The sequence below is a fragment of the Miscanthus floridulus genome, chromosome 2 (genome assembly GCF_019320115.1).
Source record: "Miscanthus floridulus cultivar M001 chromosome 2, ASM1932011v1, whole genome shotgun sequence".
In the NCBI taxonomy this organism is placed as follows: Eukaryota; Viridiplantae; Streptophyta; class Magnoliopsida; order Poales; family Poaceae; genus Miscanthus; species Miscanthus floridulus.
In genome coordinates this window covers 39335703-39407374 of record NC_089581.1, presented here as the reverse complement: position 1 = coordinate 39407374, position 71672 = coordinate 39335703, and the positions used below count along the sequence as shown (strand labels likewise).

Below are 71672 nucleotides of genomic sequence, written 5' to 3'. Positions count from 1 at the left end.
ACCTGTGTTGTCACGCAAAGGCTCCATCGCCTCCTTGATGCGTTGTGTGATCTCAAAGTTGGGGAGCATCCCCTTGGCGAGCATCATTCTGTCAAATGATGTCTTAGGCGCCATTGTATATAGCAGGAGCATGCGCATCATCAACGGTGCCACCCTCCTTGTGTGGTAGGCCCCAATGACGCTTGATCCCCTTAGGCTGTTCTCCATTAGGATGTAGATGATGATGATGTGGTCTCAGATCTTCTTCATGTCCTTCTCCGAGATGGCCCACTTCCTCCATGACTCTAGGGCCTCTTCGATTAGGCACCCGGTGAACTCTGGTAGAGGTCCGATGGTGTCGTTCTTGAGGTAGAACCACTGCGAGTGCCACCCCTTGTTGGACGTCGAAAGCCGCATGAACGGGTACTCACTTACCCGATTATTCTAGAGCTGGATGCCAGCACACCCCATCGGCATGTGTAGCTCCTACCTACCGCTCTTCTCCCTCTTCTTCTAGAGGGTGATAGCGAAGAAGTGCCTCCACAAATCAAAGTGGGGGCTAATCCCTAGGAATCCCTTACACAGGGTGACGAATGCCACCATGTGCTGGATCCCGTTGGGATTCAGATGTTGTAGCTCGATCTTGTAGTAGTGCAGCAGCCCCCGAAGAAATCTATGGGCAGGGGTGAAAGCTCTAGTTTGGTTTTAGTGAATTGATGAAACCCTAAGTGCTAAACTAGTTTATCAAAGTGATCATGAGATAGGTAGCACATTCTAAGTGGTTAAGCAAATTAAGACATGACATGATGATGGTTATGACATGGTGATGATCAAGTGCTTGGACTTGAAAAGAAGAAAGAGAAAAATGAAAGGCTCAAGGCAAAGGTACATGTGGTAGGAGCCATTTCATTTTGGTGATCAAGACACTTAGCGAGTGTGATCACATTTAGGTTTGATAGCCATACTATTAAGAGGGGTGAAACTCGTATCGAAATACAGTTATCAAAGTTCCACTAGATGCTCTAACTCATTGCATATGCATTTAGGATCTAGTGGAGTGCTAACACCCTTGAAAATGTTTGGGAAAATATGCTAACACACATGCACAAAGGTGATACACATTATGTTTAGCACTTGGGAGCTAGGATTCAAAACTTCACTGGTGGAGTGTCACCAGTGCCCTATATAGAAAAGACAGGGTTTCACAGAGTGCACCGAATGCTAGTCACATGGTGATCGGACTCTGGGGAGCAGCGTCTGGTCAATTATAAAAGAAGGTGGTACTCTCAGCCTGAGACCGAACATGGGCAACCAAACTCTGGCTAAACACTATTCAGCATCTGGTCCTGCTGACATGGAGCTTGGGGGTTTAGTCTGTGTGTTGACTAGACGCTGGGTGAGTCCAGTTAGGGGTGATCGAACGCATCCGGTCGCGACTGGAACCTTACTGGAAGTGACCGGACACTGATGCTGCGTCCGATCGTGATCAATCGGATGCATCTGGTCGTAGTTGAGCAGCTCTGGGAGCTCTCTAGACTCAATCAGATGTTGCCCCTCCTGCATCTGGTCATGATCGAACTGACATGTCCGACCATCATTTGGCTCTCTCGGGATCTCTCTAGAAACGACCAGACTCGGTAGAGGTGCGTCCGATTTTGGCACTGTGTTGTGTCTGATCGTGACTTAACCATTGAGATTGGGTGCTCAACATTTTTAGTGAGGGATGATGTGGCGGCCATCCTTTGACCAGGCACTGGTAGGGTGCGTCTGGTCATTCTGACCAGTGCATTCGGTCGCCCCGATTTTTCAGTGAACAGAGGAGCCAGTGGCTCTATTCATGGGGGCTCTCTATTTAAGCCCCATGGTCTACTCAAGCTCAGCCTCTTGGTCATTTGCGTTGATATAGCAACCTTGTGAGCTTAGCCAAAGCCCTCCCACTCATCTCCATCATTAATTCATCATCTTTGTGAGATTGGGAGTGAATCTAAGTGCATTGCTTGAGTGTTTGCATCTAGAGGCACTTGGTGTTCGTGTTTCACTATGGGATTTGCTTGTTACTCTTGGTGGTTGCCACCACCTAGATGGCTTGGAGTAGCAAGGATCGTCGAGCGGAGGTTGGTGATTTTCTTTGGCTCCGATCATGGTGATTGTGAGGGGTTCTTGACCTTTTCCCGGTGGAGAGCCAAAAGATACTCTAGTAAATTGTTCATGGCTTGTGTGATCCTTATCTTGTGTTGGTTGTGTAGCACCCTATTGAGGGTTTGGCGTGTGATGCTAATTAGCGCGTGAACCTCCAAGTGAGTGAATCACCATAACGAGGACTAGCTTGCCGGCAAGCAAGTGAACCTCGATAAAAAATCATTGTGTCAACATTTGATTCCGAGGTGATTGGTATTCATTGGTATTCACTCTTGTGATTGATTGGTTCATTCCTTAACTCGACGGTATAACCATGTTGCTCTATCTCTCTTTACAATATCGCAAACTAGTTGTCAAGCTCTTTAGTGTAGCTAGTCGTGAGAGCTTGTTCGTTTGGTTAGTGTGGCTCTTTAGTTAGCATTTGAGAGCATACTAACATAGTGTAGTCACATAGCCATTGTATGGATAGAGACTATAGAAAAACTAGAATTGTGGTAGGTGGCTTGTATTTTTAGTAGGCTAGCACAACACTCACCTCGCCTCATATTTATCTAACCGGTTTGCTAAGTGTTGTTGTAGAAATTTTTAATAGGCTATTCACCTCCTCTAGCCATTAGGACCTTTCGGGGGTCATGAACCCATGCTCATGGAAGTGGGCAAACAACACCACATAGCCGTCGGGCGGCGACGACAAGTCCTCACTGAGTAGCAGCCACTCCTCGTCCAAGGTCCGCACGTAGAGAAGACCACAATGGATAAGGCCCTTCATGCGCTGAAAGGTGATGTCAGAATGGCACCATAGATCCATTGGAGGAGGGGGCAGATGGATGCGGACTCAATGGCAACGGAGATGCGGAGGCAGGAAACCTAAGTGATTAGCAGCAGCGGTTATGGCTACAGAGGCAAGAATGCAAGGTATGAAACCCGGGGGGCTAACCCTTTGGTTTTATAGGGGCAATGGGTGTGAGGAAACCAACCGCCCACCTTGATCTCCACGCCTGCCACGATGTGCCACCATGTCTTGCCACAGGACACATGCACACAACCTTTGTCTGTTCCCTTGGAAAACTCGCTGGACATTTTGCCTTTCTAGATGGGCCATGACCCGCCACAGGTAAGAGGAATATGGAGCCAAAAATGCTACTATGGCCCGTCTAGGCCTAGGGGTTCGAAGGTTGGCCCACCGATAGGTTCAACAATCGATCCGGGCACCTTTAGAGTAAGAGGTGGAAAGGGATGGGCCCGCTAGCAGCCAGAACCCGAGCGCATAAGTGCCATGGGCATCCCAGCCCACGTTCGAGTCTTGGCCGGATACGATCCATGGTTTTTCCTCGAAGAAAGGCAGCGAGCCCTCGGGACTAGTCGAATGGACCTGAGAACTATATGGATTGATCGCTGAGAACCTAGGTCAGTCACCAGCTGACCCAAGCTGGATCCCACAAACAGGATGCTGGGGCCCCACATGGACTAGCAAGCTAACAACTCATTGAGCACCATGGCTCATCCATAGAGGAAAATCATAGCATGGCTCAACCCGTCCGGTTGCGAAAACCATGGATGGGGCGTCGATCAGAAAGATGTGTTGACCCTCGATTGGACCCCTGCTATGTGTGGGGACTCGAGGAAAGTTGGACTCACAAGGAGTCCAAATGCATAGTCATAGAATGACAGACCCCCGTAGGGGTCAAAATCAGGAAAGGCCTTTTCTGACCCACCAAATCTCATGGCTATACCCCTGAGAGATTTGATCTCGACAAAAGGGAATCACCATCCCTAGGTCACGCCGTGGGTGACAAAAAGAAGGCCAAGGCCCTTAGAGTCCTCCCATCTAGAAAAGCCTCCGAAGGAGTATTCCACTCCTCCATAGGCTTAGGGGCTACCATTGGGGGCCAATACTAGGGTACCCGAAGAGGAGGACCTAATGACCATCAACATTGATTCATCCTATTGGGGACCATGACATCTAAGAGGGAGGGGTGAATTAGGCAACTTAAAACCCTAACTAAAAACTATGGCCTCTTTTTCTACCCTTAGCAAAACCTATACAAAAGATAAACTATCTAAATGTGCAACTATGGTTTTACTAGATGTGTTGCTATCTCTACCGCAAAAGGCATTATGCAACCGAGGGTCCAAACCTATCAACTAGCCTATCACTAAGCTTGGAAAGTAAAGCACACACCAAGATTGCAATGTAAATGCGGAAGCTAAAGAGTAAGGTAGAGATATGCAAACTCCCGTCGATGACTCCGGTATTTTTACAAATATATCGAGAAGCGCGTAAGCTTCCCCCTAGTCCTCGTTGGAGCCCCTCATAAGGAATCTCTGTAAGGGCCAAGCTCCTAGTTGAGTAACTTCATGGATAGCCCTAGGTTTTCCCCACGCGCAAGTGGGTCTCTAGTGTGCCTTCCGGCAAGCCTCTCCTGGACTGCTCTCCGCCATCTTCACTATCAAGCTTCCGGTCGAACCGTCACGGGCCTTGTTCCCTTCCATACACGGTGGCAGCCACACCACAAACACAGTTGGTGTGGTCTCACAAGACTACAAGCCCCTCCGATGTATGACAATGGTGCACACAAGGACTGAGTGATGAGAGGTGTGCAAACCTCACTTAACACTAGGCCTAAACCTAGAGCAAGCACATAAGCGGTGGTCTAATCAACCTAAGCACTTCGCAAAGCACCTACGCTAATTAACTAATGAATCACTAAGCACTATGCAAGTAGAGATCACTACAATGGTGTATCAACACCCTTGGTATGTTTTCTCAACTCTCCACCTCTCAAATGGCCATTTGGGGGGGGGTCTATTTATAAGCCCCATAGAGAAAGTAGCCGTTGGGGGCAAAACCTAGCTTTCTGCTACTGATCGGATGCTGCTTTCGTCCTAACTGGACGCGTCCAGTCGTCCCAACCATTGAATGCACATGTTGATCGGACTCTAGGCCGAGTTTGGTCATCATTGATCAGACGCGTCTGATCGCATTTGCGCCGCTCTGAAACCTCTCTGGACATGATCGGACGCTGCACTTTGTGTGTCCTATCATCCAGTGCCGCTGCATCCGGTCCTCACTGAGTTGTGGACACGATGATGAACATTGAAGTCCCTATGTCCGGTCACTGCTTCGCTCCATGTCCGGTCACTACTGCTTAGCGTCCGGTCACTAATGCTAACGCCTGTTGTTGCCAAGCAACTAATCAGACATGTCTGGTCCTCATAGGGTCGCATCTGGTCACCTCTGTAAAGCTCGTTTCTTCATGATCTTGCATCTGGCTTGGTTTCTATCTTTGTGTCTTGGACTTTGCTTGATCTTGTATGTCTTCTATGTATCTTCCAATGTCTTTCTTGAGGTGTTGATCGTCGGATCATCACATCGCCTTCGTCCAAATCACGTCTTGCACCCAATTGAACTACAAAACAATTACTTGCAAATTCATTAGTCCAATTTGGTTGTGTTGGTCATCAAACACCAAAATCCAAAGTAAATGGGCCTAGGGTCCATTTCCTTACAATCTCTCCTTTTTGGTGATTGATGACAACACGACCAAAGCAAGCAAATAATAAAAATTTTGGAAATTAAAAACTATTTACTTGCTAGGATGCAATGCAAAGGGCAAGATTATATGATGCTAAAAGATACCACATGTAAACATCTTTGGAAACTTATCTTGCCCTTACAAATGTCCCCATGTGGCATTATGGATTTAAGCCTCTCCCTAACTCCATAATCCACTACCCTTCTTTTCTTGGACCATTACCACTTGTAAATTATTATGATCGGGCTTGCTTTTGGTCCTACAAATTCTCCCCCTTTGGAATCAAACACCGAAAAGGAAGATATTAGTAGCATAAGGGAGTGGAGTGGAAAGGTCACAAAATTTGACTCTCACATTACAAAGACTAAGCTTTCCCTAAACATATGCATACATATGATGGAGAATGTAGTTTATGCGTAATTGGCAAATTAATGCTCAAGGGAGTTTAATCTATACAATGCATTGAGAAAGCATATAAATACCAAAGTGAAACCAACATGATGATATCAGGTTTAGAAATACCACATGTGGAAATCAATTTGATTTATACCACTTGCAATAGGTGGTGGATATTTGAAGTATGATGCTTAACTCTAGGGACTCCATTTTCCTTGCAATGAGACTACTACACACATGATAAGCTTGAAAAGGTGTTAGTCTCAAAGCATCCAACTTGTAGAGTAACCTTCCCCTAAGTTTGTGCACACAAGCATGTAATACTTGTAGGAGACATGCACATTGATTTTAGAATAAAAAATACCACTTGAAAGATGACATCACATGAATGTGAGAATCATTTTCAAAAGTGATATTCAGGGAGAAATTATCTACAATTTGGACTTTGGCATATATTAGATATACAATTATAAAACAAGCTATGTGTCGTGCTCCTAAACAATTTAAGCCATGCAGGTTTGCTCCAAGGGTTAAGAGTGAAACCGAGCAAGCCTACCATAAGATATACCTAGTGTATTGAAGACAAAAGATTAAACATGCAAATACAAACCTTGGCATGAAAAGGAACTAGATGCTAATTGAAATTATAAGAAATTAAATCTAGTTACCTAACATAGGGAGGGGATTTTGGGTCCATATTGTTCACTAACTCACTTGGCAATTGACATGATCCAATGTAATGCACCCCATGAAATGCATCCAAAACTATACCAAGTCTCCAAATTCCCTGTTGTCCAAACGGACTCCTTACTTCCTTTTCGGGATCCAAACCTTCTTGGTGCTCTTCATATTTAAAATGATTTCCTTTGGCACCCAAAAGCATTTGACCCCATTGTTGACTTGCTTGTTCACCTTGATGGCCACCACCTTGTCATTTTTCTTCTTTTTTAACAAGTATGGTGTGGAGGCCTTCTTGTCTACCTTGTTGGTGTAGGTGTTAGAGAGCTTGTTTGTTTGCCTTTTCTCTTTCTTCTTTGTTCTCCCCCCATTCTTCACCTTGTACTCATAGGACTTGTGGACTTCCTTGTGACACACGTAGCAAACCATGGTTTGTCCTTCATCAAGCTTCTTCACAACCTTGATGGTGTTATCTTGATGAAGTTGGGCTTGCTTCGTCTTGCCTTTCACTTGAGTCAAGTCCTTGGTGAGGCGAGCCACTTCTTGCTTGAGTTGCTCATTCTCCATTGTGACCTCTTGTGTGCATGTTTCTACAATAACTTTGTCAACACAAACTTGGTTGCACAAGGGTGAGTCTAAACATAAATCATTACAAGAAGTAGAGGCATCCTTTTTAGGCATGTCAAAAATTGAACCTTTCTTTTTAGGTGCCTCGGTGGGGGTTGTAACGACTGGCTTCAAGATTTGCAACTTTATTAGTTAGCTCATCACAATGTTTGCACGTGGTTTCTATTTTAGCGAGCAAACTTTTGTAAGCATCTTGTGAGCTAGCTAATTTTTTCTTTAATTTTTTATTTTTCTTTACAAGTTACTCATCATTGATTGTGCAATTATTTGTGTTTGCACTAATCTCAAGTTGCTCAATTTTAGTAGATAGCTCCATATTAAGATTGGCAAAAGTTTCATATTGTTCAAGCAAAGTAGCATAAGCTTGTTGTGAGCTATATAGTTTTTCTTTTAATTTTTCAAGCTTCTTTTGTTGACTGGTGCAAACTTTAGCAAAGTTAAGATTTTCTTGCACGATTTCATCATAAGAAGGTAGCTCATCATCACTATCATTATCATTGTCACTATCACTAGGGATAGGCTTTTTGTTACCTCGTGCCATAAGGTACACACGTGAGGTGCTTGATGATGAGTGCTTGTGCCCACACCTCTTATGGTGGTCTTCTTCTTCACTTAAAGAATCATCCCATGACCTTATTGATATGAGGGCTTTATCCTTGCACGCCTTCTTCTTTGTCTTGAGTGTGGGCTTATTTGGACAAACTTCCACAAAGTGCCCTAACTCGCCGCATCCATAGCATCCTTTCTTTTTTTGCTTATTTCTTTGATTTGTGAAGATGAAATCTTCAATTTGGATGGGCACACCCTTGACATTGAGCCTTTAGATCATCTTGTCCACCTTGTTGATAAGTTTGATTGATTCTTCATCAAGGTCGGAGGTGGAGGAGGAAGATTGATCATCATCACTTGAATCTTGTTCATCATCATCATCATCATCATCTTCTTCTTCATCTTCACTTGAGGAGCTTGAGCTTGTCTCAACTTGCTTTCCCTTCATCTTCTTTCTCTCACTACATGCGAGAGCTTTGCCTTTGTTTGTTGAAGAGTCTTCTTCTTGACCCATCTTGCATGACATTTCAAATGCCACTATCTTGCCAATGACTATGGCCGGGGTCATGGTGCTCAAGTCCTCCATGTTGTGAAGGAGGATGATGATGCTTGCATATTTCTTTTATGGTAGCATGGAGATGATCTGCCTCATGATATCCGCATCATCTAGCTTCGTTAATCCTATTGAATGGAGCTCATTGATAATTAGATTCAACCAAGAATATATATCACGAACAAGCTCATCATCATTCATTTTAAAGGAATCATAATTTTGTTTAGCTAGACAATGTTTTTGCTCACGGACATTAGTTGTGCCATCATGGAGCTCTTGGAGTTTTAACCAAATTTAATGTGTTGTATTTAAAGTGAACACTTGGTTAAACATATCCATGCTAAAAGATTCAAACAAGCAATTTTTTTTGCTCGAGCATTGAAATGAATTTTTTTCTTCACTCTTTGTGGGTTTATCGGGATTCTTAATGTGTTTCATCCTATCACGAGTGACTCTCCAAACACCCAAATCTACCGCCTCAAGGTGACAAGCTATTCTAGCTTTATAGTAGGGGAAGTTAGTACCATCAAAGTGCAGAGGCCTAGAGGTATCCTATCCCAACCACTCTAAATAGCATCGGCTCAACAGCGGTGAAGCCAAAGGTCCAAATTGAGCCAACTTGGCTCTGATACCACTTGTTGGGGACCGTGATGCCTAAGATGGGGGGTGAAATAGGCAACTTAAAACCCTAACTCAAAACTATGGCCTCTTTTTCTACCCTTAGTAAAACATATGCAAAAGATAAACTATCTAAATATGTAATTACAGGTTTTGCTAGGTGTGTTGCTATCTCTACCACAAAAGGAGTTCTGCAACCTAGTTTCCAAACCTATCAACTAGCCTATCACTAAGCTAGGAAAGTAAAGCACACATCAAGATTGCAATGTAAATGCGGAAGCTAAAGAGTAAGGTAGAGATATTCAAACTCACATCGATGACTCCGGTATTTTTACTAAGGTATCGAGAAGCGTGCAAGCTTCCCCCTAGTTCTCGTTTGTGCCCCTCACAAGGAATCCCTTGCAAGGGCTAAGCTCCATGATCGGGTAACTCCGTGGATAGCCCTAGGCCTTCCCCACACGCAAGTGGATCTTTGGTGTGCCTTCTGGCAAGCCTCTCCCAGACCGCTCCCCGCCGTCTTCACTATCAAGCTTTCGATCAAACCGCTGCGGGCCTTGTTCCCTTCGGTACATGGTGGCAGCCACACCACAAACGTGGTTGGTGTGGTCTCACAAGACTACAAGCTCCTCTGATGTACGACAATGGTGCGCTGCAAGCACCTGAGTGATAAGAGGTGTGCAAACCTCACTTAACACTAGGCCTAAACCTAGAGCAAGCGCATAAGCGGTGGTCTAATCAACCTAAGCACTTCACAAAGCACCTACGCTAATCACCTAATGAATCACTAAGCACTATGCATGTGGAGATCACTAGAATGGTGTATCAACACCCTTGGTATGTATCCTCAACTCTCCACCTCTCAAATGGTCGTTTGGGGGGGTCTATTTATAAGTCCCATAGAGAAAGTAGCCTGTTGGGGGCGAAACCCAGCTTTCTGCTACTCATCGGACGCTGCTTTCGTCCTGACCTGAACACGTCCGTTCAGTCCCGACCATTGAGCGCGCGTGTTGATCAGACTCTAGGCTGAGTCCGCTCATCATCGACCTGAACATGTCTGGTCACATTTGCAGCCGCTCTAGAACTTCTCTGGACATGATTGGACGTTGCACTTTGTGTGTCCGATCATCTAGTATCGCTGCGTCCGGTCCTCACTGAGTTGTTGACACGACAGTGAATAGTGAAGTCTATGCGTCTGGTCACTACTTCGCTCAGCGTCCAGTCACTATTGCTCAGCGTCCGGTCACTGCTGCTAACGCCTACTGCTACTGAGCAACTGATCAGATTGCGTCCGGTCCTCATAGGGCCGCATCTGGTCAGCTCTGTGAAGCTCATTTCTTCGCGATCTTGCATTCGGTTTGGTTCCTATCTTTGTGTCTTGGACTTTGCTTGATCTTGTATGTCTTCTATGTATCTTCCAATGTCTTTCTTGAGGTGTTGATCATCGGATCATCACGTCTCCTTCATCCAAGTCACGTCGTGCACCCTATTGAACTACAAAACAATTGCAAATTCATTAGTCCAATTTGGTTGTTGGTCATCAAGCACCAAAATCCAAAGTAAATGGGTTGGCGCTCTGCCTCGACCGACACCGAGGCCATGGGCTCCGCCTTGCCCAGACCTTGGGTTGGCGCTCTGCCTCACCCAACACCAAGGTCACGGGCTTCACCTTGCCCAACCTCCGGGGGTGGGCTCCGCCTCACCCGACCTTTGGGTTCGCGCCCCACTTCACCCTACCTCGAGACCGTGGCCTCTGCCTCACCTGACCCCAAGGTCGCGGGCTCCTGCCTCGCCCGATCCTTAGGTTGGCGCTCTGCCTCGCCTGACACTGAGGCCGCAGGCTCCACCTTGCCCGACCCTTGGGTTGACGCTCTACCTCGCCCAACACCGAGGCCATAGGCTTTGCCTCACCCGACGGAGACCCATACCACTGTCAATCACTCGAGGTCCAAGCGTATGGGCTTGGGTCAAAGCTCTAACACTAGGGAAGAGAACAACATGCCCCGATGTAACCCGTGGCCATGACAGGCCATACCAAAAGATTCACATCAAGAACAGCGTCGGGCGTACCAGTACTGTTCTGCCTAACCCTCGTACGAACACTAATAGGCACATCAGGTTCACCACGATGTCCGCCAGGACGGAGTAGAGCGCCATAACCGATAGACGATGCCTGCGCATGGACGCCAGTGATGGACAAAACCATGATGTGGCGCTGTCCCTATTGACATCTATAGTATTGGCGGGGCCTGCATGAAGGAGAAGGACCCAGGCGATCCCTGCTCTCTCCCATTCTTCTCTTTCCCTCCGTTGTAACCCATGCTTTCCCTTATAAAAGGGAAAGCAGGGTGCCCCATTAGGGGGCATCTAACCATCGAACAATCAAACTGTCGATCCAGGCCAGACCTGATCAAAACATCATGAACCCATCGAACCTCAAACCGATCACAACACAAGCACATGGCTGAGGAGTAGCCGAGCTCCCGACACCCGTTCATTCTGTCCATTAGAGACTTGAGACCTATCCCTCTCTCACCCATTTTATAACCCCTACCATAAACTTTCAGTGCTGGTAACATAAGCAGCAGCGACGAACTAGGACATAGGGATATTCTACCCTGAACCAGTATAAACCTCGTGTCCTCTAAGCACACCATCCGAGCCAGACACGCAATATTAGAAATTTACTTATTGGTGGTGACTCGAAACACCGACAACTATCTTGGTTGTGAATCTAAGGATGCATATGGTTGTTTGAGCACTTGGTAGCACATATTAGCTTAAGCATTATGCCCCCCTTTATAGTACAGCTTTTTCCTATACTCAAATTCAAAATATAAAAAAAATTTGAACCTCCTTTGAGTTTGAAGCCATCTATATTTATAATTGGGGCTCCTCCATTTTGTGTAGCATCATCGAATATAAATTCCCTGCTTGTCATCTCGATAAATCTTATTAGTTCTCTAATTGCATAGTCATTATCACCAAAACCCATAATTAGGGTTTGATTGCACTTTCATTTAGCCATTTGTTTCATACTAGTATTGTGCTTGGCATCATATGTGAAATGGAAGAATCATGAGAGAAGGGTTATAATGTTATCAGTTAATTATATTTTAAACAATTATGTTAGATATCTATACCCGGGTATCCAAGCCAAAGGATTAAAGAGCATCACATTGCCTCATCCGATGGTTGAAGACGCAACTACAGCCTCGTCTGACTCCGAGGGTGAAGTTTTCTCCTCGTCTGACCCCCAAGGGCTGGGCCACGCCTTGTCTGACTGCAGAGGTCAAGGTTTCTGCATCGTTTGACTCTGAGGGTGAGGTTTCTGCCTTGTCCGACTCCTAGGGGTAGGGCCATGCCTTGTCTAATGCCGAGGATGAGGTTTCTACATTGTCTAACCCCAAAGGGCCAGGACACGCCTCATTCAGTCTCATGGGGAGGGCTCTACCTCTTCCGACCCTTGAGGGTCAGATTCCATCTCGCCTGGCTCCTAGGGAGAGATTTCTGTCTCACCCGATCCTTGGGGATCGGATTCGCTACCAGACCAAAGCAGTGGTCCCTAGGGTAGGGCTCGAACTACTTCAACCACTATGGCATGGAGGCGCACACCCAGGGAGCATGTCTCGGACGTGTCCTAATGCAACTAGCGGTCGCATCGGGCCATGCTAGGAAACTCATGTCGCCCATCGCGTCAATAGGCTAGCACTGTGCTACCAACTCCCTGCCTAAGCACCATCCAACATTAGTCAACCAGCATCAGTTGACTAGCACTGTACCACCAGCCCCTCGTATGGCCTCTGTTAGGGAACCCTCTGACCACTCTAGTCCACTCGGATGGGATGGAAGACAAGAATAGGCGCGCGACGCCCGCACATAAGCTACAGCGACCTAACAGGACCCCGGTACAACGCATCACACCAGAGACTTGGGAGCTACCTCCCTCTCTCGCCAGTTTGTAACCCCCTACTACAAACTCAGTGCTAGTAACATGAGCAGCTCAAATCTAGACGTAGGGACATTTGGCCTAAACCAGTATAATCCTAGTGTCCTCTTAGCACACCATCCGGGTCAGACATGCAATATACAAACTTACTAGCCGGTGCTTACTCAAAACACCAACAGTTAGGCACGCTAGGTAGGGGATTTTTGCACATTTTGACATCAACACCAGGCCTTGGATGGCTAGTCACGGCATCAGCTGGGTCCTGGGCACACACGTGCGCTTTGGGGACCTAGAATTCATCATCATGGCTAAGGGAGAGCTGGTGCGGGCGCCCGTCGTCGTTCAACCCTTCCACTCCACCAGCCTCGATGTGATCGTAGAGGTACTTGAGGAGCTGCAGTTGCACGCACTAGAGGCCTGCGCCCCTAGAAGCGACCAGCTCATCGACTTCGACTACGGAAGGTTGGAGCATCAGCTCGGCATAAGGATGGAGAGCGAGAACTTCATCAGTGGTGGAGTGGAAATAGGGAAACAAAGGTTGGGACTTGGGAGCGAAAGGTAGAAAGATTGGAAGGGCAAAGGATGCGGCTGCATGTACGGAAGCTAGGGAGAAACTGCTTCGTTTATAAGGTAAGGGTGGAACGGGCAAGAGGTGAACCATCCACCTAAATTAACGTGTCGCATGCCCCACTAGATCTGTTTCCTTTGGGGATCGAGCCCTCATTATTTCTCACAGCATCAGTCACCTCACTGCCTCGAGAGATGAGCGTATGCCTATCCCAATCTTCCCCGCGAAGGATCCACCGGGCGACGGTTTGACTTCAAAGGCCATGGGCCACCGCAGGTAAGAGGGATACGGAGCTGAAAATGCTCCTACGGCCCATTAATGCCCTAGTAGTTCAAAGGCTGGCCCACTAGTGGGTTCACGGCCGCTCTAGGGCACCTTAGAGTGAGGGGAGGTTAAGGACGGGCCCGCTAGCAGCCAGTACCCAAAGCGCACGAAGCACCACAGGCGTCCCTGACCCTCATTTTGAGTCTTGGATGATGCAAGGTCCATGGTTTTTCCCCGAAAGAAAGGCATCGAGCCCTCGGGCCGGTCGAACAGATCCGAGAACTATATGAACCAGCCACCAAGAATCTAGAGTTAATCACCAGCTGACCTCGAACCTGGGCCCCCGCGAAGGGGATGCTGGGGCTCCACTCGAACAAGCCCGTTAACAACTCATCGAGCACCATGCTCTATCCAGCGAGGAAAGCATGGCATGGCTCAACCCTTCGTTCTAACGAATGAACTCATGAGGGATGACGATCATAAGATAAATTGACCCCCCGACTGGACCCCTGCTATGTGCAGGGGGCTGAGGGGCTCGGCATCGCAAGGAGACCGAACACTGCGGTCATAGACAAGCAACGAGTGTCATACACAGCTTGCCATCCTACAAAATGACAATAACAAACAATACCCCCGTGCACCCTCAAGCAACAGATCGCAAAAAGCCTTTGCAGGAGTGTCTCGCTCCTCCAAAGGCTCAGGGGCTACACTCACCAGGTGTGCTCGTGCGCACCTAGTGGAAAACAAATTACCGTCGCATCTCCTCCCCCTAGGTTGGGCACCTGTGTCCACTTTGCCAGTCTCCCACATAGAGGCTTGGTATCTAAATCCTACTCGGTTACCCTACGTGGTATAACTGAACCGAGGGAAAAAACACCAAAGTTCCAATAATGACCCACCCCCATGGCACAACGGCCACAGGAGCAACAAATCACGAAAAAGCCTTTGCAGGAGTGTCTCACTCCTCCGAAGGCTCGAGGGCTACTATCGGATATCTACACCCGGGTATCCGAGCCAAAGGATTAAAGAGCGTCACGTCGCCTCATCCGATGGTTAAAGACGCAACTACGGCCTCGTTCGACTCTAAGGGCGAAGTTTCTGCCTCGTCCGATCCCCCAGGGGCCGGGCCACGCCTCTTCCGACATTGAGGATGAAGTTTTCGCATCGTCCGACTCCGAGGGTGAGGTTTCCGCCTCGTCCGACCCCTAGAGGCCGGGCCACGCCTCGTCCGACGCCGAGGATGAGGTTTCCGCATCGTCTGACCCCCAGCGGCCGGGACACGCCTCGTCCGGTCTCACGGGGAGGGCTCCGCCTCGTCCGACCCTCGGAGGTTGGATTCCGTCTCGCCTGGCTCTCAGGGAGAGATTTCCGCCTCATCCAATCCTTGGGGATCGGATTCGGTACCAGACCAAAGCAGTGGTCCTAGGGTAGGGCTCGAACCGCTTCAATCACTACGGCATGGAAGCACACGCCCTGGAGCACGTCTCGGACGCGTCCTAATACAACTGTCGGTCGCATTGGGCCATGTTGGGAAACTCACGTCGCCCATCGCGTCAATAGGCCAGCACTGTGCTATCAACTCCCTGCCTGAGCACCGTCCAACGTCAGTCAACCGGCGTCAGTTGACTGGCGCTATACCACTAGCCCCTCGTATGGCCTCTGTCAGGGAACTCTCTGACCTCCCTCTCTCGCCAGTTTGTAACCCCGTACTATAAACTTAGTGCTAGTAGCACGAGCAGCTCAAAACTGGACGTAGGGACATTTGGCCCGAACCAGTATAATTCTTGTGTCATCTTAGCACATCATCTGGGTCAGACGCGTAATATACAAATTTACTATCCGGTGCTTACTTAAAACACCGACAAATTAATTCTGAAATCTAATGCTTTCGTCCAAAAACCAAATATTTTATTTGATTCCCTACCCCAAAACCCCAAAAGAAGGAAAGGTGTACTGCAATGTTATTATTTTGTTCCTAGAGCTGACATGATTAAAGAGTTCCTAACAGCCCTTTACACAATGCTTATTAACTGTTAGTCTGTTTCTGTATGTTTATTTCAGCGGATTACCATTTTTCATGTTCCACTATCTCATCCACAGGTACAACGGCTGATAGTTCTTTGAGAGAAGATAAGCCTGAAACATTCGATAACAGGTGAGCAAGGCAATGGCTCTTCCATTTATTTTCACTAAAGCACTACTCCCTCTTCTCCCTAAATATATGTCGTTTTCGCTTTTCAAGAAATAACTTTGACTAAATATATATTAAAATATATTAATATTTATGGTACATAATTAATATCATTAGAAAGATTTTTGAATATAGTTTTTTAATAAATTTATTTGGAGATACAAATGTTGCACGTATTTTTTTTAAAATCAAGTCAAACTTACGGCTCGCACACCAACGGCGACAGTTATTTTGGGACGGAGGGAGTACGTGCTTTGCAACGAAAGCCTGAGCCTTCTTTTTCGTTTTTTGTTTTTTGTCAATGCAGAGATGCCATAGTGGAGGCCATTCCAAGTTATGATGATCCATATATCAAAGTGCCAAGAGTGCTGAACAAAGAATGATCTGTAGCCTGTATATCAAAATTGTTAGAATATTAAAACTCTGTGCCATTTGTACAATGCAGCATGGTTAAACATAATGATAAAATCTGCAAAAAGATTGAACGAGCCATCAGCAAGCTGAATTGATTTTGTGCATTTCAATTTGATAATGCTGTGATTGAACAGAGCAATCAGCAACCTTGCATTGGGACAGGATAACAGGAAAGATTTTGGGAGATCTGCTTCAGGAAATACCTTGTTTTTTAATGCAATTGTTTTGTGCTCTCTCACACGTACTAAAGACGAGTGCAGTCTTGAAGCCCATCCTAATCTAATTTCAATTCCATGGAGATTATGCTATGTTAAAGGCCTTTGTCAATCACCTGGAGAGTGGAATCAAAGTTATAGCAGAGCGCTATGCCAACCCAATATTTAGGGTTGAGAATGTGGTGGTCCCAATCTTAAGTCTGTAATTACAGGATTCTTGTTGCTGCCCTCTGCTCTGGAGCAAGCTATCGGGTATTGAATTAGATGGAGCAATCGAGTAGAGCAGGCATCGATGAGTAGTCTTATCGCATTTGATTCAGAATGTCTAGCGGATTTGATTCAGAATGGCTAGGTTGGATGTTTATTGTTGTGATCACATTTCACAAAAATTGTATGATAAGCTTTCTTCTAAAAAAAATGTCTGATGGTTTGTTGTCCAAGCACTGACATGGTCGTATATGAAACTCATACAAGAAGCATGGCACCTTAGTGACAATGATCATACAATTTTGGGTTCGTACCTGCACAAATGGACGGCTAGCTTATATATGAATAGCATAGCTAGCATGGCCAAATTGAAGTCACATCTAGCCTAAACATGATTCTTTACCAGTATACTTGTTGCAATATATGTGTTGCATCCATGCCACTGAGATGGCTGGACGGGAGATCTGAGGAAACCAATGTGCCCGTTATTCTGCCATGTCACAAAATGATTTATTTTTAACTTTTTTTTGCTAAAAACACAAACACAATGATTTGCTTTTACTTTCTGCTAAAAGATAATGAAACTGTTTCTCTGCTTCATCAAAGATGATTACCAAGATTACTAACATCTAAGTACGCGAGATGAACCGTGTCAAATAGTTCAAGATGCTCTCCAATAAAGAATTCAGAATGCACAAGTCCACAAAATGGACGGCATCAAGAATGCATAACCCCACAAAATGGACCGCATCAAGAATGCAAGCTGTGAAATTCATGTCTTGATCAACAATAGCAACTACTCACAAGTCAATTGATCAACAATAGTAATTACTCAAAGTAAACTCTGCACGATGAACCACGTCAATAACTCAAGATGCTATTCTTCGATAAAGAATTCAAGACAAAAACGTCCACAAGATTGACCACGTAAAAAGTCTATGGCTTAAATCGTTAATAATTCAGGATGCTATTCTTTGATAAAGAATTCACGACGCAAACGTCCACAAGATTGACCACGTAGAAAATCAATAGTATTTACCTCGACAATATTGTTTAAAACGTTCAATGATGGCATGGTGCTTAACTGCTTCATGGCAAACAAGCCCGTGCAGTTACCTTGTAAGCGATTCATAAAACTGTTGGGATTCCTTTTAGGCCCCGTTCGTTTCCCGAGAATAGACACCGGGAATAATTCTCGGCCGAAACCATTACTTAATTTATATAAGTTTTCGTTAACCGAACGAGGCCTTATCCGGATTCTAAAATCCGTTGGGATCCAAACGGCACCCTAGTGGGCTAGACAACCCTGTTTATTTTAGCTTGCAGATTATGGATTATTTTTGCAGGTTGTCCCCATGTGAAAATCCAGAGGTCAAACTAAAAAGGTCTCAACGCAGGGCAGATTCATCACACATCTTAAAAGGGATTCACACATTAAAAGGGGAGCAGTCCACATGTCAAATTCTGACTGTTAGAGCCGAATGATCTAATTTCCCCTGGCTAAAACAATAATCTGCAAGCTAAAACAATCACACTAGCTATTTTCAGATCAAATTCAGTATTTTCTGATTGTTCGTATTTCAAAGTCTTGACAGAACATCCAACGTTAATTTCTACTTTACATAAATTCTAGAGTCGGCAGCCTTGAGAAATACAACTAGGCTGCACATTGTTGTTTCTGCACCCCAGCATAAACAAGACTGCAGCCATCCTTTTTCAGACCCACCATGGCACACAATCTACACCATGCTCCACTCCCAAATCAGTCTACTTTTTGAACCTTTGTAAGAAAACAATTGGCTCGACATCGTGCTTCCTTTGAATTTGTTCTTTATGGTCAAACTTCAACCCTAGATTTGAAGTCATAGGAATGGAAAAAACGAATTAATGTCAAGAGGAACAAAATTCAATTGGTGGAGCAGATTCTGGTCAGAACGTCAACTGTTTTCATGGAGAGGTAGTAGTTATCAACAATTAATTAGCTCACATATAACTACACAAACCTGCTGACTCATCAGAATCTCAATGGCAACATTTGGATCTCCATCAGCTGCAGCAAGAGCAACTTCAGCCTGAGTCTGCAGCAATATGATCAATTCATCAGTGAGGTAGATGACAGCCATAGCATATACGTACAATATAAGCAAAACCAGAAATGTGGATGAAAAACTGAAACGACTGTGGGCTCTTAAAAAACATGTGGCTATTAAGGTGTGATCTTTGCCTTCTAACATTAGTATAACCTAGCATGCGTATCCCCCAATGCACTTACCTGAAACCTCTGAAAAATTCATCAAAACACGCAAACACAGATAACCAACAGCGGAAATAGGACATTTTTGTTTTTGTTGAAGCACTTTGTTGTGAATCTTAATATAGGTGGCTTAGGTAGAGGCCAGGACATGATCAAACAGTATACCATCATGATAGGATAAATGGGAAATGTACTAAATGCAATGAAACAATTAACATTCAGGACAAGACTTGAAATACCTTTTCAAAGCCCATCCCAACCAGCTTCTTAAGTTCTTCATCAAATGTATCAACCTGCAGTAAGGATGTAACCAACTGTTACTAAACCAATAGAAAACCAACAAAAATCAAAATAAGGTACAGAACACGGAACCTGCTCAGCTGTCACCGTTGCATCAGCTCTGACTGTGTTCACAGCTGTATGCCTGTTGATATGAGCCTCATATTAGAGTACTGATTCACAGATGTGTTGATAACAACAAAATGAAACACTTTTGAGGAAGATTTTTTATATTAGATATATAGAAAGAAAGAACAAGCATTTGGAGCTTTGTTTGCTTGCCTTACAATTAGTTCATAGCATGTGGTTGTCCACTAAATCTAAAATTCAAGATTAGAGATTACAGAAGCAGGTTGCACCATTCTCAGCACCCGAAAGAATTCAGGTTACCAGCAGTAACATACAATAAAAGTTCACTGTTGTAGTGTTGTCAACAATATTATCCATTTACAAAGCTAGATAATGGAAACCTGTGTTATTTATTTTTCATTTCAGTTATTGCTTCAGTATGCATGCTTCCACAATTGGTAAAATGTCCGCTGGGTCTGGGAAACAAAACCAAATGAACAGCAAGGCTAGGAACGTGATCCAACATAAACTACCACTTCCTTCTCTTTGTATCACATACTATTATTATCTATGTGTCAATTAGTATAACTTCACTGGAGCAAGAATTTTCACATGAGATGCAAATATAATTGATTTGCTAAGTTACCATATCAACCATGTGTGCATCTGAATCACGCTCAAATTGGCTCAAGCACGTTGAGCTAAACTTGCTCACCAAAAGGCAAGCCTACAAGTGCTAAAAAAACAAACAAAGTTCCACTAGGATCCCTTGATACAACACAGAGTTTTACTTCAGATCATAGTCTTTACAAAAATGATTTCACAAAATTTTTCAAACAGAAACTTATTATCAATTTGTCAATAAAAGGAAACTTATTACTGATATGAATTACTTCATAAGGGCTATGACAAAGCTTTTCAGGGGAGGGTTTCACATACAGGAGGCAGGAAGTTTACAGTGCAAATAAAAGAACAAAAGACAAGGAAGTGCTAAAAAATAGTTTTGACCTAATTATTTATTGAGGATAAGTGTCTGATTTAGAATAGACGAACAAAACATGAGTCCTAGTGTTTGCAAAAAAAGAGAACTTAGAAGAGATCATCTGATTTATTCCAAGTTGCCGGTGCTTCATGTGATTTTCTGATTTCAAAGCATACGTGGAAACACAGGATGTGTAATACATTAAAGCAATGTCAAGTAGAAAATGCATTACTGTGTATTCGTTAGTGGATCACTTGGAGTTGTGTTATCCAACAACCTAGCATGCAAATGTGCACTTGCCTCCCTTGCAGTGGGCTCAGTTCCTGCAGAACCAAGTGTTCGTGCTCTCCCAGGAAACCTTGGGTCTTCTCCTTCCTAAAGGAGAAAAATCAGCAAATTCATAAGCTCACACTACCTCTGTTCCGAAAAGAATGCCGCTTTAGTTTGGCAAGTCAAACTATCTTAGGATTGACCAAGTTTATAAAGAAGATTATCAACGTTTATAATACCAAATAGGTACACTACAAAAATTGTTTGACTTAGGACAAAACTAGAATGAGATTCTTTTTGGACGGAGGGGGTATACAGGAAGTAGCTAATGACAACAAAACCTTTAGCTCCAAGCAAGATAGTTAGGTAACGCATATTTCAGAAAGATAGTTTATGAATTTGTAATGTACTGATCGACACAGAAGGAGAATATTGTGACCTAGCACGTATCATGTGGTATTAATCTTGAAATTAACTGCCATATCCAGGAATCTAGCAGGGTGTAGGTTTTACTGTGTAACTGTCCAACATAACTTTCTGTTCATGAAGCTTTTGTTTTTTTTAAAAAAAAAAGCTCACAGAAAGGTGTTTAAAAAAACTGCAGCACTCTTTTAAATGCAAGTACTGGCAAAGGAGAACCTTTGTTTTATTTAGAGGAATGTTTGGAATAAGTTTCTATCAGTTGGACGATCAAATTGCATAAAAGTCACGTAAAAAAATTGCTAATATATTGTATTCTTCCATGGAAGGATTCAGTTTTGATCCAGGTTCCTCTGAAGCTTTAACAAACAGCTTCCAGGAAAATCTACGTGAATCAGAGAGCTATATTTAATGATTTCTCAGTAGATCAAAACTTTTAGCATGCATGTCTAGAACTCCTACCATAACCATGGCTAGATACTTAGGCCACCACAGAATAGGTGAAAAACAAATCAGATTGGAGAAGCCCCAAAAGCCTTCCAGGTTACAGTAAATTTCTACAGTGGTTGCTTAAATCCTAAGCAGGGGATGAACATAAAAAAAAGAGGGCGTACCCAGTGCAGAGAGCTCCCGCTCTATGCGGGGTCTGGGGAAGGGTGTTAGTGGCAAGCCTTACCCTCGCCTATGCAATGCGAGGAGACCGCGACTCAAACCCGGGATCTTAATTATTGCAAGTATGAGCATATTTGAGTATATGGCATTGCCATTTTTTCAATACCTGAGCAGTTGCTGTGTGTCTGCTAGGCATCCATGAAGATATATTTCTCAAGAAATTTCCATTTATGAGAGCACTGTAAATTAAAAGAATAACATATTACTTCTGTGAGCATTACATCAAAAGGAATCAATCTGAAAACAATTACCTTGGTGCAGCAGACGTGTTAGAGTATGTAGGAAGCTGACCATAAGTAGTGCCTCCAGTACACATAATAAAGCCAGGACGCCTCACACAAACAGACTGACATCCAATACATCAGACAATAAATACAGATATAAGAAACATCTCATACAGAAGATGGATCGTATGGTCAGGATAACTTAAACCAATTAAGCAAAACTTACTAGTGCTGACAAGCCTTCGATTTTAGAATAAAATGATGGCCCAGGAAGCAAGTAGTTGAACAGCCCATAAGTGTCTGGTGCCAAATAAATAAGCTCAGCAAGGAATATGATTAAAAAAATATAATCTAGCTCGTGAAGACTTAACAAATAAGAAGGATATAAGGGACAAACATGCAAATCCTGACAAGATGCCACACAGGTGCCCCAGTAATGAAACATTGCTTGCGAGAAACTGAAATAGCACCAGCAAAATCCATGCGTACCTGACATTGTACACATTTAAGTTTTTTTACATAAGATGTGGGTCTCCAATACTATCTAGTAACCAGAAGTGAATAACATCAACACATGCAAAAAAAAAAAGAGTACCATTTTGCAGGAACATTGAAGAGGCCGAAGACACTGGAAAACGAGAAAGGGTGTCAAACTATATGAAATTAATATCACAAAACTGAAACACAACTAATATCATTTAGAAAGTTGGAAAAATAATAGAAATTCTTTGGGTATACAAGTAAGGAAAAATCTTTCTAAATAAAAAAAAAAACTAAATTGGGCCCTTCTAGATAGTTCTTTTTACTATTGGCACTATCAGCTCTTCCCACTATACATCGGGCATACAGGTTAGAAAATAACAAGAACTAAAAGGTCTTGTTGGGAATTATTGTGGGGAAAGATATCTAATGCAAACTCATGTTCAGGTGTAATCATGATAACTTTCCACATGAATCACAGGGCCAGCATGCATGGATACCAGGGTTAAATGGAAAACTTTCTGAATGGCTCCCTCTCATAGTTGCATGTAGGAGAATCCTCTTTGGATTCTCATCTTCTCTAGACCCACTAAATTGTCCTATAACTGCATAACTTCAGCACTTATGAAATTGCACTAGATGTGTGCCCTTATAATAGTGCGAGTGTTCCTATTTCAGTAACCACTTGGAATAGATAAAATAATAATAAACAATACTCAAGCGGTGTGGAACCTTTGTGATTTCGTTACACCAGTAATGAAATTCGGCTATGGCCATTGTGGAAAAATACTCAAGCTGTGTATAGACTATTTGAATGTGTAACCCTACAATATTACAAAAAAATCAAACATTTTATACAATTGACAATCAATGGAATCATATATTCAGCATGCACAAAAGATGGACAGAATTCCTAGGCATCCCTCAGTAATCAGCACAGACAATTTGAGTACATGAAATTCTACTTTTATATAAATGTTTATATTATGTTCTTGTGAGACATTCGTATATCTGATAAAAGCTTGTATAGGTCATCACATATGATCACAATAGAAAGAAACGCACCTTCGTGATTGCACACCACTCAGACTTGTTTCAATGACAATCATCGAGAATATAACTCCAGAAAAGCCAATGGAGCATTCATTCACAAGATTTGGAACAGGGTATAGAGGATTGTAAGCCACCAAGAAAGCAATTGTGAGATGGAGAATTGCATTTGTTGTTGCAAGAAGGAACATCAAGAATAAGAGGCGGACTGATCCCATAATTCTCTCCAACTCAGTGCCCAAGGGTACCAAGGCAAGCATGTTGAATAGCACATGAAGCAAAGAACCATGAAAAAGAACAGATGTGTAGAACCTGTACACTGAAGAAAATTATGAAGTTTGTCAGGACGGACAATTAGATATACCAAAGAAAAAGGGCAAGTCTGGCATAATCGGAACAGGTAGGAAGAAACTATGGCTAAAGCATGTGTACATCAAATAGTTCATTCGAAAAATGTATAAGCAGTTTTGGAGTTTCTTCAGTGTTCAGAATATTAGAGTGGTGAAGATTTTATATTAACAAAGCTTGTTTGTCATTTCTCAGGATATCACACCAGACAATAGCAGATAACCGACTATTCACTACCATCAAAAGTGCAAATAGAAATTGGATTTAACACAACTGAAATTTGCCACAGAACAAGAGTGCAAGTAAGGTCTCAAAAGGTCCATTCTAAACAATCACAAAGGAAATTTTCTTTTGCATTAGACTTAATGATTCTAAAATGTTGAAGAAACAAATTGAGTTACACAGAGAAGTGTGAGAAGGAGACAGACCTTGAAAATGTGATGCTACTGCAGAAGGCAAGAAGCATATCTCCGCATAGGAGTCATAGCCAATCAACAAGCACAGCAGATAAATGACTCCACATATCAAGACAACACCAGAAGTAATGAATGGAATGCTGCTCCACCACTGATTCAACCTAGTTGGAATCCCAGCCTGCGTCCATGGAAGAAGGTCGTCATAACCGATAAGCAAAACAGTGTATCAAAACAAGGCGCATTTCTAGCTATCATCTACATACATACTCAACGATAATCCCCATTCCAAGTGTTAGCCCAAACAATTTCGTATGAACCTAATACCCAACAGCAGCAACCACAGCAAAGCATGTAAACCGCTCCATCCCTAGCTCAATCTACATGGGCACTCCCCTCACAAACAAACCCCATAATCATAACACCACACCACCCCCCTTGAACTGCACCCCCAATCCTTGGAGACCGCAGCAACCAACTCAAACCCTGCCAATTGAGACGGATTTCGCCATCCTTAGCAGCGACTCTACACCGGATCTCGCCTGTCTCGCAAAGGGGATTGAAAACCATTTCCGCAGACACATGAAGCGAATGCTCCTCAGATCCAAAGTAAGCCACCGGAAACCAACCCGACAATCGGAACCAGGAATAGAAATCGCACCTCTGTGATGATGTTGGGGCGCATCTCGGACACGCCGCTGCCGCGAGTAGGCGAATGGTCCGGATCGAATCGATGCTTCAGAGGCGAAGGGGAAGGGCACACCACCACCAACCGAGATCTCGAGGGTTTTGGGGGACCCGAGCAATTGAGCCGTTGCTTACTTTTCCGGATTGAAGGGGTCGGGTCCTCTTTTTTTATCGGAAAATGTCGAAGCTTCCAGGGGTCACGGCGTCACGACTCACGACTCACAAGCATTCATGCCGTGAAAAGCAGGGTGACGGATCAGTGGTTGGGCCTATAATGTCAGTGTCAGATGATAGGATAGAAGGTTCCAAAGGGCCCCACACGGTGGATCTGCCGTGCGGGAAAAGGGTCGTCGGGCCTTTTGCCGGTGGCTCTGCATTTGTTGCGCTGGTGTTGGGTTCGGCCTGGCCGCATCAAACCGAGTGCGCAGCTTTGGACGACATGCAAAGGGCAGTGAAGTGATTCGAGTTTGGTTTTACTCCAATAATTTAAGCCTTCTTTAACGGTGGTTTGCAGCTTCTCCACTAGTTTTGTAATGTTACACTGTGACTGAAAGTACTATTGACTGGTTTTGTGTGAGAGAAAAATAATATTTGTTGGCTGATAAGCCAAGATTTATAAGCCAGATACAAGCTACCGAACAAGCTGTTAGACGTCCGCGCGCGCGCACGAGAACGGCTTCTGAAACCAAAAACAAAATGAAAATAGTGAAATTAAAGCTACTTTTTGCCAAATGCCAAAGTCACGATTTCATTGTTTCTGGAAAAACCCAAACCCTGCCAAAAGGACCTAGAACAATAGGTGCTCAAGTGTTCTTTATTTTACTGAACCTTTTTTTTTTCTTTAATCAATCTCGGTAGGGGTCTTAAATCCCTCCTATTCATTAAAAAAGGACCTAAAGCAATACTCCAAGTGGATTAATCCGCTATGTAGGTGTGTAAGTTTTGTATACACAATGACCTTTTATCGTTATTATTTATATACTACACAAGGCCGTGAATATAATCGAGCTACATGAAAATTAGTAAGAAGTTGGAGTAAATAATATCGCTAGTGTGGATCGTAGAAGCGAAACAAAAGCCTAAGGAGCAACACAAAAGCAAATGCTAATGGAGGGAATTGTCTCTCCCCACAACCTAACTAAACATAGTATCTCAAGTAAAAGCATGGTCCTCATAAAACAACAATTCACTTGTTAATAGGAAGAACAGCCAAGTAAAGTGATGGTGACAAATTAACCCGTCACGAGCAAATAGTACTGTCGGGTATCTTAGAACGGGGTATCCCAAGCAAACATCAAATGGGTCGCTAAAGTCCCATCTAAAAAATAAAGCTAGAAGGTAAGCCGTGGGCCCCTTACCTGCCACGACCGAGCCCACTGGGTCCTCCTCCTCCTCGCCTCGAGCCTCGAGCAGGAGGTCTCGGTATCCTGACACAAACTCCGCCTCGCGCAAGGCTCTCCGGGGAAGGCCTCGGCAGGGAACGCCGTCTCCGCCTCTCCTGAGGCTCTCCACGGAAGGCCTCGGCAGGGGGTATATTCTCCGTATCGCGCGAGGCGTCTCGCGCAAGGCCTCGGCAAGGAGCCCGATCTCCGTCTCGCGCGAGGCCTCATTCTCCGTGTCGCTCGAGGCCGGGTCGTCCGCAGCCCGTCACCCCCCGCCTCGACCGACCCTCCAGACAGCGCGTCATGTCTCATTAATGCTTCAACCACTCCTGCAATCTCAGTCGGACGATGGCACAACGTCACAGAATGGCCAACGGGACCCGAGGTCGCATCAGCGCCATACCGGCCAGGACAGGGCACGACGGGGATTACCGGCCACTGTGTCCTAACGCTGTGTCCACCATCAGCGCCATACCGGCCGGGACAGGGCACGGCGGGGATTACCGGCCACTGTGTCCTAACGCTGTGTCCACGATCAGCGCCATACCGGCTGGAATAGGGTACGGCTGGGATTACCGGCCACTGTGTCCTAACGCTGTACCCACGATCAGCCGCCCACTCGAGGCCTCGGCACTGTACACCAAGGTCTCGGCGATCTTGGGGTTCGCGCCTGCCGAGACCCCTCCACCGCGGTGCAGCCTCGGCACCGACCAAGTCTCGGCCTCGCGCACAGTCCATCCACAGTGGCTCGCACGTTCACCGCCGCACCCACTCCGAGGTAGTCCCGGGGTTCCCACGACGCACAGGATCTGATGGGACGACCACGCCGCTCTAGTGCTCCAAGGACGGACCACTCCGACGACCACGCCGCCACAGGAACAGGCTACAGGGCTCGGACACGCCGCCTCTGTTCACACGACACCGTATAGTTAGCTCATGTACCGTCCTTGTCCTCCCTTCAGGCTATAAAAGGAGAGGACTTGGGCTGTTTTATGGGGACGAGGGAGAACACCTAGTAACACACACGCGCGCACATCCTTGTCGCCTGAGAGCAACACCTGAAGCGGCCCGCACGACACCTTGCCGAGACCTGGGACCAGCTCTCTCTCTCCTTTAGCTTGTAACCCCCTACTACGAGCACTTCGGTGTAAGGAATACAAGATCGACCTCTCAGACTAGACGTAGGGCCTCGATTGCCTAAACCAGTATAAACCTTGTGTCTCTTTGCATCACCATCCAGAATTGGAAGCACGCAGAACAAATTCACTGGTTGGTTGAGGACCCCCTGGTCTAAAACACCGACAGTTGGCGTGCCAGGTAGGGGCCTCTGCGTGTCAGTTTCGTCATCCCAGCAGGTTCCGGATGGCAGACCCCGTACGACCATTACGTCTCGGCACCGTGGTTTGGTTCAGGAGCCTAGAATTCATGTCTCTAGGGCATGAGTACGACATGGTACTCCTCACTCCTCGAGCCCCACCGTCCGATGATGAAGTTACGCACCGACAGCCCAGGCGCAGGCGGCGCTCGGGCGGCCGCTCTCGCCGTGTTCGCCAGGCACGACACGAGCAAGGCCACCCCGATGCTACGCGAATCCGGGGCGGCACGCCACCCCTCGCCGATATTATACGACCAGCTGTTGGCATAGGGTCCCTGGCTAGGGACCTATCTAGCCTAAGCTTGGACAAAAGAAATCACCGGTGGCACACGGCGATGCCCAGTCGTCAAGCTCCGCTCCACCACTCCCTGAAGAACCGACCCCGGTGGAGCAGAATCTGGCGACGGCACCATCCCCATACCCCTTTGGGTTGAGAAATGCCGCTGCCTCTTACGCCTACGCTTACACTACCGCTCACGAGCATCCCTCGGAACGCCGCCAGCGCTTCGCTCTCGACCTGAGCACCCACGCTGACTCCTCGGATGAGGACGAGGCATGGCTCGGAGTGGATTTTTCTGGACTCCATGACCCTGGGGCTTTGCGCCAGTTCTTGGCCGCAAGTGACTACTACTTCGGCTACTCCGACTCCGACAACGAAGGCACCTACGACCCCACTCGCGAGTGTTTTCACGTCGGGCTTGGGATGCCGAGGGCGGGCGAAGAGGACGAGGGGGTAGGTAGCCGTTCCCCGCTCCACCCAGGTGCGGGCGCCACCACACCTCCACGCGCCGTCCTACCGGCCGCACGAAATGAGAACGTCGCTCTTGCACGACCTCAGCGCCCAGACCTAGAATAGCTCCGTGAGCTCTAGGCCAAGGTCGAATAAGACCAACTCCTTCTGCAGCAGCTTCGAGACTCTCTCGAGCAAGAACAGCGAGGTCGCGGCGAAGGCGGAGGAGCCCGACGGAGGGCCGGTGATGTGCATCACCGCATCCATGACGACGAAGGGAGTGAGCAACCCCCAGTCTTCAATCGCGCTAGCCAGAACGTCGCGGTTACGGCAATGCTGGTCCGCGCAATGCCCAAGCCTTCTACCATGGAGGGGTGGTGGGTCCACGGCGAGCTCTGGGATCTCCTAGAGACCACCGCGATTCAATAGGCCGAGAGTTCCACCTCCCAACGGCACGGGGGTGCCTTGAACCTACCCACGGCACCGCCTCAGCAGGACAGAGAAGCCCTGGCTCGTCTCGAGCCCGACCGAGCGCCGATAGCCCATAGGGTCCCCGTGCTTCTGGACTGCCTTGACAATCGACACGAGGTATAGGGAGACCATGAGGTGGTCAGTAGGCGACGACGCCATGACAATGAGGGGCCCGCTCGGGGCTACCACCCACACCAAGGCGGTCGCTACGATAGCAGGGAGGACCGCAGTCCTTCCCCTGAACCACCAGGCCCCTGAGTCTTTAGCAGGGCCATCCGCGCTGCTCTTTTCCCCGCCCGGTTTCGGCAACCAGCCAATCTCATGAAGTACAGCGGTGAGACCAACCCTGAACTCTGGCTTGCTGATTACTGCCTGGCCTACCAGCTAGGTGGCGCGGACGATGACCTGCTCATCATCCGCAATCTCCCCTTGCTCTTGTCAGACTCAGCGCGAGCCTCGCTCGAGCACCTTCCTCCCTCGCAAATCCACGACTGGCGCGACTTGGTTAGGGTCTTCGTCGGGAACTTCCAGGGCACATACGTGCGCCCTAGGAACTCCTAGGATCTTAAGAGCTATCGCCAGAAGCCGGATGAGTCTCTCCGAGACTTCATCCGGCGCTTCTCCAAACAATACACCGAGTTGCCCAGTGTCGGTGACTCGAAGATCGTCCAGGCTTTCCTCTCCGGCACCACTTGTCAGGACTTGGTTCGAGAGTTAGGTCAAAACGTGCCGCGCTCTGCTGCCGTGCTCCTTGACATCGCCACCAGCTTCACCTCGGGTGAAGAGGCGGTTGGGGCCATCTTCCCTGACACCGACACCAAGGGTAAGCGGAGGGACGAGGCCCCCGAGGCCTCAGCCTCCCACCTCCCCAAGAGAAAGAAAAAGGGGCGCCTAGGGAAGCAGGAGGTCCTGGAGGCTGATCTGGTCGCGGCCGTAGAACGCAAGAACCCCCAAGGCTTCAAAGGCCCTAGGCTCTTCAATGACATGCTCAAGAAACCCTGCCCTTACCACTAGGGCCTAGTCAAGCACGCTCTCGAGGATTGCACCATGCTGCGGCATTACTACGCCAGGCTCGGGCTCCCCGACGACGACGCCAAGCAGAAGGGCACTGGTGACCGGGACAAGGACAAGGACGATGGGTTCCCCAAGGTACACAATGCCTTCATGATCTTCGGTGGGCCCTCGGCATGCCTTACGGCGTGGTAGCGCAAGAGGGAATGCCGAGAAGTCTTCTTGGTCAAGGTGGCCACCCCCTAGTACCTCGATTGGTCTCGAGAGGCGATCACCTTCGATCAAGATGACCACCCTGACCATGTTCCGAATCCTAGGTAGTACCCACTGGTTGTCGACCCGATCATCGGCAACACCCGACTCTCCAAGGTGTTGATGGACAGAGGCAACAGCCTCAACATCCTCTATGCCAACACCCTAGAGCTCTTGGAGATCGACCGGTCGAGGCTCCGAGGAGACGTCGCACCCTTCCACGGCATCGTGCCAGGGAAGCGCACGTGACCCCTCGGGTGCATCGACCTTCCTGTCTGCTTTGGCACCCCCTCCAACTACCGCAAGGAAGTCCTCACCTTTGAGGTAGTTGGGTTCGGGGGAGCCTACCACGCCATCCTAGGGCGGCCGTGCTACGCCAAGTTCATGGCAGTGCCCAACTATACCTACCTCAAGCTCAAGATGCTAGGCCCTAGCGGTGTCATCATGATTGAGTCCACGTATGAACATGCATACGTCTGCAACGTTGAATGCATCGAGTATGCCGAGGCTCTTGCGGAGGCCGAGACCCTCATCGCCCACCTCGACCAACTCAGTGGCGAGGTGCCTGACTCCAAGCGTCGCACGGGGGCGTTCGAGCCCGTGGAAACCATCAAACTCATCCCGATCAACCCTGCCTGCCCCGACGACCGAGCGTTGAGGATCAACGCCACCCTCAACATCAAATAGGAAGCCGTACTTGTCGACTTTCTCCGTGTGAACACCGACATATTCGCATGGAGTCCCTTGGACATGCCGGGCATACCAAGGGAGGTCGCCGAGCATGCCCTGGACATTTGGGCCGGATCTAGACCTACGAAGCAACGCCTACACCGCTTCGACGAGGAAAAGCGTAGGGCCATCGGTGAGGAGATACAGAAACTCTTAGCGGCTGGGTTCATCAGGGAAGTGTCCCACCCAGAGTGGTTGGCTAACCCCGTGTTAGTCAAGAAGAAAAATGGAAAATGGAGGATGTGTGTAGACTACACCGGTTTGAACAAAGCCTATCCAAAAGTCCCCTTTCCATTACCCCGAATCGATCAAATCGTTGATTCCACTGCAGGGTGCGAGACCCTGTCTTTCCTTGACGCGTACTCTAGTTACCATCAAATCAAGATGAAAGAGTCCGACCAGCTCGTGACTTCCTTCATCACACCATTCGGTATGTACTGCTACGTGACGATGCCCTTCGGCCTTAGAAACGCAGGTGCCACATACCAGCGATGCATGACCCAGGTCTTTGGTGACAACATTGGGCGGACCGTCGAGGCCTATGTAGACGACATCGTGGTTAAGACCAGAAAGGCCGATGGTCTTGTCGATGACTTGAGGATAACTTTCAAATGCCTTAGAGAGAAGGGCATCAAGCTTAATCCCGAGAAGTGTGTGTTTGGGGTCCCCCGAGGCATGCTCTTGGGATTCATAGTCTCAGAATGCGGCATTGAAGCCAACCTAGAGAAGGTCTCGGCCATAACCGGCATGGGACCAATCAGGGACCTCAAGGGAGTATAGAGGGTCATGGGATGCCTTGCGGCCCTGAGCCGCTTCATCTCGCGCCTCGGCGAAAAAGGTTTGCCTCTGTATCGACTCTTGAGAAAATCCGAGCATTTTTCTTGGACTCCCGAGGCCGAAGAAGCCCTTGACAGACTCAAAGCACTACTCACAAATCCTCCTGTCCTGATACCCCTAGCCATGGATGAGACCCTCTTACTCTACGTCGCCGCAACGACCCAAGTGGTTAGCGCTGCCGTAGTGGTAGAGAGGCAGGAAGAGGGGCATACTCTGCCCACCCAACGACCTATTTATTTCATCAGCGAGGTGCTCTCCGAGACCAAAGCACGATACCCCCACATCCAGAAGCTAGTCTACGCCATGGTCCTGGCCCGGCGCAAACTGTGTCACTACTTCAAGTCGCACCCAGTGACTGTGGTATCATCTTTCCCCCTGGGCGAGATAGTTCATAACCGGGAGGCCTCAGGTAGGATAGCCAAATGGGCTGTCGAGCTTATGGGGGAAACCTTGACCTTTGCGCCTCGAAAAGTGATCAAGTCTTAGGTCTTGGCCGATTTTGTGGCTGAATGGACAGATACCCAACTGCCACTTGCTCAAATTTAGACGGAGTGCTGGACCATGTACTTCAATGGATCCCTGATAAAGACCGGGGCAGGCGTGGGTTTGCTCTTCATCTCGCCCCTTGGAGTACACATGCGCTACATGGTGTGGCTCCATTTCGCCGCCTCCAACAACACGGCAGAGTATGAGGCCCTCATCAATGGCTTGCAAGTCGCCATCGAACTTGGGGCATGGCGCCTCGACGTCCGAGGCGATTCGAGGCTCATCATAGATCAGGTGATGAAGGAGTCAAATTGTCTCGACCCCAAAATGGAGGCTTACTGCAAATTGGTATGTCGCCTAGAAGACAAGTTTGATAGCCTCAAACTAAACCACGTTGCACAGAAATACAACGAGGCCGCCGACGAGCTAGCAAAGATGGCCTTGGCGTGGGCCCCGGTCCCCCCGAACGTCTTCGCTAGAGACCTCCACAAACCTTCCATTGGCTACACCTTGGCAACAGAGGATGACCCACCTGTGGAACCCACAGCGAAGCTTGATGCCCCCTCTGCTGCCGAGACCCCCTTGACCGAGCCTGAGGTCATGGAAGTCAACGCCGAGCCTCCGCAGACTGATTAGGACGTGGATTGGCGAGTCCTGTTCCTCGATTGGCTTGATCAGGGGGAGCTTCCTGATGACAGAACCGAAGCACGACGGCTTGTGCACCGAGCCAAGACCTACGCCCTCTACAATGACGAATTGTACAAGCAAAGTCCCTTAGGTGTCCTCCAATGGTGTATCAGTACCGAGGCAAGCCAAGCCCTGCTCTAGGACTTACACGCAGGCACCTACGGGCACCATGCGGTGCCTCGGACGCTCGTAGGGAACGCTTTCCGCCAAGGGTTCTACTGGCCGACGGCAGTCGCCGACGCTACCAAGCTAGTACGCTCTTGCGAAGGATGCCAGTACTATGCCCGGTAGACACATCTCCCGGCCCTGGCCCTGCAAACCATCCTCATCACGTGGCCGTTCGCCGTGTGGGGGCTCGACATGGTCAGGCCTCTGTAGAAGGCCCCCGGGGGCTTCACCCATCTATTGGTATCAATCGACAAGTTCTCTAAATGATCGAGGCTCGTCCGATCAATCGAATCAAATCCGAGCAGGCGATGCTGTTCTTCACTGACATTATCCACAGGTTTAGGGTCCCCAACACCATCATCATCGACAATGGGACGCAGTTCACCGGCAAGAAGTTCCTAACATTTTGCGATGACCACCACATCCATGTGGCCTGGTCGGTCGTAGGACACCCAAGGACCAATGGCCAAGTAGAGCGTGCCAACGACATGATCCTACAAGGCCTCAAGCCAAGGATTCACAACCAGTTGAAAAAGTTTGGCAAGAAATGGCTCGCCGAACTCCCGTCGGTCATCTAGAGCCTGAGGAACACTCCAAGCCAAGCCACGGGATTCACGCCTTTCTTCCTAGTCTATGGGGCCGAGGCCATCCTCCCCACCGACTTGGAATATGGTTCCCCGAGGCTGCAAGCCTATAACGAACAAAGTAACCGCACCACCCGAGAGGACGCCCTTGATCAACTAGAGGAAGCCCGAGACGTCGCGCTACTACACTCGGCCAAATACCAGCAGAGCCTGTGGCGCTATCAGGCTCGACGCGTCCGAGGCCGAGACTTGAAGGTAGGCGGCCTGGTGTTGAGGCTAGCACAGAGCAACAAGGGTCGCCACAAGCTGACCCCACCATGGGAAGGACCGTACATCATCGCCCAAGTGCTGAAGCCCGGGACCTACAAGCTGGCTAACGAGAAGGGCGAAGTCTTCACCAACGCTTGGAACATAGAACAGCTACGTCGCTTTTATCCCTAAATTTCCAAGCATTGTATATGTCGTTTCTTGAAATACAATTAAAAAGCGTTCTTTAGTTGGTCTAACTTTTCGAGAAACCCCCTGAGCCCATCGTAGGCCTCGGCAATACAGTAACACAGCAAGGGAGACTCGGTTCTGCCTCGGTAGAACCAAGCCTCCCTCAGGGGCTAGATAGGGGACCCCCCTAGGTGTCCCCTAGGTCCCACGCACCATTCTTCAGTTGTTTTTCACAAAAATTCCTATGCCAAGTCCCTAGCAGGCTCTGACGAATCAGTTGTAAAAACTCCTCGAACCAAGATCTGTTTCCTAAGCAAGAGGCCAGTAGAGTCGTGAGACGGCCTACGCCTTCGGGCTACGGCACTCCCTCACTACCTCTCGCTCAAGGGATGGCTTAGGCCCCAAGGGGGTGTTTTGCAAATGAAATCCGATCAGGAGCAACAGAGAGCAGAGGCTCAGAAACATAAGAAAAATAACTAAGAAACACAAATACTTCAAAAATAAAGGCCTCGACGGCCACAAGCGTTACGATACAAAAAATAACTCCTATTCTATTTTTACATAGCCCCCGGGGCCTAGATCAAGGCTCAGGGCCTTCAGCACCAGTAGATGGGAGGGGAGGAACCACCTCCTCTTCAAAGAGCATCGCCAGCGCCGTGCCAGGGCCTTCCGCCACCTCCATCAGCTTTGTGACCACCGCGTCGGCCTCCTCATCATCATCAGGCAAAACATAGCCATCACTGATGGCCGGAAGGTCGACGCCAAGGTAGTGAGAGGAGATGACGGCCAACGCCCGCTTGACACCCGTGTGCAGCGCCCCTTAGAGCCACTCGCGCATCTGGCTGCTCAGCGCAATCAAGTGGCTCCCAAGGGAGCTGCCTGACTAAACCCCCTCGACCTCCAAGGCCTTGTAGGTAGAAAGGGCAGCACATTTCAGTGCCTCGTGCTCCCCGATCTCGGTCTCAAGCACCGTCTGCACCGCGCTGGAAGCCTTGGCAACCCGAATGATCTCTGCCTCTGACTCTGCACCACGGAAAATGGAATGAGGTCGAGCGAGAGAAAGAACAACCTAAGTTAGGAATGGAAGCCCATGGAACTCACCCTTGGCCTTCTGCTCCCAGCGTCGGGTCTCGACCTGACAGGCCTTGGCCTTCTCCTTCAACCACTGGGCCTCGACCCGAGAGGCCTTGGTTGCCCTAGAAGCTTCACTTCCCAGCTCTGCGTCATACAAGAAAGTCAGGGAGTGAACATAAGGAAAAGGAAACAAAACAAGGGGACTAGAGCTCACCCTCGACCGTCCCCTTCAAAACCATAGCCTCGATTTGCGAGGCCTCAACCGCAGCAAGGGCCTCGTTCAGAGCGCCTTTTGTTAGCCGGTGCGCACTCTCCTCTGCCCCCAGCTACCCGGCGAGGGCCTTGCCCGAGGCCATCGCTTCTTTGGCCTAGGACCTGAAGGCATCCCGATCGCTGACCGCGCGGGTAAGCTCCTCCTCCAGCTCCTTGACCCATGCCGCCAAAGGGGCGAGCTACATCTGGGCCATGGCCGCCTCGACCTTCGCGTTGGCACAGCGAAGGCGGAGGTCCTCCACCTCCATGCTTCGCGCTGACAGAAGCTTGTTAGCGTCGGCAAGAAGGCCTTTCTACCGCTGAAGCTGGTCCTAGATGCCCCTCTCCCACCGGAGAAAGACCGACTTCCCGAGGGACCGGGTCCCGAGCTCCTGAGGAAGCAGAACAGAGGTCGTCGATTGCGACAAAACCGAGAAAAAAATGACATCACGCGAGAAACAAAAACGCGAACCTGGGTGACTCCGGGCAGTTCATCGGCCACCACAGACAAGGCCGTCTGCAGCGACCACTCCGCCAGCTAGCGATATTGCTTAAAGGTGCCCCAGCACCCGCCCTCGGCTGCATCTTCGAGGGCGAACAGAGGCTCCCCCTCAGGGTCATCCCGGCTCCGCCATAGTACCCGCGGGTGGTCCCACCCGCAAGGCTCGGGTTGCACCCGCACAAGGGCCAAACTTCCCTCATCCAAGATCGGCGTCAGCTGTTCCACGGCATCGGCATCCTCGGCGTCGACCACCTCCCATGCCCGAGAGGTATTGTCGGAAGAGATCGGATAGACCTCCGCCTCCCAGGTGCTCTCTCGCAACAATGGCGGCCCCTAAGCCAAGGGCGCCACCGAGGCCTCCGCCGCCTTCATCTCCGCCTCCTGGACGGACGACCCTGCCACCATTATGATGGCCTTGATGGTCTTGGGGGCTCCAGCCTCCGCCATCGTGGCCTCGGAGGATGCAAACACACCGCCCACGACCATTGCAGTCTCGGCAGTCTCGGGCGGCCCATCCTCCGTCGCCTTAGCCTCGGAGACCCTGGGGGCCTCGGCAACCAAGGGCATGCTAGCCCCATCTGACTTGTGAGCCTCGCCCCCGTGGGACGGAAGCGCTCCCTCTCTCGTCGGTGTAGGGGCCGCCTCGGTAGCCCCTCTTTGGGTGGCTGGTTCTTTTAGGTCGACCCTCGCCGACGCCGTGCCACGGTGGATGGCAGCTTGTGCCTCTGCCACCCAGTGGGTGGAGGAGCCGAGCTTGCCTTAAGCGCCTTAAGGGGCGCCAAGGGAAGGTCGTCCGTAGGCCGCTTCCGACTAAGGAAAATTAACCTACAGGGTCAGCACGAGACCAAAAAAGCAAACGGAAGGCACTATGACCCTGCCAAGAATACACTTGCCTTGAACGGGACGGCAACCGCTTCGCCACGGCAAACCTCATCTGCAGCGACAGAGGCGGCGGCAGAGGCGTCGCCTCCGTATCCATCGGCGCCGGTCGGTCTTCAGCGGACCCCAGCGCCCCTTCGGTCCTCTGTAGGGGTGGTGGCATCGCCTCCACCGCCACCTGCTCCACCACGGCCGCCGAGCCTACTGGGCTAATGGCGCGTTTGCCTAACGCCCGCGCCCCAGGTGTGTCGGCCTCGGCCCCGGAGTGGGCAACCGCCGGCCCCGGGTCCGCTTCTCCTCCCCCTCCTAGGGGTGCCAGGCTGCTTGCCGACACCCCGAGCACCACCTCCAAGACGTCAGGAAGGTGGTCCAGGGGACCTCGCCCTCCCTCGCCCTTGTTGTTCTCGTCTAAGGCCTCCGTCGACAACAATGTCGATGGGGATTCCTCCAACGGGAGACCATCCTTCCGTTGTTGACGGCGGTGCTTATCTAGCTCCTCACGCGCGAGGATGTGCTTCATGCGCTTTGTCGCCTTGGTGTCCTTTCGCCTCTTCTGCGCATCGGCGTGAGCGCGGTTGATCGCCCACCACCCCGCGTCCTCGGGAACGGGCGGTGGAGAGGAGCGCACGTCCCTCATCCCCTAAAGGAGTGACAAACACGCATAAGGGAACAAGGGGTAAGGGGAGACTGAGGAGGCTTAGAGGCTACAACGGCACACGACTTACCAGCGATAGGAACCCCCGCGACGGTCGCATCGCGAAGGGGGTCAAGTTGCCGCCCTTCAACTTCGCCTCTACCGTCTCCCCCACCCGACGAAGAATTTCCTTGTCAGAGAGGGCAGAGGAGGACATCTGGGTGCCCTCAATGGGCTCACCTGGCTTTATCTCGAACAGCCACCACCACCGAGCCATCAGCGGCAGCACCCTCTGGTGGTGGAAGGCAACCACGACCACAGCCACGGTGAGGCCATGGCCCTGCAGCCTCGCTAGCCCCTCTAGGAGCGGCTCCAGCTTGGGCTGGTCGACCTTTGGGACACCCCACTTCCATTTCTCTAGGCAACTCCCCACAATCCGCCCAGTGTAGGGGGGAAGCCCTCCGTCGTCGTTGCAGAGGTAAAACCAACTCGTGTACCACCGGCGGTTGAAGGACGCGAGTTGGGCCGAGATGTAGAGGTGCAGGCGGTCCTGATGCACTTGGAGAGTGCAGCCTCCGGCCCTCGCTGCCTTCCTCTTACCCGACATGCCCGTCGGCATGGTAGTATGCCCCACCCGGAATAGATGGAGCCACAACTCCCAATGGGGAGCGATCCCTAAATACCCCTCACAGACGGCAACAAAGATAGCCGCCTGAGCGATGGAGTTGGGATTAAAATTGTGGAGCTCCACGCCATAGTAGTGTGGGAGCGCCCACATGAACCAGTCCGCTAGGACGCTGAGGCCGCGCTCGTGGAAGGAGAAGAAGCTCACGACGTAGCCGTCACGAGGCCTCGACTCCGGCTCGCCGTACAGAGCAATCCACTCTGGCCTAGTGGGGTCTGTCACCGGGTGGAGGAGTCCACCGTCGACAAGCGCTGGAGAATCTCCTCGGTGACGTCCGACAGATCCTAGGGGTCCGCCTCGATAATGACGATGTCGCCGGCCATGGGTGCGATGGAGGAATTAGGTGCGGCGGTGAGTTTTTTCTCTCCCCCCCACGCTCTTGCTTTTCTCTCGCTTTCTCCCTAGGCTCGCTCTTCTCTCCTCTTCTTCCTGGCACCCGCTGCTCTAGCGACGGCTCGACGGAGGCGGTGCTAATGCAGGCAAGGTAAGACAAGGAGGGGCGAGACTCCTTGGGTATTTATGCAGGGAGGAGGCGAAACGAACGGGCGACAAAATCGAGGAGGTTTTCCCCCCGTCTGGCACAGTTAACCATGAGCCAATTTCATTGGCCCACGCGCCCACGTCTCCCGCATTAAATGCAAGGACAGTTACGTCCCATCCACCACGTCACGCTCGGCCACTACGGCAGCAGGCGTCGTTTCGACTCCCCATGAAACCGCCTCAAAAGGCGCGCCGACCGTGCCGAGCCAATAGGGAAGATATTCCCTGCGGCCTATTCCTTTCGTATGAAGGAACCAGGCTCTGAACCTATTATGATCCAGGGGTTCGAAGGCTGGGCCCCAAAGGGTTTCGACAGCTGCCCCAGGATAACAGAATCAGGGACGACCGCGGGCGAGCCTATACAGGGCCAAGGCCTAAGCAATCGAAACGCTTGGGACGCCCAAAGTCATGTCCGAGACCGGGGGAAAGTCTCTGAATGGGATCCCACTGTAGGGAGGCACCGAGCCACCGAGGCCCAGCGAATGGCCTCGGCACCCACTAGAGAAATCCTCTGGTACTCTTGGAGTGTGTCTCTAGACCGCTAGCCATCCCCTAGCGAACAGGGTACGGGCCTCCACTCGGACTACCCGATAACAGCTCACCGGAAGTGCCACCGCTCGTGCCCATCGAGGGTAGCGAGGCACATTCCACCCCTCCTTCCAAGCGAAAAGGAAGCGTGAGGGTCGCACAAAAAGTCAGGGGAACCCCCGACGACCTTCTTGTTTTATGCAGAGGCTAGGGGGCTCTTCCTGCAAATACGCCGAGACACCACAACTCGGGCTCGCACCCAAAAGGGGCCTTGGCAAACAAACCCTCACGCGCGAGGGGCATATAAAAAGTCAGGGGAACTCCCGACGGCCCTCTCGCTCCGCGCAGAGGCTAGGGGCTCTTCCTGCAACCTTGCCGAGACCAGAATGGGCTCGACAAACAAACCCTTCGTCTGAACGAAAAGGATATGTGAGGGGCGGATGAAAAAGTCAGGGGACCCCCGACCACCCTCTTGCTCTAGGCGGAGGCTCGGGGGCTCCTCTTGCACCCGAAGACCAAGACAAACGGTCCAAGCCCACGCTAGAGGTTTCATTACAAAACACGATAAAGGGCACCGAGCCCATTACGGTACAGGGGTTCGAAGGCTGGGCCTCCAAGAGGTTTCGATAGCCGCCCCAGGGCAACAGAGTCAGGGACGACTTCGGAGAGAGCCTACGAATGGCCCAGGCCCGAGCGAACAGTCGCTCGGGGCGTCCTAAGTCGTGTCCGAGACCGACAGGGAAGTATCCGAATGGGATCCCACCGTAGGGAGGCACCGAGCCACCGAGGCCCAGCGAACAGCCTCGGCACCCACTAGAGAAACCCTCTGGTACTTTTGGAGTGCGTCTCTGGACCGCTAGCCGTCCCCTAGCGAATGGGGCTCAGGCCTCCACTCAGACTACCTGATAACAGCTCACCGGAAGTGTCCACGCTCGCGCCCATCGAGGGTAGCCTGGCACATTCCACCCCTCCTTCTGAGCGAAAGGAAGCATGAGGGTCATACCCAAAGTCAGGGGGGCCCCTGACGAACCTCTCGCTCCATGCGGAGGCTAGAGGGCTTTTTCCTGTAGCCTCGCCGAGACCCCAGCAACCCAAACTTGCGCTTATGGGCTCGGCAAATGCAATAAGAACTACTCGCTCAAACACAAAAATGGAGAAAGCCCCTAGAGGAGTAACTTCACTCCTCTAGGGGCTCGGGGGCTACACCCGGCGGGTGCGCTCGCGCGCACCCACCGGAACCTTAAAAAACAAACCCCAATTTCTACAGAGCAGGTATAAACCCAGCCTCGGCAAACCCTTAGGGAGAGTGCACGCACTCCCCCCGAGGCTCGGGGGCTACTATCGGGTACCTTAGAACGGGGTACCCCAAGCAAACATCAAATAGGTCGCTAAAGTCCCATCTAAAAAATAAAGCTAGAAGGTAAGCCGTGGGCCCCTTACCTGCCACGACCGAGCCCACTGGGTCCTCCTCCTCCTCGCCTCGAGCCTCGAGCAGGAGGTCTCGGCATCCTGACACAAACTCCGCCTCGCGTGAGGCTCTCCAGGGAAGGCCTCGGCAGGGAACGCCGTCTCCGCCTCGCCCGAGGCTCTCCACGGAAGGGCTCGACAGGGGGTACATTCTCCGTATCGCGTGAGGCGTCTCGCGCAAGGCCTCGGCAAGGAGCCCGATCTCCGTCTCGCGTGAGGCCTCATTCTCCATGTCACTCGAGGCCGGGTCGTCCACAGCCCGTCACCCCCCGCCTCGATCGACCCTCCAGACAGCGCGTCATGTCTCATTAATGCTTCAACCACTCCCGCAATCTCAGCCGGACGATGGCTCAACGCCACAGAATGGCCGACGGGACCCGAGGTCGCATCAGCGCCATACCGGTCGGGACAGGGCACGGCGGGGATTACCGGCCACTGTGTCCTAACGCTGTGTCCACCATCAGCGCCATACCGGCCGAGACAGGGCACGGCGGGGATTACCGGCCACTGTGTCCTAACGTTGTGTCCACGATCAGCGCCATACCGGCTGGGACAGGGTACGACTGGGATTACCGGCCATCGTGTCCTAACGCTGTGCCCACGATCAGCCGCCCACTCGAGGCCTCGGCACTGTACACCAAGGTCTCGGCGATCTTGGGGTTCGCGCCTGCCGAGACCCCTCCACCGTGGTGCAGCCTCGGCACCGACCAAGTCTCGGCCTCGCGCACAGTCCGTCCACAGTGGCTCGCACGTTCACCGTCGCACCCACTCTGAGGCAGTTCCGGGGTTCCCACGACGCACAGGATTTGATGGGACGATCACGCCGCTCCAGTGCTCCAAGGACGGACCACTCCGACGACCACGCCGCCACAGGAACAGGCTACAGGGCCCGGACACGCCGCCTCTGTTCACACGACACCGTATAGTTATCTCATGTACCGTCCTTGTCCTCCCTTCAGGCTATAAAAGGAGAGGACTTGAGCCGTTTTATGGGGACGAGGGAGAACACCTGGTAACACACACACATGCGCACATCCTTGTCGCCTGAGAGCAACGCCTCAAGCGGCCCGCACGACACCTTGTCGAGATCTGGGACCAGCTCCCTCTCTCCTTTAGCTTGTAACCCCCTACTACGAGCACTTCGGTGCAAGGAATACAAGATCGACCTCTCAGACTGGACGTAAGGCCTCGATTGCCTGAACCAGTATAAACCTTGTGTCTCTTTGCATCACCATCTGGAATTGGGAGCACGCAGAACAAATTCACTGGTTGGTTGAGGACCCCTTGGTCCGAAACACCGACAAGTACCATTCAAAATTAAAGAGATTCAACTATTCAGTTTAAATGTGTGTCCTGGGTGGGTGACAAGGGTGGTCGCATTTTTATTTATTTATTTTAAGATTCAATAGAGCTATGCTTTCAGTGATAAACAACGTGGATGTCAACATCAAAGCGTTTACGATGACTTCACCAATCTTGAAAATTGTTGGACCGGTCTTTTAGAGGTGCTCGTAGGGATAAAGATATTTGTGTAAATGTATATTGTGTATATATGTACGTGAATATTTTTGTCTATATTGTACTCGAAAAAATAGATAGTAAAAGGGGGGGGGGGGGGGGTTGAACATTGACCACACAAATCTAGGGTTCCATGGATTTTTACTTTCACTCTAATAATAGAGAGGGATATGTATGCACAGTCCTAGCAGCATACGTAGTTATTATTATTAAGGACTAATACCATTCCTATTAAAAAACTCGTTGTAGTCTAACTGGTTAGGATACTCACCCAAGAGACCTAGGTTCGAGTCCTGGCAATAGAATCTTTTTGTTTTCCATCTCTTTTTGCCCACAAGCATCTGTTTTCCATCTCTTTTTGCCCACAAGCATGTTTCATCTCGATGATTAGGAAAGGAAAGATAAATTGGGCACGAGCATTCTACTGACCAAAAAAAAAAAAAACTCCTCCCACTTGATTAGGGATAAGATCCATCTCTTTTTGCCAGCTACATTGATTCTTCCTTATTTACCACAACCATGACAGTTGATTAGGAAAGGAAACATACATTGGACACGAGCATTCTACTGGCAAAAAAACTCCCCCAACTTGATTAGGAATAATATAAGAAACGATAAATTGCAAATGCAAGCAAAAACTCCCACATCTCTCTACTGGCAAAAAAAACTCCTCCCACCTGATGCATCTCAGTTGCCGGGAGAAGTACCAGAGGCACCTCGTCAGCAGATAAAAATGCACAGCACAGGAATCGCAGCCGCGCTCAGTGTCAGTGCGAGGGCAAGAACAGGCCTCCGGGCTCCGAGAAAATCTGAAACAATGTATTTAATTCTGCATTTTTGTTTGTTTTGCTAAACTCTATACCTCTACAAGCTTTTGTCTGGATCATCTAACCACTTTTTTTTCCTCAGCTATCCACTTGCCCAATATCTACAGAACTAAGCACACACTATCATCTGCACCAGCCAGGAGCCCAACAGCAGCACTCAACCATCAGCATGCATCTGCAACTACGCGTCTATGTCTGCTGCCGAGGTGTCTACCCTCCAGGGATCAGGGGGAAATGACTGAAAGAATGGAAGAATCTATGAACTGTCAATGTCATCAGAAGAATGGATAACTCTGGGACGATCTTGATCTGCAGCCATGGCTTGGAGCTCGCGCAGATGTTCTGGTATCAGCGTGCCCAGCTGAGGGTTCTGCGGGTTCTCTGCATATGCGACATGGTACGCAGCCACACACGCTTGTGGCCACGCGATCATCATCCGGCACTGCCACAAAAAGCAAGAAAACGAAATCAGAAACAAAGGGTACACAAACAGCAAAACAACATCCACACTGGGTGATCTATTCGCCTTTTTTGTGTGTGTGGAAGATAATGGTATCTCATTTTCATGCAACCCTGATTCCCTCATAGCAGAAGAATCTCGAACTAAGGTGGAGAGGTAGGCACATTACATATTCCACTAAGACCACTAATAAGGCAATATAAATTCAAAATTTCTAGGACGTTGCTTGCTGGTGACTAATATATAATTTCCCATGAAAACTATAATATGTAAGCCTTAGGATGGTATCAACTAGAATCTTCTTAAAATCATGGTGTGGCATACAAAGTGTAGAAATCAGCAGAAATATGTTGCTTTTAGACAGAAGTACATAGCCGGTTCAATAGGGTTGCACTAATACTGATAAACACACAAAAAAAGGAGCGAGGTTAAGTGCAATACCATATAATAACCGATTAGGAACGCATAGATGGCTATGGGCAAAGCTAACTTCTTCTGATCTTTATCCATGGCTAGTGCCCATGATCCAGAAACCAATGAGGCCAATGCGCCTGATGTAACGGAAGAAAGGAAGCAGAACGAACCAGTGAGGTCTGAATCAACAAGCTCTGCTATTCCACGGAGAACAAAAAGGGACCACACATCCTGCGAAGCCACACAGAATGCCTTCCCTCGGGCCCCCACATGCACAAAACCCCAACGGTTAGCACGTCCCAGCATCTTCTCTGATACAGCAAAGCAGCAGCCCTGTCCTGAGAAAATGAACTCATCATTGCCCCCAGTTGCCGTCTTCATTGCTCGAGCCAATCCCCGCACTGCTGAGTTCACCGGCACAGCCATTGCACCCATGCATATGTCCCCAAAGGCTGGTCCAAATATCGTGCCACAGAATGCTTCCACAGCACCACCCGGGATGCGAATCCCATAGATGAGACGTCCATGTGCCAGTTTTGCCACTGCCACATAGACAATGTAGCGCAGTACCTGCATGGTCCATGCCATGCTCACTAGAAGTGCTGCCACATAAGCCACCCGGTAGTTCATGAAGTGCCCTTCTGCAGCAGCAATGCAGCTAATGGCAACTGTCCAGAAGGCCATATACCCAAACGTTGCAAGGAGGACATAGACACCAAGGCATGAAGTAGTAGGCGGTAAATGTGCTCCGATGACAGAAACGGAAAGCATATCAGAGGCATGCTTAAGACGTGGGCCAGTGGCCCAACAACTATATAATCCTGCAGCAATTGCAAATACAACTACAAGCGCTCCAATACCAAGTGCAGCAGTATTGCCAACTAGAAGTATGACTACATCACAAGCAAGTGCAGAAACAGGGGCAGACCAGAGAGAGGTCTTGATGGCTTTTGGAGGGTTTGTGACAGCAAGGATAACCCAGAAGCAGGCAGCAATTGTGGATACTATGACTGAGGATACCAGAGGGATGAAGTTGGAGAAGGGCTTGTAGGCAGGGTTCTGGTGGGAAGAGGCCTGGACGCCAAGGAATGCTGTGAGGGCAATGAAAGCAAGCAGATGAAAGATGAACAGCAACTTTGTTACACTGCCTGTGAAACCACTGCAGCAACCACGACTATCCTGGACCTCAATGTTGCCAAATGCCGGGGAATAAGTTTGCTCTTCAATTTCAACAGCCGCCTGAGGAAGATTTGAAATGTTAGTAAAGTGAAGCCAGTTGAATCAGAAACACGAAAAATCAGTAACAGGAAATGTGTTCTTTCATTTCTGACAAGCTCAAGTCGATAGGCAAAGCAATAGAATTCTGAGTCCTCTAAAAAACTAAGCAAACTCCGTACCTCACATCTACATCATTAGTTGTTAGCTTTTGTTCAATTTAAGACATATAAGAGTGTTACTATCAGCATTATACTGTGCTTAAAGCCATAATGCAATTATAATAATTGGATGTGAACTATGAAACAGAAAACTCATCCCTTGTCAATACTCATAAGGTATATAAAAAAAATGGAGCGATGTCATACATGTGTTATGCTAGTGCAGAGCAGAAGATAGTGCTTAATGTAAAGAAGAATATTGAGGGAGGGGGGCAAAGTTAGTCTTATTGCATATCGGATAAACAGAAAATTAACTAATTTCACCTGAAGGCAAGCATTTTCATCAGTTTACCTGCTTTGGAAAAGACAATGAACCTAAACAAAGGATTCATATTGGAGTAATGCCTAGGGGGGACTTCCATTCTATCAATGTAATGTCCACAAGATTTCCCCTTAAAATACAGTCATACAATATTCTTTTAAAAACATAAGCAACAATTACTAATTCCCAAAATGAACACAACTGAAATTGCTAGGATGCTATTTTTAATTTGTCATACATTGAAGCCGCCACAGGTCTGTTAAGCTAACTAGGATCGGATGGTAAATCAATGTTTGTTGGGTCAAAATACATTTAGTCGTTTAGGCTGCATTTGAAGGTAGATTAGAAAGTACCACGAGCCATTGCATTATGAGGATAAGCAATTCTATCACAGTAACAATGCATAAACATGCAATGGCCATGATGGCCGATTAAGCAATAGCGTGCACATCAAATGGCGACGAGCATAACAGGAACAATAACAATCAAAACTAACATGTATTTTTAGATGCCATATAAAATATATATTACCATTACAACACAGACTGATTGACTTCAATTACCTTGGGGTTTCCCATGTTTCCACAATTGCACTACCATCTATTTCCTTCCATTACTGAACTAGTGCGTAGTGATGACAATCAGCATTAAAACGGCTTGCAGCACTGCAGCAGTATTTCAACTTCAACTGCATGGAGGTATCTCATGCTCCCATAATTGCACTACAAGCACTGAATGACCAGCTATACCTGTGCACTACCGCACGGTCACTCAACAAACATGCACCATTTAAAGGCTTAAACAACTGGAATCCTACCTGGTGGTTTCAAAATTTCTACCCAAACGCCCAACTGCTCGCCGTCTCTGCGCTACCGTACAGTGCGGCTGTCACAAAATGATTCGATTCGACCCAAAATTGCAAATACGTGGAAGCCCAACGAAACCACGGGCTCGCATCGTCGCAATCTCAAACATGCCACCCAAACCCAATCCCTCAACCACTTGAAGAGTGGTGAATTTCTGTTTGACTTCACCGCGTCAGTTTCAGTTTCCACCGTCAAGTTGGAAACAGAAAGGAAGCGATTACCGTCAGTTTCCGCTGCACACAGCACACAGGCAGAGCAGCAGAGGAAGGAGGGGAGGGGGAGGGGAGAAGATGGAGCGCGTCCGTCACCTGGTACGGGCTCGCCACCGGCGTCGTCCTGGCCGTGGACGTCCCGGCAATGCCACCGCCGCCTGAGAAAGCCGCCGTGATCTCGCCGCCCTGCCTCGCCGTCGCCATCCGGCCGCCCCACGCGCCTTCTCTGTGTGTGTCTCTCTCTACTCTAGTGTCCACGGCTTTGCTTTAGTCTAGTGGTATCGTCTCATCTCCTTCTGCTCCTCCGCCTTTCGCTTTTCGCGGCGGTCGTGGCTTTCGCTTGCTTCGCCTGCTCTGATTCGTCTCTCTCTGATGGATATCGCCAGGACACGGAGGAGGAAGTGGGGTTCGTGGGGGGTGTGCGGGCACCGTCCGGTAAAGGGGTTGGTTGCCTCCTCTTCGTGCTGTGTTGTGTTGCTCGCAGTCCCACCAGTCCCAGGCGGGGAGGCGGAGGTTGAGGAGGTGAGCCTACCCCACTGTACGGTGGGTGCGGTGACTGTAACGGTGACGGGGCGAAAGGGCCGCGGAGTTTGTGTGATTTGGTGGGTTTGGACGTTTGGTGGAGGCCGTTGCACCGATTACACGTCAGCGTGTTCGGCTTCCAAGTGTCTACCTCCTTATGGACACTGCTGCAGTTTTCTATGGAAAGGAAAACGCAACCTCAATCACAAAGCACGAGCGCGCGACCCACGGCGTCCGATTGGGGACCTCTATGTCCGGCCTGTCTTAGAAAAGAGAGGGGGGGGGGGGGGGGGGGGGGGGGGGGGGGGGGCCTTGATGCGGGCAGACCGACGGTAGTGGCGGGTCAAGAGGTGGCGAGCGAGACGATAGGGGTGCTATGAATAGGTGACCAGAGACAACCCGATGGCCGGAGCCACGGCGGGGCGAGATGCTCGAGCTCTTCTCCTCCGATTACAATTAGGGGTGGGCGGGATGGAGTGACAGGGGGTGGGCAATGGGCGACGCCGCTAGTGACGGGGAACCCTCTAGCCGGGGGCAGCGGTGGAGGCCGGAGGTGAGAGCCCGTTAGTGTGGTTCAAAGAAGAAGAAGAATCACGCTCTTCCCACAAACGCGTGGCCAGTCGCAGCATAACACGCTCCAGAGGAAAACCAATTGGTATATATTAAACTAATGATGGAATGAACTAGGAAATCATTTTGCACCTAAAAATATTTCTAGTATGAAGTTAATGCATCTTCTCTCTGTGGCATGATGATTTGATGCAACTTTAATGTTCAGATCGTAATAAACTACCTCCTATTTCTCAGATTATTAACTTGTATATGCATCAACTTGTACTCCCTCTGTCCTGTAGTACGGCGTATTCCATAAATTTTAGGACAAATTAAGAGATAATTTTAAATAAGCATGACTCTAACTTTATTTTCTAATCAGACGCTACCATCACATGATTAATGATGATTTGTTGATAAATGGTAAATTTTTAATACAATACTATTTTCTGTCCTTGGAACCCCTTATTTACAGAACAAAGGGAGTAATGATTTTACTTATATAATATAACCTCCAAACACTAATTCTTCAAGGGATGGATCTAGCCGAGAACTTCATTAAGGCCATTAGGATCAACTCTATTTCATGATACAGATTTTCTTCAGCGATACCATATCTTACACACATAGGTCTAAATTCGCTCTTGACTTTCCAGCAATTTTACTTGACCATCATGCCATATCTCGTATATATATCACGCATTAGCATGTAAATCACTTTGCTTGAGAAATTCATGCGACGACGCTAGTCACGGTGGGCGCGAATCTATGGCTTCATTCCAAACTTCCAATGATTAACGTCGCCCTTTCCCAATTCCCAGTGATAGTGCCCCGGGATAGGTATGGCTATGGGATAGGTAGCCCAATAAGCAGGCATCCATGGAATCCACGGCAGGAAAAAAAAGGACTGTCCATTATTGTTAGGTCAGCTATATATGCACCTACGGTGAACACATGTCTATCTATTCCAATCTCCTAGTACTCACGTACATTGGATTGGATGCCTACACCTTTTTAACTAGTTATTTTTTAATGGTAGAAACTATGGCCATTATTGACAGCGAAGATACATGCGTGTGATGCATGTGTTGTTTGAACTTTGAAGATATATGCTAGCCCGGTCTCTGTCTCTCATGTGTGACCATACAAAGTATCTATGGTATGTGAGCGTTTGCGTTTAAATTGTATACGGAAGAGAGAGAAGTCTTTTTGTCTACGTATATTGCAAAAGGAAACATATGGAGGGATAGAAATCTAAGACATCCAGCGACCAAAAGCAAGAGGCACATGTCGAGAAATCAGAAGAAAAGCAAAAGGCTAGAAAAAGGTTGCTATGAGTGGGGTGGGCCTGCTTGGCAACTTTGCCGGGCTTTTGTAAAGGGACGCAGGATGGATAAACAACCCAGCGGAAAGGAAATGGTGATTGCTGATGTACTCGCTGCTGGCCCATGGAGAACAGTAGAAGCCCATAAGCCCATTACCACAAAGAGGGCCGGAAGGCACGGAATGTGGATCTCATTGGTACCCCTTCGTCATCTCATTTCATTGCAACAAGTCTTTAACCAACAATTACTCTATCATATAGTACTTTTTACAGTATATAAAACAAAATTGGTATGATTAAATTAGTATTAAAATACTACTCAATTATAATTATGTATGATATCACATGAATTAAAAAATAATAGAATTATCCTCATGAACCGAAGCCTCGTCCATCTGCTGGAGGCCTTATTTGGATGCGCATGTATTCGTTTCAATCCACATGCATTGAAGTAGATTGAAGTGGAATTAAACTAAATTTCATTCCATTCTACTCCAACACACGTTCGTCCAAACAAGGCCCTAAGAAGAATGCATTCACCGAGCATCGGTACCTACGGTGGGAGAGGGGTCAGTGTCACTCCTGCGCCCCTGGAGGGCTTGGGTTGAAGGTTTGACGGTAGCCATCGGCGATTGGCGACCCTGGCGTCGACCAGCTGCTCCTGTCCCCGAGAAGTCGCCCTGCATTCCATTCAGCCTGTTCGCTTGTTGGTTTCAGCTAGTCTAAATCAGTCAGCCGACAGTGTTTTTCTCTCATAACAAACCAGCACCAACCAGTCTAAACCAGCCCAAAAACCAACCAGCGAACAGGCCGATAACACCTATTAGACTCAAAAACATGCAACAAGCTTTTGTTTTTTCTTGTTTTTGTTACGCATTTCGCCATTTGGTACTGGTGGTTCTTTTTTTTTTCCATATAATCAACATTAGGTCCTGTGGATCGACCAAAGTATAGTTCATTTTCGAAACAGCATATAACATTGTTTATTTGCTTCCGCATTCTCAGATTTACTAGAAGATCGACTGTGCGGTACTACAAGCCTACAAGGCACACACACATACATACCTCCTTCCACGGCGACAGCGTAGGCCTGAAGAGCTACTAGAAGTAGCAGCAGCGGCAGCAGCGACACCTTCATTCTCGCTTGCTAGCTCTCTGACTCTCTCGTCTTATCTTGCACTCAAACCGCGCGCTCGTATATGTGTGTCCCAGCGCCAGATCTCCCTGCACGTCCTTGGCCGGGAGATACGTATATAGGAGCACCTATACTTATATGCAACCTTGGTCGCCCGGCTTGTACAGTGTTGCATGCCTCGTCAATAGTCGAAACTTCTCCCACCCACGCACCAACCGTGCATCAGCTGTATACTCCGTACGCTCTGAATGAATAAGAAGCAGCCCATGCCTTTAATTTTCCTGGTCCGAAAAGTTGACGTCTGACTTTGAACTAGACTCACTACTGGAAACGCGTGCTTTGCCGAGGGCATAAGGATTTACCGAGGGTCAAATCTCGGACACTCAGCAAAGACACTCTTTGCCGAAGGCCAGCAACAGGAGCCCTCGGCAAAGAACGGGGTACGGCCCTCGGCAAAGACAGGCCACGACAAATCAAATCTTTGCATGCCCTCGGCAAATTAGGCCCGTTGAGTCACAGCGGCCATTTCCCGTCAATCTTTGCCGAGGGCCACCCGTTAGGCCCTCGGCAAAGGTTTTTTTTTTCTGTGCAACCAGGTTATTCGGCAAATTTTTTTTAAGTCTTTGCCGAGGGCCCTAGACCAGGCCCTCGGCAAAGATTTTTTTAAAACCAGTTTTTCGGCCAAATTTTTTTTTTTATAAATCGCCTTTGCCGAGGGCCCAAGGCCAGGCCCTCGGCAAAGAAGCCCTTTGCCGAGGGCCCAGGATAGGCCATCAGCAAAGATTTTTTTATTTTTTTTTAAATTCTTTGCCGAGGGCCACGGGCCAGGCCCTCGGCAAATTTTTTTTTTGGTTTTTTTAGCTCAGTTTTTTTGTGGTGCTACAGTACTGGCTTGTTGGTCGATCTCGCACACCAGAACGAACGCGACGTCTGACAGAAATTCATGCATGATGATTGACAAAAGCCGCTGCAACAGCATGCATACTATATCCAGTATCCACTGAAGGAGAATGAATTTGCTTCAGATGCAGACGACGCCGACGCGGCTTCTCGCTACCTCCATCCATGCCAGCTCGCTAGCCGTTATTGCTGGCGGCGTCGCCGGTTCATACGCCATGGTGTTGTGAAAGAAACCTGCTGCTGCTGCTGGGAGATTGCTGCTTGGCCGGTCGCCCGGCCGGGCTAGTCTGCTTGGACATGCTACGCGTTCGGCGTTCCGTTGCCAGCGGGACGTGGTATGTCCGATAGATTTCGACCTGCAAATTATCGCACAAGCTTCGTCGTCGGAGGTCTCATGGCGGTTAGCTGCCAAGGGACGCGGATGCTCCACGGTTCCCAAACCTCGGCGAACGTCTCTCCGTGAACGTCAAGTACTACATTCAATAGTGTATCCTGTTCCGAAGTGCCGGTGTTTCGCAGGGGCGACAAGTACTGGGCTATCAACTCTTCTCAAGTAGAACAGGCCAATTCTGCACTATATTCTGGTTGAGGTGGTAATCTGCCAGATCACTTTGGTGACTATATATCCGGCGAACGAAACAGCCAGATCACTGCCACTCTGCCAGTGTAACCGTGCAAGGGCTCTTCACCTCTTCCCATGCATGCATGGTCCTAAAACTATTTTTTTTTAAAAAAAACTCTTACTTACATAGATAACATAACAGTCCAAGGATATATATTTGCATTGTTATTATTTTTCCTTCTGATGAAATCCAATCCCTTCATGCGTGCTGCTCCATGGAGAACAATCAAAGCCCATGAGCCCATGCCTACGAAGAGCACTGGCACACTTTCACCTTACCTTGTTCTTGGCAAATGCAAATTCTCTGTGGGCTGTGATTGGTTGGCTGTATATCCCCCGTGCGTCTTTTGGGCCTGACTAGCTTTGGTCAACATATTGTTTCAGTGTAATAGTGCCTATGTTTGGCTGTTATATTTAAGCAATCCATGAGTATGAACCTTGTATTCTCAATCTATATGAAATTTAAAAAGCATGGTTGCTCATGGCTAGCCTTTTGATTTATTCTTCTAAAAAAGATGACGCTATTCATTCATTACTAGGCATCAATCAATCAATCATCATCATTCCTCTTGACATCAATGTACATGCGGTGACTTTGTCAATCACAATATACAGCGGCGGATTCAACGGTGGGCCGGGGGGCTCGAACCCCCTACCGATACCGGAGCCCTAGAGCCCCCATGATTTTTAGGCAAAGTTCTATCATGTAGGTGTGGTTGAGACTTAAGATCGAACAACAATCAGAGATATGTTGCTGTCGCACTTTTGTTTAGCCCCCTAAAATTTTTCCTGGAAACACTTATGCACATGTCACAGGTTGTAATTACCTACACGCTTCCATAAAGACGATGTCTGTGTCTATACCGTGATCATTCCTCTTGACATCAATGTACATGCGGTGACTTTGTCGATCACAATATATACGTGAATAATGGATCCACCGTACCATCTTTCAATTGCTAAATGCACTTACGTACACCCATTCCTATGGAAACACTTATGCACATGTCACAGGTTGTAATTACCTACACGCTTCCATAAAGACGATGTCAGTGTCTATACCGTGCTTAAAAGAATCCAGATACTAGAATGATAGGAATCCGAGACAGTCTGTAGTTGATCTTGGATGCAATTTGAGGCCAAACTAAGGAGGGCCACTGCATGAATATATATGGTCCTTGTAGCAGCCTGATTCACTTAAGACTACCGATATGCATGATGCCAGTAAGTGGCACAAGGATATGCGATCCCAGCTAGCTTATGTTGGATCCTAACGACAGTTAGAACGTCGTTAGGATCCAACAATTGGTATCAGAGCTTGGGGGAGCGTTCTGTGGTGGCGAGAGATTGTAGAGGGAGCAGCAACAAGCCGTTCATCTCGAGACACAAGGAGCTAGGCGGATCGAAGCTTGATCGCAATGTCCGACGGCAAAGCTGATGTGGATAAGACGTTTACTCCGACCGCAAACTTGACGTGGCCGGTGCTAACCCGATCAAATTATCAGGGTTGGGCGTCTCACATCCAGTGCAATCTCGAAGGATTGAATCTATGGGAGGCCATAGAGAAAGGCGAGAAGGCAGATAGACGTCAAGATCGGTTGGCGTTGGGTTCGATGCTCCGGGGCGTGCCAACAGAGATGCACTCTATGTTACTCAACAAGAAGTCGGCGAAAGAAGCTTGGGAGGCAATCAAGACCATGCGTCTTGGGGCGGATCGTGTGAAAGAAGTCAATGCACAGAAACTCCTAGGCGAGTTTGAGTCCATGGCGTTCAAACCCGGAGAGTCGATTGACGACTTTGCACTACGCATAACCAAGCTGGTTACTGATCTGCGCGGTCTCGGTGAGGAGAGCGTGACTGATGCAAGGATGGTGAGGAAGTTCCTACGTGTGGTACCAGCAAAGTACTCTCAGGTGGCGGTGGCTGTTGAGATGGTAAAAGATCTCAAGACACTCACCATTGAAGATCTGGTAGCGCATCTCAGGGCAGCTGAGGAGAGACTCGAACCATCTGTTGATCAGGTTACAGAGAAGGCCGGGAAGCTCTTGTTGACGGAAGAAGAGTGGGCTGCTCGTAACAAAAGTCGGATGATTGTCGATTCATCCGGATCAAGTTTTAAAGGTGGAGGTAGTAGTCATCAGGCCCATGACAAGAAGCACTGGAAGCGTTCCAACAAAGATGGCGCCGGGGACGCTGGACATTCTTCTCTAGATACGCCTAAAAGAAGAGGAAAGTGCGGGAAGTGTGGGGTCTATGGACATTGGCGCAAGGAGTGTCCAAGGCGGAAAGCGCAAGGGAACAAGCAGGAGGTGGCTCACCATGTGAACAATGATGGGGACAATGGAGCACTGTTAGTTGCTCAAGTATGCAATGTGGTGCGTACCACCGCGTCAGAAGGTAACAGTGTGTTCCTGAATCAAGATCGTGTATTTCCATCCATCTATGATGCAGGTTCCTGGGTGCTCGATACTGGTGCAACCAACCATATGACAGGGTGCCGAGAGTCACTCGCTTCCTTGGATGATTCAGTGAGAGGAGCTGTCAGATTTGGAGATGGCTCGAGGGTGGAAATCTGTGGAATTGGGGCGGTCACTATCGCCGGGAAAAATACAGATCACCGTGTTCTCACTGATGTATATTACATACCCTCGCTTCGATGTAATATTGTCAGTCTTGGTCAACTGGAGGAGGCCAATTGTCGAGTTGAAATCGACAGAGGCGTGATGACGGTATATGAGCGCAGGAAAGGGCAGTTGAACTTGCTGATTAAAGCTGAAAGGAAGAATCGCTTGTATGTCATGTCAGTAAATCTGACATCCCCGATCTGTTTATTATCAAAGATGGATGAAGCGGGATGGTTGTGGCATGCTCGGTTCGGGCATCTAAACTTTAGGTCACTACGTGATCTAGGCTCAAAGAAGATGGTGGAGGGCATACCATTGATTCAGCGAAGTGAACAAGTCTGTGATGGCTGTGCTCTCGGAAAGCATCATCGTAAGCCGTTCCCACAAGCAACTGCATATCGGGCCACTAAAGGGCTTGAACTGGTGCATGGAGATCTCTGCGGACCAGTGACACCGCCAACTCCAGGTGGTAAGTTGTACTTCTTACTTGTAGTCGATGATTTCAGTCGCTACATGTGGGTGGAGCTCTTGAGAACGAAAGATCAGGCGTTTGAGAGTTTCAAGAAGATACAGGCTGCAGCAGAGATGGAATCTGGTCTGAAACTGAGGGCATTCAGAACGGACCGAGGAGGAGAATTTAATTCGGGCGTGTTTACAATTTATTGCAGTACTTTTGGCATAAAACACAATACCACTGCACCCTATACACCACAGCAAAATGGCGTTGTTGAGAGGAGAAATCAGTCGGTAGTGGAGATGGCACGATGTCTGCTCAAGTCCAAACGTGTGCCGGGGCGTTTTTGGGGTGAAGCAGTAATGGTAGCCGTGTATTTGCTGAATCGTGCACCTACTAAAAGCCTGAATAATGTGACTCCATATGAAGCTTGGTATGGCAAGAAACCTAGTGTGCGACATCTAAGAACCTTTGGTTGCGTGGCCTATGCAAAGAAGGTTGGACCAGGTGTGACCAAGCTCGAAGATAGGACAACACCGGGCATTTTTCTCGGGTATGAACAGCACTCAAAAGCTTATCGGGTTTATGATCCGGTGAAGAAACGTCTTATGATTTCGAGGGATGTTATCTTCGATGAGAAGAAGAGCTGGATTTGGGGGGTGAGTGGAACTGATGCAGCACCAGAAGATATACAGGAATCAGAGGAAGCAGTGTTTAGTTGGCCTGAGGAAGTTACTGTTGTCGATCCGACAATAGGCGGGGCGACTGCGTCTGATTCAGATAATGCAGAGACAGGTACTGAGGCTGCGGGCGATTCTGCTGCTTCGGCTCCCAGTTCACCAACTCCATCTCTTGGCACTCCAGGAACTTCGGCAAGCAGTGTACAGACACAAGTTCAGTGGGCAACGCCACCCACTGGTGCTGAGGAAGATTCAGAGGGAGTACCACTCCGGTATCGCAAAATACCGGACTTACTAGACTCAACTGTACCTTTTCAGTTAGAGTATAGTGGTTTGTGTCTCATAGCAGCTGAGGAACCAAACTCAGTGGAACATGCTCTATCAGAGAGTTGTTGGAGAGATGCAATGCAGGCCGAGATGCAAGCAATCGAGGCAAACAGGACTTGGGAAGTCAGTGAGCTTCCAAGGAATCACAAAGCAATTGGTCTCAAATGGGTGTTCAAGGTGAAGAAGGACCCTGAGGGCAATGTTGTGAAATACAAGGCGAGGTTGGTCGCAAAGGGCTATGCACAGCGCCATGGTGTGGATTTTGACGAGGTTTTCGCACCTGTTGCCAGAATAGAAACAGTGAGGGTACTATTGGCTCTAGCAGCACATGGTGGTTGGGAGGTGCATCATATGGATGTTAAGTCTGCGTTTTTAAATGGAGAACTCTCTGAAACTGTCTTTGTACATCAGCCTCCAGGTTTTATTGTTGGCAAAGGAGATAAGGTGTTGAGATTGAGGAAAGCACTGTATGGCTTGCGGCAAGCACCGCGTGCATGGAATTTCAAGCTTGATAAAGAGCTGTCAGCCCTTGGTTTTGTTAGATGTAAGCTGGATAATGCCGTGTATAAGAGAAGTAGCAAGGATTCTTTACTGATTGTGGGTGTGTATGTTGATGATCTGATAATCTTAGGGCCAAAGATTGATGACATTAATCAATTCAAGGCAGAGATGAAGCAGAAATTTAGCATGAGTGACCTCGGTCTTCTCAGTTATTACTTGGGAATTGAAGTAAAGCAGGGAAAAGGAGGAATAAAATTGAGCCAAGCAGCTTATGCGGTCAGGATACTTGAGAATGCAGGTATGGAGCACTGTAACTCATCTGACACTCCAATGGAGCCTCGGTTCAAACTCACAAAGGGAAAGGAATCAGAAGCTATGAATGTGACGGCATACAGGAGTATAATTGGAAGTCTTAGGTACCTGGTAAATACGAGACCAGATCTGGCTTATGCAGTTGGAGTGGTGAGCAGGTACATGGAAGCTCCTGGAAAAGCTCATTGGGCTGCTGTCAAACGAGTGTTGAGATATGTTAAGGGCACTACAGGCTATGGATGCAGCTATGAAAGAGGGACTGAACTGAAACCGATCTTGCTAGGTTTCAGTGACAGTGATTTTGCTGGAGATTCAGAAGATAGGAAAAGCACTACTGGTGTGATCTACTTTCTTGGCAGTAGCTTGGTAACTTGGCAATCTCAGAAACAAAAGATCGTCGCTTTATCATCGTGTGAAGCGGAGTATGTGGCAGCAGCGGCAGCGGCCTGTCAAGGCGTGTGGTTGAGCCGACTCATGGCTGATCTACTTGGAACGAAAGAGACACCAGTAAGATTGTTGATGGATAACATGTCAGCAATTGCACTAAGCAGGAATCCAGTCCATCATGATCGTAGTAAACATATTGACACGAGGTATCACTTCATACGTGAGTGTATTGAGGAAGGCAGGGTTGAAGTTGAACATGTAGGTACAGCTGGTCAGTTGGCAGACATTTTCACAAAACCGCTTGGTCGTGTCAAGTTTGTTGAGCTACGGACTGCTCTTGGTGTCATTGATGTGCAACAGCTTAGGGGGTGATTTGTTAGTCTATAAGTGTTGCAAATAAGTCATGTAATTTCGTATTAGTCAGGTCAGGATGTCATACTGGTAGAGTTCTAGTGTGGTTGGAGTTAGATGTAGCCAAAGTCATGCTTGGGTATGTCTAGCTTGAGTCGGAGTCTGTATCCTTCACGCCGTGGCGTTCTAGGCGCATGTAACGGGGATCGCAATGGAAACGGTGTCCCGTTCCTGTGCGACTCGGCGTGGGAGTCTCATGGCTATATATATATCAATAAAGATGACATGGGAGGCTGCGGAGGGGTGCAGCAAATTCATATCGAATCTATCTGTTTTGTGTTCTCTGGCTTTCAATCTGTTAAGTGGTAAGCGCGGTCACCACGTCGCCGGCGAGCACGACGTTCCACGACGTTCTAACTGTAGGATCCAACAGCTTAGTACGTACGCTTGCAGTTGCAGCTGCGTCCTGCATCCTACAGCGCGATCTACCTTTAATTTGTTCGATATATATACGATTCCGCTGACTAGTTTGTGCGTACGTGCGTGCTCATCGACGCCACACCTGTAGATCAATGTAAAGACTTGGTACGTAAACGACACACCGGTGGTGGAGATTTATAAATGATGGTTAGGCCTTGGGTTTCATAAAAATGTAAGTTCCATGAGTTTGTTTCCTGATGGGCTTTTCCTTTTTCTAAGAATATCTTTCAAAAAATCATTTCTAAAGGGTAAAGTGCATTGTTGGGGGCAGACCCCACCTCTGGGCACCCCAAAGGGCTCGTCCGCCGCCCCGCTCGCACCTGGCTAACACAGATGTCATTTCGCGCCGGCAAAATGACGAACGTCAAGGGCACGGACGATCTAGGCCCATCGGTGCACCTAGCGTTTCGTGCCAACGAAAAGGTGAGTGCAGTTCCAATGGAGGAAGAGGCCCCGTGTCGGCGCACCTAGCATTTCGCGCTAGCGAAAAGGTGAGTGCGATACCACGGTAGAAAGAGAGCCTGTGTCGGTGCGCCCAGCATTTCGCACTAGCGAAAAAGTGAGTACAATACCGCGGGAGAGAACCTGTGTCGCGGAGTTCTCATCTCGCCAAAGCGAAATGAGGGCGCCGCCGGCCGCCCCACATCTTGACAATCATTACCATGACACCCTTTTCGCCAAGGCGGAATGGCGGATCCAACGGTAATGGTCTGCCTGAGCACCGCACCCGATTCGGCTATTTCCGCCCTGGCGAGAACCCACGACCACAAGGTTTAAGCCGGCGCGGCCGGGAGTGCGGAGTCGACTAGAACTATTCGCTCTGGCGAATAGTCGTTGATGGTTCATTTGATCGTTTTTTGCAGGTTTCGCCAACAGAGGGCGCCAGCCGCCTTAGCGTGGCAGACAGCTCCTGCCCACTAGGGGCCCACTCGATCGGTCGTAGAGGCGACATGGGGCGGGACTGGTCGGCCCCCCTCGGGCCAGCGCTACCCAAGGCAGACGGGACCTCCGAATGGCGAACAAGCCCACGGCGGCGGAGAATATTCCCCGAATAAGTAGTAGTTGTAAGGGCGTTTTTGTCCCACCAAAAGCCTACGGGCGTGTATAAATAGCCCCCGCCAGGGGAATGTAAAGAGGGGGGACACAAGATCAATAAAATCATCCAATTCATTTCGCTCGCCTTTTCCCTTTCGTCTTGTTCTACTCCGAAGTTTGCTCGCGCGGTAACCAGGTGTTCGAAGGCTCTGGCCTTGAACAACATGCATTTTTTAACCTTCAACTTACATCGGAGTCCTATTTTCAACCCTAAACTATGAAACCGGTTTAGAAAATTTACTACTAGTTTTGTATTTTCAATCTCCCGGACCTTGGTCCCTTGGTCCAAGCCTCTCGTCTGTCCTTCACCACTCCTAGTCCATCGGCACGGCATGACCCTGCTTGAGCTTCTTCATAGCCGTCGACCGTCTCTATGCTCCACACCTACGCGCACCACAAGTCAAGAGACTTGTTGCACAAACACCACACTCACGCTAAGGTTAGTCTCCAAACTCAACCAAAACTTGATCATCTCCTGATAATCACTCATCATCAATCGACATACATGGACATATCAACCATGTGTTTGCAAACATCCTCCAGACCGGCATCATGTGTGGCTGGTCCTTGAAAGCTCTAGTTTGGTTTTGATGAATTGATGAAACCCTAAATGCTAATCTAGTTTATCAAAGTGATAATGAGATAGGTAGCACTACTCCAAGTGGTGAAGCAAATGAAGATCATGACATGATGATGGTGATGATCAAGTGCTTGGACTTGGAAAAGAAGTAAAAGAAAAACAAAAGGCTCAAGACAAAGGTATAAGTGGTAGGAGCCTTTTCGTTTCGGTGATCAAGACACTTAGCGAGTGTGATCACATTTAGGTTCGATAGTCGTACTATTAAGAGGGGTGAAACTTATATCGAAATGCGGTTATTAAAGTGCCACTAGATGCTCTAACTCATTGCATATACATTTAGGATCTAGTGGAGTGCTAACACCCTTGAAAATATTTGTGAAAATATGCTAACACACATGCACAAAGGTGATACACATTGTGTTTAGCACTTGGGAGCAAGGGTAAGAAACTTCACCGGTGCAGTTGTAACACCCTAAATTTGCATTTTCTAAACATAGCCAAATTGATTTATTTAAGCAAATTTGGTAAGCATTGAAATATAGGAAATAAATAATTTTTGTGAAAACTAAAATCAAATATAAGGTTAGCTACAAGTGATGCATACATGCTGTTGCATATTTATTTTGAGATGAATGGTTTTGATTCGAATTCCAAATGAGTTCAAAATCTAATTGAAATTTGTATTTAAAATGCTTTTGGAAAATTTGTTTGGAAAAAGAAAAAAAAAAGAAAAAATTCCTCTTTCCCTCTCTTCCTGGACTTTCGGCCTCTTGGCCATTTTTTTTTCCCCCGCGGCCCAGCACCGCAGCCCAGCCCCGCAGCCGCGCCAGCCCAGTCGCGCGCCTCGGCCATTCGGCCCAGCAAGCCCCGCCGGCCCACTCGGCCGCCAACCGTTGCCGCGCGCCTGCGCCCGCGCCCAGCCGCTGACGACCGGCCCCCGCCTGTCAGCTCCCCCACCTTCCTCCCGCAACCGCCGTCCCGGTCACGCCGCGGCCGCAACCGCGCCCACGTCGCGCGTCGTGGGAGTCCTCCCGTTGCCTCGGCCTCGTTAAAAGGCAGCCGAGCCCCCCCCCTTGCGCGCCCCTGCTGCTCCGCTCCGTTTTCGCCTCGTCCCGGCCGAAACTGCCGCACGGAGGAGCCCCGCCGATCTCCGACCTCGCCGTCCGCGTCGCCGTCGTCCTCGAGCCGTCCCCACCTCTGTTTCTCGCCCGTGGTGAGCTCGCCGTGGCCCCCTCTCTCTCCCCATGCGATTCATTTTGCGTTTCGTGATTTGTATCGCCCAATCCGCGAGCGCCGTGAGCTCTTGGCCGTCGGCCATGGCGGCCGCCACTCCAACCTTCTCCTCCGGCCGTCGTGATGGCCTGGGCGAGTTCCCCTCCTCCCCAGCTTTCTCCCGGTGCCTCCGAATTTCCGAACCGTGGCCCCTAGCCCCGGAACCGCGCGCGCCGGTGAGCTTCACGCCGCCGGCCATGGAGTTGCCGCCGGCGTCACTGTTCCGGCCGGCCACTCTTTTCTTCTCTCTCCCCCAGTTCGTTTCCAGCCGTCCGTTCTCAGATCAACGATCGAGATTAGAAGATACCTCTTCGGGGGTCATTTTGCTTAAGAGACCCTGTAGTTTTCTAAGTTTTAACCCGCGGTCCAAAGCGTAGTTCACCGAATGCGTATTCTCGTGTGGAAAACGTAAACTTCACGTCTTAAGTTAAAAATACGTTTTCAGTATTTACAGAATTGCCATTTGTACTGTTTCGCTTATAAAATTGTCGTTTTAGCTCCGAATTGATCCATTCAAATCGCGTTAGCTTCGTAATTCCATAACCTACATGTTAGAACCACTGTTAGTCAAGTTTGGAACTTTTTAATTTCCTGGTTAGATTTAATTTAATATATTGCTATAGGAAATCCCGTTTAAATCATAACTTACGCATTTTAGCTCCGTTTTTCGTGAACTTCGCGTTGACGTGATCGTAGAGAAACGTAGATTAGTTTTACAAACATTTTATTTTGATTTCAATACTGTTGGTGTATTGTTCTAATGATAGGAGTGTTTGCTTTGCATGAATGCTTTTGGAATGTTGTATGTTGCCGTGTTGGTCGCGTTCAGACGGTGAGGAAAACGTTGGAGACCAAGAACTCTTCGACGACCAGCAGGACCAGCACGAGTTTGTGAACCAAGGCAAGTATAACATGGGCCTTCCTTGATGTCCTATTTCACTTTAAGCAATTACTCATTTGCATGTGTCTAAATTTGATACCCGTAAGGTCATCCTAGTGATTGTTATCCTGTTTCTTGTCTCCTATGGGTTAAATGCATATGGGTAGATTGCTAGTGCTCTAACTGAACATTGATATACTTATAGATGAATGATACTATGGAACAAAGTGAGTAACCTGAATTATAACAACTGTTCCATAGGGCGGAAGTGCAAATGACCTTTGTTCATGTTGCTCCCGGCCCTCCATAAGGACTTATCTGTCGGCAAAAGCTGGGACTGACAGTGCAACCGGGAGAGTCATATGGCTCTGACTTTAGCTCAGTAATAGGATCTTTCCTAACTAGTTAGAGGTTACCTTTTTGGCGCAAATGGGGCTTGCCACTTTGGGTATAGGGCTGCCTCTGTTCCTATGAGTATAGCCGCGATGGATTTGTGCCATAGGAAAGGGGGGTCCCTACATCTGCCTGCCAAGGAAACCTAGCGGCCCTAACTTGTTAGGGAAACCTATGAAATGGCTTCATAGTGTACCCTGCCCGTTCACCTTGGAAGTGACATGGGAGTAATTAACCCGGGCATATGGGGATCACGACTCACGGTGAATGTGCACCACCTCTGCAGAGGGTAACAAACTGTTATAACAGCCGTGCTTACGGTTACGAGCAGCCCGGAAAACTCACAGAATAACTGGATGCTTGATGATGATTAATTAAGATGTTCTATGATGAAAGATGGTAAACCTGACCTTGATATATGTTCTTATGGGTTTAAATGGGAGCTTAAGCATAACTTAATAAGACTTGAGAATAAAAGTTTGACCTATTAAAAATGCTAACTGCAGTAAACCAGAGTCTATCCTTTTGAGCTTCATAACCCCATGTTAGCTTGCTAAGTACGGAATGTACTTACACTTGTTTATTTTCTTTACTTGGATAAAAATCCCGGATGGGTAACAGATGACAACGGGTATGAGGATTTCCTGGAGGATTATTAGGCTTGTGGTCAACCAGTTGACCTTCCCTGTGATGATGGCCACGAGAGTTCATTCTATTTTTATTATTCTGCTGTGATGTATGAGACTAAGTTCTATTATAACTCTGATGTATGAGACACTGTGATGATACTATTGTAATTTGTCAGCTTGTGTGTGTGATTGATTTCTGGGCACACACGAGTTTTGTGCATTCAATTTTATCCTTAAAATTGGGTGTGACAAATTGGTATCAGAGCCGTGTTGACTGTAGGACGCAAGCCTAGTTAGAAAAAGGTCGTTTTAGCAGCTTTGCTCCTCTGGTTTCTTGCTTACTGACTTATCCTTGTTATTTTATTAAAACATTTATGCTTTTCATACCTTAATCTATTATTTAAAATTGTTGATTCTAATTTCATCTCACTTTAAATCTATAGATGTCTCATAACCCGAAGACTGCTCGACTCAGCACCGCCGGCTATCGTGCCATGTTCACCCCGCGTGCCCCACCAGCGAAGAGGGAGATTGTGATCATCTCCGACGACGAGGAGATGGCTACACCGACGCCTACACCTACTCCTACACCAGTCGCTGTGCCCATCTACCCCGTGGTAGCTACACCTGAGGAGTCGACGGCTACTTCCCCCACACCTGCACCCGCCCCAGCTGCCCCCGTGGAGGACGATGAGATTGGCTGGAAGTGCAAGTACTACTTCAAGCCAGCTCCAGAGACAGCCTACTACCACACTCTTCTCACCCACGTGCTGGACGACTACTTCCCCGACTTGCACGCCTCCATCAGCTATCACTGCGCCGAGTACAAGCACCCACTGGAGGCTACCTTCTGGAAGGTAGAGCTGGTGGTCACCGCATGGAATGATATCATCAATGGACATGAGGTGGAGACTGTCCACAGTGCCCCTGCCAGGAGAGCCCATGCTTTGGATGGCATGGAGGATGCAGCACAGAATGCCTACATCCACTACCATGGTCGTCGCTTCGAGGCCATGAGGGAGGATCGCTTCAGGTTCCTTCCTCGAAATGATCACGAGGGTGTTTGGCAGGTTTTGGCTCCACCAGAGAATGACCCCACTTTGGAGGCAACGGTGCAGCATGTCCACGCTATGCAGGGAGTGGATGATGAGGTCAAAGGAGAACTACGTGCATCTCAGAGGGCGCAGAGGCGTCTTCAGAAACAAGTGGATGAACTTCGAGCACAGCTGGGACAGCCTTCCATCTACAAGAAGAAGCGCCGTTCCTTCACCATGATTGACACCGCTCCATAGGTGTTAGGTGCCTTGATCTAGATTATCGTCGTTAGTTCGTGTCCTTATTTAGTCTTGTTGGTCTTGTGAACTTGGTTGATTAGATGTTTGATTTGTGAACTTGGTTGAGTTGGTATTTTGTTTGATTGCTGGAAGTTTGTGGCCATGTCCACAACTTCCTTAGATTGGAACTTTAAATTTTTAGAATGAAATCTTAATGCATGAGTATCACTTTACCTTATCTCTGCTGTGCTGAATTCTAGAGCAGCCTGTGTTCTTTATCTGGTAACTCGAAATCTGGGATGATAAAAATTCTGAAATTTTTGTGGAGATAACTAGACCTCTGTATCTCTCAAGTGTCTTTGGAACCACGTCAATAGCTATTCAGGTTTGGGAGATCTAATTGGCACAAGTTGATGTTCCTGCGCTGTCTGGAACTCAGAACAGTTTTGGTTTAGCTCTATTTTTGACTATGTGTGAGTTCGAATCTGTAAAAATGGTCTAAATGAAAGTTGTAGCTGATGCCCTAAGCTTTCTAACGAATCTTGGTGCACCTCTGTTGGATCTCTGAAACTTGAGTTATAACAGTTTTACTGAACTGCCGAATTTGAGTCTTGCCCAGAAAAATTTCAGCATTGCTTCATATCTCTTGTAAGTTCTCTATAATTGGAAAAATCTCTAAATTTTGCACATTTGTTGGAAAACAGATGGCCGCAAGAGGAGGAAGAGGCAGAGGCCGTGGTCGTGGGCGTGATGCTCTTATGAATCCACCACCGCCACCTGTGACCATGGAGCAGATTTTGGGAATGCAAGCACAGCTGATGCAAGCTATGATGCAGCGCTTGGACAATGAACCTGCAAGAGGTCCACCGCCTGTCCAGGTTAGAGATAAGCGTGGAGAGTTTATGAAAGGTCGTCCACCGGTGTTCACACATGCCACAGACCCTATGGAGGCCGATGACTGGTTGCGTGCTGTGGAGAAACAACTGAACATAGCACAATGCAACGACCTGGAGAAAGTGTTGTATGCTTCCGGGCAACTCCAAGGAGCTGCTCAGGATTGGTGGGAATCATTCCAGTTTGGACGCCCCAACAATGTTCCTGATATCACTTGGCAGGAATTTAAGGACAGTTTCCGATCATACCATATTCCTGATGGACTAGTGGAACTGAAGCAGGAAGAATTTAGAACTCTCAAGCAAGGATCAATGACTGTGGCGGAATATCGGGACAAGTTCGCACAACTATCTCGCTACGCTCCTAATGATGTAGCAGATGACAAGGATAAGCAACGCCGTTTCCTCAAGGGACTCTATGATGGACTGCAGCTCCAGCTGATGTCTAATACTTATCCTAACTTCCAGTCCTTGGTGAATCGCGCAATCGTGATTGCTGATAAGCGCAAGGAGATGGAAGCTAAGAAGAGAAGGCTCCAAGGGCAAGCTTCTGGAAGCAACACTCGCCCGCGTGCTTATCCCCAGCAAGGTTTCCAGCAGAGGAATCAAGGACCAACTCATCAGGGAAACCGTGGTCAGTATCCTCAGCGGAACCAGTTCCAACAACTGGCCCCAGTATCAGCAACAGTTTGGAAATCAGCGTCCCCCGCAACAGACTAGCAATCCTGCAACACGCCAGGGAGTGCCTAACAATGCTCCTGTGAAGAGTGGCGCACCCAACAATCCCAATGCCTGTTACCGATGTGGAGAAGTAGGTCACTATGCTCATCAGTGTCCTAAGAAGCAGAACCAGCAAGCACCTCAGAATCAGACCAACAATCAGAAGTTCAACGCCCGACCACCTCTCACAGCAAAGGTGAACTATGTGTCGTCTAATGCAGCTCAGGAGACGCCTGAGGTCATGTTGGGTACGTTCAGTGTCAACTCTATTTCTGCTACCGTACTTTTTGATTCTGGTGCTTCGCATTCTTTTATCTCCCAAGCTTTTGTTAGAATGCATAGCATACCTTTGTGTGCCATGAAAAACCCAATACTAGTGAATTCCCCGGGAGGTAGTATGCCCGCTTCTTATTGGAGCCCCTCAACTAGCATTTCCTTAAGGGGGGTAGACTTCAAGGTGAAGCCTATTGTTTTGAGAACAGCGGGAATTGACCTTATCCTGGGAATGGATTGGATGAAACAACACCGGGCAGTGATACAGTGTCAGGAGAAATCTGTGGTTGTGACATCACTCAATGGGGATAGAGTCTGTGTAGAAGTAGTAGTGCAAGCTCAGCCTACAGCCACAGTGAATCAGCTAGATGGTGAAATCAATGAACAAGATCGTGTCGTGGAGGAATTTCCAGATGTCTTCCCCGATGACTTGCCAGGTATGCCACCTGACCGAGACATTGAATTCATTATTGAATTATTACCTGGAACTGCACCAATAGCTAAACGTCCATATAGAATGGGAGTTAATGAATTAGAAGAGCTTAAGAAACAACTAAAAGAGTTGCAAGAAAAAGGTTTCATACGCCCCAGTTCTTCCCCGTGGGGGGCACCTGTGATCTTTGTGGATAAGAAGGATGGTAGTCAACGGATGTGTGTGGATTACCGCTCACTTAATGAGGTTACCATCAAGAATAAATACCCTTTGCCTAGGATAGATGATTTGTTTGATCAGTTGAGAGGAGCTCATGTGTTCTCCAAGATTGATCTCCGATCTGGTTATCATCAGCTTAAGATTCGGAACTCGGACATACCCAAGACAGCATTCACTACACGGTATGGATTATATGAGTACACCGTTATGTCTTTTGGATTGACCAATGCACCTGCATACTTCATGTATTTGATGAATAAGGTGTTCATGGAGTTTCTGGATAACTTTGTGGTAGTATTCATAGATGACATACTAATATTCTCCAAGACTGGAGAAGAACATGCGGAACACATAAGGATGGTTTTGCAAAAGCTTAGAGAACATAAGTTGTACGCTAAGCGGAGCAAGTGTGAGTTTTGGTTAAAGGAAGTCTCTTTTCTGGGTCATGTTGTCTCCAATGGTGGTATAGCAGTGGATCCAGGCAAAGTGCAAGATGTACTGAATTGGAAACCACCAACTACTGTAAGTGAGATTCGTAGCTTTTTGGGATTGGCTGGTTATTACCGAAGGTTCATTGAAGGCTTTTCCAAGCTAGCCAAGCCTATGACAGCTTTGTTGGAAAAGAATGCTAAGTATGTATGGTCGGATAAATGCCAGGCAAACTTTGAAGAGCTAAAGAAGAGATTGACTACAGCTCCAGTATTAATTTTGCCCGATTTAAACAAGAACTTCTCTATATATTGTGATGCATCCCGTTTGGGTCTTGGATGTGTGCTTATGCAAGAAGGAAGAGTGGTTGCATATGCATCCAGACAACTAAGGAAGCATGAGTTGAATTATCCTACTCATGACTTGGAATTGGCAGCTGTGGTTCATGCTTTGAAGATCTGGAGACATTATCTAATTGGACATAAGAGTGATATCTATACTGATCATAAAAGTTTGAAGTATATCTTCACCCAATCAGATCTGAATCTAAGACAACGTCGTTGGTTGGAATTGATCAAAGACTATGATTTGGAAGTGCATTATCACCCGGGAAAGGCAAACGTAGTAGCTGATGCACTTAGCAGAAAGAGCTATGCCAATGAAATTCAGACAACACCTATGTCAGCAGAGTTGTGTGCTGAAATGGAGTATCTCAACTTGAGCCTGGTCACTAATGCAATGGAATTGGAAATAGAGCCTACACTAGAACAGGAGATACGCAAAGGTCAATTGGAGGATGAAAAACTTAAAGAGATAGCAGAGAATGTAGTGCTTGGAAAGGCACCCGGATTCAGAATGGATGATAATGGAACTCTTTGGTTCGGGAAAAGGATATGTGTACCAGAAGTGAAAGCTATCCGTGATGCAATTCTGCAAGAGGCCCATGAGTCTGCTTATTCTATACATCCCGGAAGTACCAAGATGTACTTGGATCTCAAAGAAAAGTATTGGTGGTATGGTTTGAAGAGAGATGTGGCAGAATATGTGGCTTTGTGTGACACTTGCCAAAGAGTGAAAGCTGAGCATCAGAGACCTGCAGGGTTACTACAACCAATGAAGATCCCTGAATGGAAATGGGAAGAAGTTGGCATGGATTTTATTGTAGGATTACCCCGCACTCAAAGAGGTTATGATTCAATATGGGTAATAGTGGATCGACTCACTAAGGTCGCTCACTTTTTACCAGTCAAGACTACTTATAATGGTGCAAGATTAGCAGAGTTATACATGGAACGAATAGTGTGCTTACATGGTGTTCCCAAGAAAATTGTGTCGGATAGAGGCACCCAATTTACATCGCAATTCTGGCATAAAGTACATAGATCTTTGGGAACAAAGTTGAATTTCAGTTCTGCTTACCACCCGCAAACGGATGGACAGACTGAAAGGATCAACCAGATTTTGGAAGATATGTTGAGAGCCTGTGCACTTCAGTATGGTGATAGTTGGGATAAGAGTCTGCCTTACGCAGAGTTCTCGTATAACAACAGTTATCAAAAGAGCCTCAAGATGGCACCTTTCGAGGCATTGTATGGACGTAAGTGTAGAACACCTTTGTTCTGGAATCAGACTGGAGAAACTCAAGTGTTTGGTCCCGATGTCCTTAGAGACGCGGAAGAACAAGTGAGAATGATTAGAGACAATTTGAGAGTAGCTCAGTCTCGACAGAAGAGTTACGCTGATACTCGCAGAAGAGAGCTGACTTTCGAGATTGATGATTATGTGTACCTGAAAGTGTCACCAATGAGAAGTGTGAGAAGATTTAATATGAAGGGAAAGTTAGCACCAAGGTATATAGGACCTTTTAAGATCCTAGAGAGACGTGGAGAAGTAGCTTATCAGTTGGAACTGCCTGAGAGCTTGTCCGGTGTGCACGACGTGTTCCATGTTTCCCAGTTAAAAAAATGTCTGAGGGTACCAGAAGAACAAATTCCTTTGGAAGAACTTGTTGTCAAGGAAGATCTTACTTATGAAGAGTATCCGATAAAGATTTTGGAAACTGCCGAAAGAGTTACGAGAAGCCGAACAGTAAAGATGTGCAAGGTGCAGTGGAATCGCTATACAGAGGATGAGGCTACATGGGAAAGAGAAGAGGATCTGAGAAAGACTTATCCTCAACTGTTTGAGTAAGCAATCACCCGAATCTCGAGGACGAGATTCATCTTAAGGGGGGTAGAATTGTAACACCCTAAATTTGCATTTTCTAAACATAGCCAAATTGATTTATTTAAGCAAATTTGGTAAGCATTGAAATATAGGAAATAAATAATTTTTGTGAAAACTAAAATCAAATATAAGGTTAGCTACAAGTGATGCATACATGCTGTTGCATATTTATTTTGAGATGAATGGTTTTGATTCGAATTCCAAATGAGTTCAAAATCTAATTGAAATTTGTATTTAAAATGCTTTTGGAAAATTTGTTTGGAAAAAGAAAAAAAAAGAAAAAATTCCTCTTTCCCTCTCTTCCTGGACTTTCGGCCTCTTGGCCATTTTTTTTCCCCGCGGCCCAGCACCGCAGCCCAGCCCCGCAGCCGCGCCAGCCCAGTCGCGCGCCTCGGTCGTTCGGCCCAGCAAGCCCCGCCGGCCCACTCGGCCGCCAACCGTTGCCGCGCGCCTGCGCCCGCGCCCAGCCGCTGACGACCGGCCCCCGCCTGTCAGCTCCCCCACCTTCCTCCCGCAACCGCCGTCCCGGTCACGCCGCGGCCGCAACCGCGCCCACGTCACGCGTCGTGGGAGTCCTCCCGTTGCCTCGGCCTCGTTAAAAGGCAGCCGAGCCCCCCCCTTGCGCGCCCCTGCTGCTCCGCTCCGTTTTCGCCTCGTCCCGGCCGAAACTGCCGCACGGAGGAGCCCCGCCGATCTCCGACCTCGCCATCCGCGTCGCCGTCGTCCTCGAGCCGTCCCCACCTCTGTTTCTCGCCCGTGGTGAGCTCGCCGTGGCCCCCTCTCTCTCCCCATGCGATTCATTTTGCGTTTCGTGATTTGTATCGCCCAATCCGCGAGCGCCGTGAGCTCTTGGCCGTCGGCCATGGCGGCCGCCGCTCCAACCTTCTCCTCCGGCCGTCGTGATGGCCTGGGCGAGTTCCCCTCCTCCCCAGCTTTCTCCCGGTGCCTCCGGATTTCCGAACCGTGGCCCCTAGCCCCGGAACCGCGCGCGCCGGTGAGCTTCACGCCGCCGGCCATGGAGTTGCCGCCGGCGTCACTGTTCCGGCCGGCCACTCTTTTCTTCTCTCTCCCCCAGTTCGTTTCCAGCCGTCCGTTCTCAGATCAACGATCGAGATTAGAAGATACCTCTTCGGGGGTCATTTTGCTTAAGAGACCCTGTAGTTTTCTAAGTTTTAACCCGCGGTCCAAAGCGTAGTTCACCGAATGCGTATTCTCGTGTGGAAAACGTAAACTTCACGTCTTAAGTTAAAAATACGTTTTCAGTATTTACAGAATTGCCATTTATACTGTTTCGCTTATAAAATTGTCGTTTTAGCTCCGAATTGATCCATTCAAATCGCGTTAGCTTCGTAATTCCATAACCTACATGTTAGAACCACTGTTAGTCAAGTTTGGAACTTTTTAATTTCCTGGTTAGATTTAATTTAATATATTGCTATAGGAAATCCCGTTTAAATCATAACTTACGCATTTTAGCTCCGTTTTTCGTGAACTTCGCGTTGACGTGATCGTAGAGAAACGTAGATTAGTTTTACAAACATTTTATTTTGATTTCAATACTGTTGGTGTATTGTTCTAATGATAGGAGTGTTTGCTTTGCATGAATGCTTTTGGAATGTTGTATGTTGCCGTGTTGGTCGCGTTCAGACGGTGAGGAAAACGTTGGAGACCAAGAACTCTTCGACGACCAGCAGGACCAGCACGAGTTTGTGAACCAAGGCAAGTATAACATGGGCCTTCCTTGATGTCCTATTTCACTTTAAGCAATTACTCATTTGCATGTGTCTAAATTTGATACCCGTAAGGTCATCCTAGTGATTGTTATCCTGTTTCTTGTCTCCTATGGGTTAAATGCATATGGGTAGATTGCTAGTGCTCTAACTGAACATTGATATACTTATAGATGAATGATACTATGGAACAAAGTGAGTAACCTGAATTATAACAACTGTTCCATAGGGCGGAAGTGCAAATGACCTTTGTTCATGTTGCTCCCGGCCCTCCATAAGGACTTATCTGTCGGCAAAAGCTGGGACTGACAGTGCAACCGGGAGAGTCATATGGCTCTGACTTTAGCTCAGTAATAGGATCTTTCCTAACTAGTTAGAGGTTACCTTTTTGGCGCAAATGGGGCTTGCCACTTTGGGTATAGGGCTGCCTCTGTTCCTATGAGTATAGCCACGATGGATTTGTGCCATAGGAAAGGGGGGTCCCTACATCTGCCTGCCAAGGAAACCTAGCGGCCCTAACTTGTTAGGGAAACCTATGAAATGGCTTTATAGTGTACCCTGCCCGTTCACCTTGGAAGTGACATGGGAGTAATTAACCCGGGCATATGGGGATCACGACTCACGGTGAATGTGCACCACCTCTGCAGAGGGTAACAAACTGTTATAACAGCCGTGCTTACGGTTACGAGCAGCCCGGAAAACTCACAGAATAACTGGATGC

The 71672-nt window shown here is 48.4% G+C and overlaps 2 protein-coding genes and 1 long non-coding RNA gene across 5 annotated transcripts; 1 reads left to right on the top strand and 2 right to left on the bottom strand.

The window, feature by feature from the left end:
• Window positions 1–15952: 15952 nt before the first annotated feature.
• Window positions 15953–16549, top strand: LOC136538551 (uncharacterized). The gene is made up of 2 exons (XR_010779370.1): window positions 15953–16008; window positions 16352–16549. It is a non-coding gene; the product is annotated as an uncharacterized lncRNA (long non-coding RNA).
• A 1872-nt stretch (window positions 16550–18421) lies between these two features.
• Window positions 18422–25242, bottom strand: LOC136522221 (rhomboid-like protein 15). 3 transcript variants are annotated; one of them, XM_066516023.1, is made up of 13 exons: window positions 25003–25242; window positions 24357–24522; window positions 23596–23899; window positions 22646–22678; window positions 22448–22539; window positions 22277–22350; window positions 22078–22172; window positions 21933–22005; window positions 20742–20839; window positions 19507–19558; window positions 19374–19427; window positions 18884–18958; window positions 18422–18730 (listed from the first exon to the last, which is right to left on the bottom strand). In XM_066516023.1, the coding sequence occupies exons 1-13, from the start codon at window positions 25024–25026 to the stop codon at window positions 18725–18727; spliced, it is 1146 nt and encodes a 381-aa protein (XP_066372120.1). In that variant the 5' UTR covers window positions 25027–25242; the 3' UTR covers window positions 18422–18724. The 3 variants fall into 3 exon arrangements, 2 of the variants coding, with proteins under 2 accessions (XP_066372120.1, XP_066372118.1); XM_066516021.1 differs by having other exon boundaries at window positions 20697–20839; window positions 25003–25240; XR_010775819.1 differs by lacking the exon at window positions 18422–18730 and having other exon boundaries at window positions 20765–20839; window positions 25003–25241.
• Window positions 25243–43061: 17819 nt separating this feature from the next.
• Window positions 43062–47144, bottom strand: LOC136538550 (protein PNS1-like). Its single transcript, XM_066530506.1, has 3 exons — window positions 46831–47144; window positions 43986–45197; window positions 43062–43526 (listed from the first exon to the last, which is right to left on the bottom strand). Exons 1-3 carry the CDS (start codon window positions 46936–46938, stop codon window positions 43341–43343), a joined length of 1506 nt encoding a protein of 501 aa, XP_066386603.1. The 5' UTR covers window positions 46939–47144; the 3' UTR covers window positions 43062–43340.
• Window positions 47145–71672: the final 24528 nt, after the last annotated feature.

Coding starts and splice junctions, on each gene's coding strand:
- LOC136522221 (XM_066516021.1), bottom strand. CDS start 25,026: ATGCGCCCCAACATCATCACAGAG. Junction 24,523..25,002: donor GCCCCAACATCATCACAGAG/GTGCGATTTCTA, acceptor CCATGGACGCAG/GCTGGGATTCCAACTAGGTT. Junction 19,428..19,506: donor CAACGGTGACAGCTGAGCAG/GTTCCGTGTTCT, acceptor TCCTTACTGCAG/GTTGATACATTTGATGAAGA.
- LOC136538550 (XM_066530506.1), bottom strand. CDS start 46,938: ATGGCGACGGCGAGGCAGGGCGGCGAGATCACGGCGGCTTTCTCAGGC. Junction 45,198..46,830: donor CGGTGGCGAGCCCGTACCAG/GTGACGGACGCG, acceptor AATCTTCCTCAG/GCGGCTGTTGAAATTGAAGA. Junction 43,527..43,985: donor TCCTAATCGGTTATTATATG/GTATTGCACTTA, acceptor TTTTTGTGGCAG/TGCCGGATGATGATCGCGTG.